Below are 72,089 nucleotides of genomic sequence, written 5' to 3'. Positions count from 1 at the left end.
CCCCATCAAGATCTTGACCCCCCTTGCTCTATAATCTCTTTCCTCTCTTTGACTAGACTCTCGGATCTCAGTCTGGTGCTTGGCTGTGGATCTCTGTATCTGCTTCTCTCAGTTACTGGATGAAGGCTCTATGATGACAGTTAGGATATTCACCAATCTGATTACTGGGGTAGACTAGTTCAGGCACCCTTTCCACTATTGCTATTAGTCTAAGCTGAGGTTGTTCTTGTGTATTTCTGGGAATACCCCAGCACCAAATTTCTCCCTCTATCAAGTTATCTCCTTCATCGCTCTCCCACTCCATCCCTCCCCCAGCTCAACTTTCCATTTCCCTCATCTTCTAGTCCTGCATCCCTCCCTTCTATTGTCCCTCCTCACCTCCAGTTTATTCCTGAGATCTCATCTATTTCTCCCAAGAGGGATGCATGGGTTGCCCTGGGAAGGGGAAATAGATGTGCTTCTTTTTGAAAGAAAGAACATGAGGTTGAGTTGGGTAGGGAGGCAACAAGGGTATAGGAAGAGTTGGAGAGGGGAAAGAATATGATCAAAATATATTCAATGAAATAAAGTTGACTGAAAAAAATCCAAAATAAATTGAAGGATAAAGTAATTATAATGGGCAAGATCAAGGTTAAATCCAGTCAGTTCTGACCAGTGCTCAAGTCAGGGCTTATAGAGCAACAATATCAACTCCCTCAAGCTTGTTGGAAAGGTACATTGGAGCCCATCTCCAGTCCACAGAGAGGATGTTACAGCAGTCGTCATCAGATGTGTGTTATTCACATTAGTTGTAATTGGTATATTTTATATATCTGTGTATCTAATATTTGTTAAAACCATTTGAAGAAAAAGTTGAAGCCCATTTAATATCTAGTTGTTGAGAATTTGTAATTGCAATGGCCATTTGTTGCCTGGAAGATGGCATTCCTCAGCCCTTTTCCTCTGGTTCTGACTCTTGTCATCTTTACATTGGTTTTTTCACTATCCAGGCCATGAAGAGGAAGTTGTAAACATCTTCTTTAGTGATGAGCACTCAGCAGCACGTATTCTCAGTATGTTTTACAGTCATTACTTCTCCATTTCCATTGCAATTCACTAGAAAGTGAGGCTTCTTTGATCAGGATTAAGAGATTGTCCCTCTATATAAACACATCCAAGTATAAAAGTTGGCTCAATACTTTGTTCATACTCTAAAAGACACAAATAAGCACACACTTTACATACTTTTTTCACTCTGGGATTTTTAGGAAGTTTAATAATACCAAGTACAGAATATATATTATGGAGTAGACCACTAGATTCCTCACTACTGAAGTATTTTGTTATTATTATTATTAAGGAAAAGGGGGAAATCGTTACCCTAAGTTGTGTGCCTGCCCAGTGACCCCACTAGCCTTCAACTGGCAGTATCATTTGGAACCTAAGGTCACATAGTTTACACAGGGTCACAAAGAAGGCCTAGATTAAACTAAATGAATTTTCCACATCTATCATTACTTTAGTTCACAAGTTCACAGTGCTTGTGGGTAGATAATACTGTTTATAGCATTTCCCCTCTAGCAGCCCATCTAGCTCCCTGCCCTTTATACTATGAAAGCTAGCCAATGGGATGGAACTTCCCTAGTCAGTGCAACTTTATGTTTCTTTGTCCTGTGACAAAAGTGTATGCTTGGTGTCTTCAGCAACAGGGGCTTACTGTCAAGTTCCAGTGGGTAATTGTAGTAATAAGATATAATGGACGAGATCTACATGAACAACCTGGTCATGAGTTGGAACAATGAAGGGCGACGGTCGAGGGAAAGAGAGTGGGAGATCCTAGCTGGATCAAGAAAAGAGAGGGAGAACAAGGAATAGGAAACCATGGTAAATGAAGACCACATGAGATGGTGAGAAGGGGAGGAAGCAGAGAACTAGGGAGGCCCACGGAGATCCACAAAGATAGCCCTGCAAAAGAATGCTGGCAATGGTCGCAAGACGGCAGGAACTGACCTACTCTGGTGATGGGATGGCCAGACACCCTGATAGTTGTCCATAAACCCCATCCAAGGACTGAGGAATCTGAAAGCAGACATCCACGGCTGGGCCCCTGGTGGAGCACTGGGAGTCTAATTAATGAGAAAGAGAAGGGTTTATATGAGCGAGAATTGTTGAAGCCAAGGTTGGATAAAGCACCGGGACAAATAACCAAATGAATGGAAGCACAGGATCTATGAACCAAAGGCTGAGGGGCCCCCAACTGGATCAGGCCCCCTGAATGCGTGAGACAGTCATTTGACTTGATCTGTTTGGGATGCAGCTGTGCATTGGTGCCGGGTCCTGGGCTCGTTGCATGAGTTGGCTGTTTGAATCCTGGGACGTATGCAGGGACACTTGGCTCAGCCTGGGAGGGGGGGGGAATGGACCTGCCTGGACTGAGTCTACCAGGTCGACCCCGGTCCTTGGGGGAGACCTTGATCTGGAGGAGGTGGGAATGGGAGGTGGGCTGGGGGGAGGGGGGGCGAGAGGGGGAGAACAGGGGAATCTGTGGCTATTATGTTGAACTGAATGGTGTTGTAAAATAAAAAATAAAATAAAATAAAAAAAAGATATGTCTATGGGTGCAGGATGACATGGGTGTCATGGAGTAAGTGCTTTTTTTTTTTTTCTGATTTTTATCCAAGATTCACTCCATAGGTATCTAATGTTAATTTTTCCAGAACATGTGGCTGGGTAGCTCACAGGTACCAGGAATATATATCACACACACACACACACACACACACATACACACACACACACACACAACAACAACAACAAAATACACACACACACAAAAAAAGAAACTTTTTTGATGAAGTATGAGAGCAGAGCTACAATAATTTATCAGTAGAGATATGAATGTTTAGAGGACAGTTTGGTACTATGTCCATTAATGTGTGTGTGTTGTGTATAAACATTGGTATGAATAATTATAACAATTTTCATAATAATAATTAATTAACCAAATAATTTCAATATCTAACAATTTAAATTTAATAACAAAATGTTATATTGGGAAAATACAAGTGAAAGCAGACAACCATAAGTGACGAATTACGTCATATAAAGTTAATCTGCTAAAACAAGCTGCATGTTCCTAACATGTCCTACCATGTAAAATCTCAAAATATTTGGTAAAAGTTATAGTCTCCATATAAAATTTTCTTAAGAAATTTTGGTGATTTACAGAGTCCTACTGAAATTGAAGAAATACTAATGACTCTTTTGATCACATAGTTTCTAAAAGATATTTAAATATTCAATGAAAGTCTTAAAAATAGATACATCTTTCTCCAATCCTATATCAAGAAAACCATTTTGAAAGAGTTATTACATATCAAAATATGACTAATGAAAAATTATCTTTGGTAATTTACAAATGTAAAGAAATACAAAACAAATCAACTATTTTGTAATATCAAAACAACTATTTGGTAATTTAGATAAATCTAAAAAGTAAAATATATAAATATATTTCTAATAACATTCATGATATAAAAAGCTGATAAATACAACACTAAGGGAAATTAGGCGCCCAAGGGGAAAAAAAAACTAGTGTAATTTTACTGTATTTTTACATATATATGCATACAAATATATATATAGGTTACACATATTTGTGAATGTAGAGGTATATATGGGACCAAAAGTAAATAAAACAATATTTTCTCATTAACAGTTGCATATGATTGGCTGCATAAATATCAGATTTTTAAAAACTTGTATTTTTCAATGTTAATGACTAAGCTAAATCCAAAGTTACACAGTGCTCAAAGACTGCATATAGAGTGTATTATTATATACAGAATAATCTATTCATCAAAACTCTTATTTGTCAAGCCAGAAAGCTTATATTAATTATACAAACAATTGGGGCTTTTGTTTTGATTTTATTTGTTTGATTTTTAATTTAAGATAGATTTTTAAGCCTACTCAGATGTGATTTCATTTAGGAAATAATTTAAAAATGACTTATATCTACATATTAAATCTAGGCTTTAAAAATATAATCAGAGAGTAATAAGGAGATATTTGCTGCTGTCAACAAATTGTGTTAGTTACGTACTAATGTTTTCCTTTGTGACATGAAATCATGACTTGAAGATCAAGCATTTATTTACAACAATTCAATTTAACTTTTTCTCACATAAAGCTACAGACTTTTTTGATGTGTTTATACTTCTCTATTTGCCCCTTCTCTTTCAAAGAACATTTGAAATATTATACTTGTTTGAATGAGAGTTCAATTATTTTTCAGTAATTAAAACATGTTCCTCTGTATTTTATACTTTTTTTCTGAGGATCTCTGGCTTCATACCTCTGAAGATGAAAATGAATTAATTACCTGCGTGTAGAAACAAACACACCAGAATGAGTACTTGTTTTATAAATGTCCTTTTTGAGATTATAACAAAATTATAACATTTACCCCTTCACATTCCTCCCTCCAGACTCTCCCATACACCACCTTGCTCTCTTTCAAATTCATATCTTCTTTTTTAATATATTGTTACTGCTATAACTTTAAAGAATCGTAATAGTAGTAGATGATTCAATTGAAAAAGAGTCATATGAATAAACTGCCAGTTCATTGCAAATCCTGTTATCACAGACTAGGTTCTATGTGCTACAGGAAATCCCTTTAGATCTAAGTAGCAGTTATATAAATTGTATGTTCAAAAGACTTTCTGAGAAATCATAGTTAATACCTAGGACTCCCAAAGACCAAATGATTCCCTAGACTCCTCCCACAGTATAAAGCTGAGTTGTCTTCTCTGAAAAAAAAAAAAGTGTTTTCCTTGAAAAACTAAGGAACAGACATCTCTAACTTTGATTAAGTTGCTGTCAAATTCACAACTTTTTTTTCTTCTTATCCCATGATCTTACAAGGTAAAGATAAGTGAAGGAAAATATTTATACTCAGGCTCTTGTCTTGAAATCCTTGAAATAAGATGGCCTGGCATGAAAATACGGATGAAAAGATATTGAGAATTCATAGACCAAATTCTGGCTATGCACTGGGAGTGTGTGACCTGGCTGGCAATGCAGAAATATAAGATAGAAGGATGAAAAATTGCTCCACAGATAAATCAGGGTCTTGAGCTTTAAAACCAAGTGTGATAAAGTCTGTGGAATATTGCATTGGGTGGCTCCTCCTCCTGAGCTCTATTGAAAGGGATATTAATCCCTCAAAAAGAACATTGCCAACACTTCAAAAATCCAATTTGTGAACAATGTTCAAGTGTCTGAGAATGCACATTTATAATCTTAACAACCTAGTCACGCTGAAGTTAGAGAAAATTGTCATTCATTTTCAACTATCAGAGGGTGTCATACCTTGAAAAGAAAATTAACATTAGAAAGAAAGGACTTTTTCTAAAAAATTGAAGAGAAAAATGACAAAGGATATAGGTCCTCTGTTCCATAGACAATAATGTTTAGCTTGCTGGTACTGAGGCAAAGTACATCTTAATCTTTTTGTTGAAGGTTGCACTAATGCCTTTTTTGTGATCTTTATTAAACACATAAGAATGTAACAGGTTCTGCTGACTCCCCATGGGAGGCCTTACCTTCTAATAGGAGGGAATGGGAGGTGGGTGTGTGGGTGGGGGAAGGCTGGAGGGGTGGGAGGAGGGCAGAGGGGTATCTGTGATTGGTATGTAAAATGAACAATAACATTTCTTAATTTAAAAAAAAAAGAATATTGTGGTGGCATGCTTCCACGAGGATTCATGTGGCAGGTAAAAAGCCTAAAAAAAAATACATCTGAGTATAAGTCAAAATTAAAGGGTGGACCATATATATTTGAATCCATTTATCAAAATATAAACTTAAATGCATGATAAAATCAGAAATAGCTTTATAGATTATCATTAATAACACTACGTTTTTCTACATCTGTAATTGCTAATAGCAGTTGCCATAGTGACCTGAAGAACAATGGGACAAATAAATTGGTAGCAGTCTAATTAACACACGATATGTGCTTCTTAAACACTGCTTATACTGCTACTACTGCTATAATCACCACCAGTTATTCCACAATTACCAATAACAAATTGGCGATAATAAGTTCTGTCATTATTGACTCTGTTTTTGTATATCCATTAGCACTTCTTTTTTGTTTGGTCAATAACATATACACAAAAAACTAAATAAGAATATTTTAAATTATTCCCTCATATTTGGTACAGTAAGAAAGGTAAAAACAAATCAAAGCCAAAAACTCTCAACACATGCTATGAAAGTTTAAAGAGCTATTTCTTTAATCGTTGCTTATCATAATGAAACTTGTAAAGGAAGTCCCCTATAATATGTCTTTCTGAAGCCAGTAGTGGTAGATAGAGTCAGAATCAATAACAATGAATTGACAGCTTATTGGAATAGAACATAGTAAAGCTAGATATACCATATTTTGTTGTAAGTTCCAAGACCACGCCCCTGTTGTTATTTTCCTTGCCTTTCCTGGTTGTGCAATGTAAGCACTCACTCTGCTTAAGGCACTTGGACACATGTGCTGAAAACAGCCTGTCAGCTGGCAACGGGAATCGCACAGTACATCAAAGAATCCATGTGATGCTTTTAAAATACCTTGAAGTTCATTTAAGCAGAAACTGGAAGAATTAATTAAGTTTGAAGAATAAAATGACGACTATTACTTCGAAGGAATTGGACAAAGGAACTAAACAACCAAGATGCATCTCTATTCTCTTCAAGTTTTTTTTTTTTTTTCCTTTTTCCCTCCATTGTCTGTCTTGGTGTTTAGATGCTATGATGCACCCCTCTCACTACACTCATGGCTGTGGATGGGCACCCCACAGTTCCTGAGTTTACAATTTGTAATTCCAGCTATGTGTGGAGGGTCCCAGAGTGTCTATGAATCTCAATCCAGAATTCTCTGGAGACACAACAGGATTGGCCCAGCAGGAGACAGCAGCCTGTCTCTCCCTGATTAATTGTGACCATAGTGACAGTGTCACATAGTACAACTGCACTTAATCCCTGGAGGGATAAAAGGTCATTTTGAAATGGAAAAAGTATTCTAAAGTGTACCTATGTCATCTCGTGTTATGTTTGAGGCTGACTACCCAGTGGGGTTGGCCAGCCACTTTCCAGAAACCGTGCCCATGTCAAATTATTTCCAATGTAAGACTCTCTTTAGAATGTGCCCTATGACCAAACCCACCTTCCCTCCACTGACAGGTAACTGCTTAGATATTTTTTTACTTCTCCATGCAATGTTATATAAAATAAAGGAAAATTGGAAAAGGAAAATAAAATTTCAGGCTGTACTTTGTACATTGCTATTTGCTAAAGATGCTTTATAGATGCTCATGAACAAAGTCATGTATCTTTCACAAATAAGGATTTGGTTACATTTGAAACATACCCCCCAGTTAAATTAAATTAAAGTGATCTAATTATCCTCTAGAGTTGACTCAGCAAGAAATATGAAGTTTTGCTGGGGCTAATTTCAGTCTATAAATTACACAGACCAATAAAGCAACAGAAGCTGCAAAAGTCATCTAACTCATAGATGGGTAGGCAAAATATTGTTCTCATTTGTTCAATAGAGACAGAGACAATCAGAGTTAGGATAAGTGGAGATTCCATCTACAATCACTAGCTACAATCAGCACCTTTGTAACATTGGATATCTTTTAAACACTGTCTGCCCTTTCTTTAATTCTATACCCTCACTTCTAACTAGCTTGATCTCCTCAGTTATGAAGAAACTGGTTTGAATTGGGTAAGCAAATAAGTTACTTGGATCATGACTTGCATATACATGCCCCTTTCTAAGAGTTTAAAATCAGAGCAACTAAGCAAGGTAACTTTCAAGTTTGTATTAACATATGAAAGCCTGAGAAGATTTATTCGTTCAAGTCGTTTTAGTCTGAAGTTTAAGTACAAGATTTGACTTCTAATTATACTAATACATAAGAACCAAGGATAATGCTTTGGGCTTTAATATATAATAATGGTATTTTTTTTTTCAAAATGCATAGTATCTGACGACACCGTACTAAGCTGACAACTGCTAAACAGGATTATTCTCTTGAGAATAATCAACATTTCTAAAGAATAAGCTAAGAAAGAGGATGGTATGCTCTTACAAAAATAAAAGAAATACTCAGATGTGAGAGCTCAGTTTGTTTCAGCTCTCCATTGTCATTTATGCATAATCACCCTCTCAACTTGACAGATCTTACTCATAACTTAATTTTAACCAATCCAACACTCCATTCCCACCCCACCCCCATTGCAGCAGTCTCCAAAATCCCAAGTCTTCGGTCATTAATTAACAAAGATTTATTAATCTATACTTCATACTTTTTAACAGAACCTATGTTATTATCCCAACAAATTAACATCTCTGAGAACGATCGTTCCAAAATCTCTTCATAAATCTATCTACTAATTATCACCAACTTCATGGTGAAACTAATCACTGTGAGCCACATTAGAACTCTGTTCTATGGCTGCAAGACAAATAGGCAGAAGAAAATTTCTACAGAAAAAAAAATCTGAATTTTTTTCCATATTTTAAGATTTCCAGGGTCATAAAGGACTTTTATATTTCCCAGAGAGATTGTGGTTCTCTAGTGGGTATGCTATCTAAACCTCTGGCCTTCTCATCTTTCTTCGTACTCAGAATATTACTTTTCCCCTGCTTCACTGATAAAAATAGAAGTTTCTATCAGATGCATGCTGTCACCTTTCTCTCTACAAGAAACAAAAGTATTTATAAGCTCTCTTCTTTTTCCTAAAGCTATACTATAGGGGCATCATTTATTTTTTAAAGTTTTGGCCTTACCTCAGCTATAGTCAAACATTCTTTGGCATTCTTAATCTTTATTTGGTAGTTATTATTTGTTCCTTAGAGGGAATTCTTTCTCATCTGGTCATTCCCATTTAAACTGAAACATGCTTCTGTTATTGCTTCCTATGGTTACTTCACATCCCTGTGCATGCCATTGCTTCTAATATGCTTCCCAAGAATCTGGTCTAATCAGCAGGCAGAATGTCTTGGCCAATTATAAGACTATGTTCCCCAAATCACTCATTCATGAAAAAATATTAATGTCTCAAAAAAAAAAAGTCCTACCTTCCCTCCCAGGAGCATCAAATCCTTCAAAACCCCTGCGTCAATTTCTTTTCTTCATGGCAAAGTTTTCAAAGAGAAATCATGGTGATTGTTTGACTGTATTTCATGGTGAATTTGTCTAGTTTCTCTGAAAAAAAAATCTGTTCTTTTCAATCATAGATCTGGGCATAGTAAAATTAAATCTCACACAAATACAATTTTGTTTTTCCATTCTTGGTGTTTGACATGTGGCTATTTGATAATTTTGAAATATCTTCCTTGTTCAATTTCTTCTCCTTTGAAACTTTTGAAAACTACTTTGCCCCCTATTTCCAGTTTTTTTCTTATGTATCATGTATTCACCTTAAAGCCCAAAGTTTATTACAATTATTTCACTGTAGATAGAATTTAGGATTGATAAAATTTCCATACAAATTTCCAGCAGTAGAGTGAAACACTCTCAATCTATCAATCAAGTCAAGCTCAATCTGATATATATAATATACATATATCTCCATGGCTTAAAGTGTGCGTTTATTTTTACTAAATATGATTTGGTGTCTTCAAGGAACAAGAACTAGTCAAAAGTCACTGAAGATGGAACTTGGAAGGGCAGTTACATTTTAAGCAATGCCTATCACTATTTTAAAAATAAAATCATCTCAAAACTAGCAAACATAATTCCCTCATTCAATTCAATGCCCAGAACTATTTACAGTTCCAAGTTACATTCTACAACAAAGGGTCTAAAATGGGCATGAAATCTACAATTGTTTTGCAATGAATAACTAAACATTGTCACCTGAATTAAAGTCCTTTTGCCCTTCATAATATAGCAATGGAAAAAGCAACTTCTGGAGGGACCATTCTAAAGCCACAGCAATGTGCAAGGGGCATCCCAAAGTCCAGAATACACAAAGGCACTTCCCTAAAGGGTCTAGGATCATATTTCATGTAGTATTAAATCCTGTGAATATATGTGTGGGGGAGGTTGTGGTTATGAGGTTATAACAGATTGTTTAAAACAAGACGCTTCTGTAAAAGGTCTTGATTAGTAAGTGCCAGGAAAGAAAGGGAAACTAAAGCCATTCCAGATAAGCTGAACAGAAGGGACGGAAGACACAGGGTAAGGAGCCTTCATTTTCTCAACTCTATTAATCTTAGTTGTGCAAAAGACTGGCAGAAACATGTTTCCTGGCTCTGGATACTATCACATTATTCCATGACATCCTCAAAAGCATTGTGTCTTCTCTGAAAAGGTCTATGTCATGGGTTTATGAAGTAGAAGTGAATAATCTTCAAGTCATTTGCAAGTTTTTAAAACCACTTCTTTATGACAGATTGCATTTGAGTTACTTTAGTAGTTGTGTATTGCAAACTGAAATGTTGAACATGTAAAGTTCTAAAATGTAAGTCTTGAGAAATTCTCCCTGCAAGAAACACCATCTCTAATTCATACTCTACCAAAGATTCAATAAAACTAGGATTTGCTTCTAATGTGGAGTTCTCATTTCACATTGCTATATAACTGGATGTAAATGTTAAGAAAATGAAGGCTAACAATTTTGGAGCTTGTTCTCAGTTGTGAAGTTTCTACTCTGATCACACAGACACATATGTCAGAAAAAAAGTCTTCCATTTGATCTGACTCACAGTATTTCTTACTATCTCTGATCAATTTGAGCTTTCCATGGAAGAATAACTTGCAGGGAACTTAAAACTTTTACATACTGTATGATTATAATATACAAGTGTTTATAATATATAAACAAATAATGCTTGTATTTCCACTTTATTGTTTAGCTGTGTTCAAAAGTAAAATGTTATCACACACAAAACAAATACCAGTGGCTTATAATATTTTTCAAACTTTTCCAATAATATTATCTTCAGATTTCCTCACTGATATTTTATCTTGAAAATGATAATGTGTGTTTCTTGTCTTTTTTGGCTATTTATTCTTCTGTTTGTTTGTTTTGTCCTAGTCAGATTTATTTGTTTTTTATTTTAATTTAATTTTCTAGATGCCAGTTTATTCTCTAATGAGATTGGGTTGTGGGGAGGATCAGGTAGAATCTGGGAGGAGTTGGGGGAGGTAAAACTCTGAACAATATGCTGTATGAAAAATAATTTATTTTTAATTAAAAATGAATATTTATAAACAAAACAGAAATCCATACACAGTATCTTATTTTGTAACAAGTGATGCTCCTAGAGTAAATAAGATAAGAGTACATACTGGAGCAAACATTATGTAACATTAGCTATACAGCAATGAGTAACAGAATTTATGAATTTCACTACTGATTTTTCTTGCTGATAATAGGTGAATAAATTCACATGGAATGCAAATTGTGTGTAATGTTAAACAATTAAATAATTGTTTAAAAAATGAAGAATTAACTCTCCTTGCATAGCTAAAATAAGCTTCAAGAGTACATTGGCAAAATACAATGTGAATTGATCTGTATACTACCAATGATGCTGTAGCTGCATATCCCTTCTTTATTTCAAAGCATATCCATTATTTCATGAATTTAAAAATACTACATTTTATATGTCTTATGTAATGATAAAGGTTTTAAGTACCTAGCCTTACCACATCCACAATTCTCATTTACTCTTTCCCTTCTGTATAAACATAATATTTCTTGGGTATATGCCCAGGAGTGGTATAGCTGGATCTTGGGGGAGATTGATTCCCAATTTTCTAAGAAAGCACCATATTGATTTCCAAAGTGGTTGTACAAGCTTGCATTCCCACCAGCAGTGGAGGAGAGTTCTCCTAGTTCCACATCCTCTCCAGCATAAAGTGTCTTCAGTGTTTTTGATCTTAGCCATTCTGACAGGCGTAAGGTGGTATCTCAGAGTTGTTTTGATTTGCATTTCCCTGATGATTAGGGATGTTGAGCAATTCCTTAAATGTGCTCTGGTGATGGGATGGCCAAACACCCTGATAGTTGTGCCATGAACCCCACCAAGGACTGAGGAATCTGGATGCAGACATCCAAGGCTGGGCCCCTGGTGGAGCGCTGGGAGTCTGGTTGGTGAGAAAGAGGAGGGTTTATATGAGTGAGAATTGTTGAAGCCAAGGTTGGATAAAGCACAGGGACAAATAACCAAATGAATGGAAGCACATGAACTGTGAACCAAAGGCTGGGGGGGCCCCAGCTGGGTCAGGCCCTCTGAATGGGTGAGACAGTCATTTGGCTTGATCTGTTTGGGAGGCAGCTGGGCGGTGGTGCTGGGTCCTGGGCTTGTTGCATGAGTTGGCTGTTTGGATCCTGGGACTTATGCAGGGACGCTTGGCTCGGTCTGGGAGGGGGGGACTGGACCTGCCTGGACTGAGTCTATCGGGTCGATCCCGGTCCTTGGGAGAGACCTTGATCTGGAGGAGGTGGGAGTGGGGGGTGGGCTGGGGGGAGGGGGAGGGGGCGGGGGGGGAGAGCATGGGAATCTGTGGCTATTATGTGAAACTGAATGGTGTTGTAAAATAAAAAATAAATTAATTAATTAAAAAAATGTGCTTCCTATTTTTCTCTAGCAGCTTTATAGGATTAGGTCTTATGTTGAGATTCATGATTCATTTGGAGTTGAGTTTTCTTCAAAGTGAGGGACAAATAACTAGCTTTCTGTGTATTTGGTTTGCCACCACCATTTCTTGAACATGCTGTATATTTTCCAATGTAAATGTTTTGCAACTTTGTAAAAAAAAATCATGTAGTTGTAGTTATGTACACTTATATCTGACTCACCTCTTCCTCTCTTCCTTTTCCATTGATCTATATTTCTGTTTTTCTGCCAGTACCTTGACATTCTTGTTACTATGGCTTTTTACTATAGTGTCAAGTCAGAAGTGGTGATACTGCCAGCAGCAGCAGGTTTTGGTCGAAGTTGCTTTTTTTTTTTTTTCTACTTTTTTGTTGTTTTTGTTTTTGTTTTTTTTTGAGACAAGGTTCCTCTGTGTGGCTCTGCGCCTTTCCTGGAACTCACTCTGTAGCCCAAGCTGGCCTTGACCTCACAGAGATCCACCTGGCTCTGCCTCCTGAATGCTGGGATTAAAGGCATGAGCCACCACTGCCTGGCCCAAAGTTGCTTTTAATATTCTTATTTTTTACTGCTTCCACAATATTGTTGTGATTATTATGTGTCTGTTTGTATGTGTGTTTTCTTTATCTTTGAAGAATAGCTTTGGAATTCCATTGAATCTATAGGATGCTTTTGTTGAGATTATTATGTGTCTGTTTGTATGTGTGTTTTCTTTATCTTTGAAGAATAGCTTTGGAATTCCATTGAATCTATAGGATGCTTTTGTACAATGGACACTTTTACAATATTAATTTTTCTAATCCATGAAAAAGGAAAATCTTTCCATCTTCTAGTGTCTTTCTCAATTAATTTCTTCAGTGCCTTATATTTTTCATCATAGATGTCTTTAATTTCCTTGGTTATATTTTATTCAACTGTAAAAAAAGTGAAATTTCTAGGAAATGGAGACAACTGGAAAAATTTCATTGAGTGAAATAACTAAGACCCAGAGAGACAAACACATTCTCTCACATGATCAGATCCTGGTTTCAAACTCTATTTTTTTCTTCCTTCCTTCCTTCCTTCCTTCCTTCCTTCCTTCCTTCCTTCCTTCCTTCCTCCTTTCCTTCCTTCCTTCCTTCCTTCCTTCCTTCCTTCCTTCCTTCCTCCTTTCCTTCCTTCCTTCCTTCCTTCCTTCCTTCCTTTCTTTCTTCCTTCCTTCCTTTCTTTCTTTCTTTCTTTCTTTCTTTCTTTCTTTCTTTCTTTCTTTTCACATAGAGTAACCTGGAATCCTGGAAACAAAAAAGAGCCCTAGGGGTGCAGAGGTAGTCTTAAATGAGGTGGGATAGTTGAACATAGATAAAGGAAAATGATTAAATGGTTGGAAAGATTTAAGCATAGAGGGAGATACCATGGTTGAAAGATATAAAGAAACAAGCTGGTACTGAGCTCATAATTGTCTTCATGAGGGTTAGAGTTCAAACCACAGGAGGGTGATAAGTAAGAAAATAGCTCATGGGAATTCTCCAGCTGTGAACCTTATGAACCAGAAGGAAAAACTGCCAGGTGAGAAGTGCCTACTTGTATAACACAAGAGCGGCTTCATTTTGTTGGGGATAAAAACTGCCCTCTGATTGAATTTGAGGTCCCCTTTCATATAGGAGAATCCATGTTCCATACTGTGCTAACAAATAAAGCCTGGGTGGGTCATCGGTACAGATGGGAAAGTTATTACTGATCTTTAATTATATCAACATAATAACAAACTGCTTTATAAGTATCTATGCTTACACTCAGATAAAAGCTGCTCTCAATCTTTCAGAGAAGACTCTTACAATGAGTTGTAGTGAACACAGAGACTATGATTGTTTAAATGTTGAGAAAAAATGGATTATCTGATCTCACTTAGCTTATGCATTTTTCTGAAAATTTTGTTGTTCCATTTTCTCAGGGCTGAATATTATTCATATATTCATAATTTTCACTGTTTATTTATCTGTTGATGAATATAAACAACTAGGTTGATTATAGTTCTTTGCTATAGTGAATAAAGCAGCAATAGATAGAGGTGTGCTAATATGTCTATTGTAAGGCATGGTGTTTTCTGGTTATATACCAGGAATGATATGATGGGTCCTATAGTAGTCACACTTGTAAATTTTTTTAGAAATATCTAAACTTATATCCACAATTATTGTATTAACTAAAAACATGAAACACTGATATTTTCAGAGGAAATCATAGGGAAATACTCTTCAGTATATTGAGGTGGGCAAAATATTTGGAGAAGAACACCAATAACACAGGAACTATTCCAAACTGTCAACTGATATGACTGCAGGAAAACAAAGATTTCTGCAAAGCAAAGGAAACAATCACAGGGTGAACAGGCAGCCACGTAATTTGAGAAAATTTTGCCAGCTTCATTTCAAACAAAGGGCTAATATCCAGAATTTTCAAAGAATTGTCAAAATTAAGTACCAAGGAAATAAAACTGCCAATCAGCAAATGGGCAAGTAAATAAAAAAGAGATAGTTTAAAATTTTTTAAAAATAGGAAAAAAGAAACATAAATGGTCAATAACTAGGTGTCTTAGTTAGAGTTTCTATTGTTGCAGCAAAATGCCATGACCAAATTGCAAGATGGAGAGGAAAGGGTTTATTAGGTTGTTGTAGCCCACTAGGTTTCCTAGTGGCTGTACCCAGCAGGACTACATAAGAGGCTGATTGGACCACAGGCCTGGGCACCAGGTGACTGTAACTAGCAAAGGGGAGGTCTTTTCTCTACCCCTTGGCACTATTATAAGTAGACCTTTGGAATAAAGTTCTGGGCCGGTGGATAAGGATCCAGGCCCACCCGAGTCTATCTTGTGTTTTCTCTCTATTTCTTTCCCTCTCTATTTCAAACTAAGTCTCTTATTCCTCATTCCTCAAGAGTTCCTGGGGTGAATAATAGTGGGGGCTGGTCCCCCACATTAGGCTTATACTTCATCATTGTTTTCAGCACTAAAGGAAATCAGGGCAGGGACTCAAACGGTAGGATCCTGTAGGCAGGAGCTGATGCAGAGATCATGGAGGGGAGCTGCTTACTGGCTTGCTTCCCAAGGCTTGCTCAGTCCACCTTTTTATAGAACCCAGGGATGGCACCACACACCATGGGCTGGGTCCTCCCTCTCCCCTCACTGATTACTAAATGAGAAAATGCCTTACAGCTGGGTCTCATCCAGTCATTTCCTCAAATGAGGCTCCTTCCTCTGATGACTCTAACTTGTATCAAGTTGACAAACAAAACCAACCAGTACAACCTAGGAAATAAAAACAAAAACCACATTTAGATATCATTTTACCCCATCAGAATATTTGTCATCAATAACTCTGAGAACAAATATTGGAGAAGTTGTACAGAAAGGAACTCTTGTTCTCTGCCATGGGGATATTTAATTGCTTTACTACAATCTTATGTTTTTATCAATTTGATACTAGTTAGAGTCACTGGGAAAGAGGGAACACCAGTGGAGAAAACACCTCCATCAGATTGCCTATAGGCAAGTCTATGGGACATCAAATAAAGCAGTCTGAGCAAGCCAGGGGGAGCAAGCCAGCAAGCAGCATTCCACGGTGGTGTTTGCTTCACATGCGTGCATGTGTTTGGTACAACCCTGTTGGCAGACCTTTCCTCTGTCAGGCACCAAGCCTTAAGAACAAGGGGTAGGAAAAAAACATGTCTTCCTAGTTCTTTTGTGATGATGTAAGAGCTGACTTTTTTCTTTCAAGCGGTTTAACAATAAAATAACGTACATTTATTTCATTTGCTAATTTGTATTTCAATATTTCGGTGATTTTTTTTATTGATGTTGAGGTAATGTATATTTCTCATGCTGGGTGTAAACTGGCCTTAGGCCTATTTACTAAAGGCAAATATCAAGTACAGGCTCAACGAAGTTCAATGTTTGTGCAAGTCATTTCTGACATACAATTGGTTATCATAGAATCAGTAAAACTATGTCAGACTTTCCTTATTTAATTTTGTTAAAGATAACATCATGCAATTAATAAGAACTCTAGTGGATAACCACCATGCTCTTAACAAATTATAGTGTTTTAAAGGTAGCCTGTGGATATGAAGACATTTATGAAAATAACTCTCCATAAGTAATGACAAAGAGGAGATGAAAACATGGAACATTTCGATAGAAAAATGTTGGGATGACAGTGCCAGAAAGTATATGTGCGGATTTCTGGTTTTGGTTTTTGTTTCGTGGCACGGTTTTCTGATCTGATACTTTAAGTGTTCACAAGGGGATGCGTCCTAAAATACAGAACTTTGAATAATTATTTGATAGTTTCTTAAGAATTTTAAAAGATGACTTTCAGAAGAAATTGTCAAATACTTTTTCATTTAATAGTTCAAATATAGAAATTGTTCTACCGTCGAACCCAAAATCTATAGTATTATGAGTCCTGATTTAAACAATAATTTTATATAACCTTTGGAAAAATAACATTGGTTGATATAAGGTGTCTGGAGAAAATCTAACATCTCTTTTGCTCAAACAATGTTTTGAGAAGCTAAAGAGGAAAACCAGTGACAGCTAGCAATAATCTAAGAATATAATATTCTAGAAAGTATCTGTGATGCAGAAAAATTCCCCACAGAGCACATTGAACCATCTGAAAACTATTCTACTACAGGATGGGCAATCAGAAAGGATGGACATAAAAGCATGCTATTGATGAAATGGGAAAGAAAAAGTACTTTTTTCTTACTCCCTTAATTTGAGAAAAAGTGCCAAACAAAAATATGGGTCTTCCTTGGTCAGAAGTGCTGACTCGTTGGCCTTTAAGGCCACAGCTCTCCACAGGTTAATAGGTTTTTGGACAACAAAAGAGATGCTAAAATCGATTAGAGTACTTCATCATGTCAAGCCATTTTTTTTTTCTCTACTAAGTCGGAAGCATAATGATCATTTGTCAGTAGCTCAGGAATTCCTCCTTAGGACAGGATTTTATGAGCAGCTGAGCTCCATTCTTAAGCTGGCAGCTCACAACTAGCAGTTTTGGTAACAGGAGGATTGGGAGATGATCATGTGGGTTGGCTGTCACCATGTCTAGTGTTGTACTTCATAAAGGGAGCTCATGACTTGATAAGTGTTCCACAGGACTTACAGACAATTGTCAGTATTAGTATTATTCCTAGTGCTTTTTTGTAAGGAATTGATTGGTGAGGAACACACATTGTTATTAGTAACAATGGAAAGCTTTAGACGAGCATGACTCCAAACTCACCATTGTGTTCACGGAAAGGAAGACTAGTCAAAAGCTAGCTCAAAGCAGCCTAGTAGACATTTGACCCACATGGTACAGCTGGGAAAAAAAATCATAGGCTGTACATCATGGTGGTGGACTAGAAGCCACTGTATGATTTCTCACTGACATCTCACTTATTGCTGAATTTGAAGTAACTTAGTCATGGTTTTGTATCTAATTTGTACTGAAAAGACATTAGGTCATGGGAAATGAGATATTAGGGAATTCATATTGCATCTTTTAAGACATACAAGTTTGCTACCTAAAATTACAATAAACTTATAAATTCAGAAGCATAATTTAGATATCTTTTTTTTCAACCCCAAAAGAGAAAAAAATGAAAGAAATGTGAAAATATACATGAACACATAATTTTACTTTATGAATTCTTTTTCCTTGATGCTCCTGAATTTTCTACACAGTCAGCATCCTTTCAAATGATAAATTATACAGATGACCAAACACAGCAATGACCATGTCACAGGTGTCATAGCATTATTTCACTTCAACTAAAGTCCTGAATACTTTTGATAAATAAATTAAGGAAATGAGTAATTTCTAAATGAAAGATATAAACCCTTTCTTGTTCCTTTACTTATTCTGTACTGGCACTAAAACATGGACTTATAATTGCCTAATATCAAACCTGTTCACCTTATCGTAAGTTATGGAGACTATTCATCTTTACCTGTGGAAATGTTTTTATAGAATTTTATCTAATAACAGAAGATCATCAATTGTTTCCCCCTTTCCCTTCACACAAATTAACATTTTAGCATATTTGAAAAATGAAAACAAATAAATGTTCCAGACTCCAAATGACTTCTAATGATCAAGATTCAAGATAAATAAAATTTCATTCCAAAATTTAAACATAAAGTAAAAATATTAAGAAAAATATTCAAAAAATTTATAGGATCAATTATTAAATAAGGTTAAAGCTATTTAACACATAAAGGCAGGCAAAATTAAATACACAAAGGCAGGCACCAGAGCCATACAAAAATGATAAAGAAATGAAACATTAGAGGCAGAGTCAAACAGAGATGATTTAGTTAGGATGACTGTCTCATGCATTGTAAGAATATACCATATATTTCAATAAAGACAAAGAAAGCTATGAAATACAATACATAAACACTTATATTTAAAGTGAAGTTTCTGTTTGTTTCAGAAATAAGATGAACCAATGAATACATAATCAAGAAATAGATATGAAATAGAAAAAAAAGGATATTGAAATAGGAATTATAGATACCATAGTTTTCTTGGAAAGTGAAGAAAAATTTCAGACTCTGGGCATGACACCACATACTATGAACAAAGGACTTAAAAGACTCTAGCTGGAACTAACAAGGAAGGCTCCTTTCTAAGGACTAGCTCCAATAGTATCCAAACATGTTGTACAAGTTGCTGAGGGAGAAAAGCAAATAATAGTCCTACCCAAGGGTGTGAAGCCTATGACTTCCATCAATGACCTGCATGGTAAGATATTCCAAGGGTTCAATAGATGTATTCATATCTTGTATGTAACCAACCACTTTATAGTTGGAATGAAGGCCCACTCAATAAGAGAGAATCCATGCCTGTTAATGTTGACCTTGCCAATTACTTATGGCTAGTGAAAGCATAGAGGAAAACCTACTGCTGCCACCTTTATAAATGATCCATCTTTGTATCCACAGAGAAGTGAATATTTCACTCTACAACAAAGACCCTTCTTTCTTCAGCAAAAGGCGACCATCACAGAAATCTACTACTAATCAAAATGCAAGAATAACTGACCTCATAGTGCCATCTGCAATTGAGACATCCACAACACAACTCCTACCCCTAAAGCTCAGGGAACAGCGCAGAGTAGGGAGGAAAGATCATGAGAGTATTTCAGGAAGGCTCCTGCAAGATTGAGTCTTCTAGATAAGGCATTGATAATACACTCATGAAATCTCAATAGCATGCATGCCCAACCAAGACTTAAAAAATGACAATATCAGTTGACATGGTAAAGTAAATAGGGGACGTCAGAAGGCCCCACTCCTAGATGAAGAGGTACTTTGGAACTTCTGAGAATGTCTTTGAGATGGAAAGAATGTCAAGGGATGACTCTTCTGATAAATTATCAAATCCCAAATGGCAAGTACTAAACAGATATACATAAGAACAACACTAAGTAGACTGAGAAGGAAAAAAATACAAATATATATGAAAATATATTGACATGTATTAATATATACTATATATATATGTGTGAATTTCTTATAATTTATATAAATATAAATGTAAAATGAAAGACATAGAGTAAATATTTTTAATAGTCAATGATGACAGTGATAAAAATACCAGAGTGTTAGTATGTGCAGTCTACATTTCCAATATGTTAAAAGTACATAAAGTATTTGAAACAACTGAATAAGATAAGCCAAGTTACATATTACAAACAAAAAATTAATGAAGGCCATTTACCAAAACACATAATAAAAACATAAATAATAAATATTTATAATAACCTCAGAGTAAAAAGTAGATCGTCCCATATGTATTTCATAGAATATTAGCATATAAAGGGAATAAATCAACTATTTATTCATGAGAAATAAAATGAAGAATATTAAACAAGAATAAAATATTCAGATGGAAGCAAGGGAATCATAAAGCACATCTGAAAGACGGCATTTAGTGATAACATGAAGGCACACAGAAGTTGATATAGTGCCATTTGCAAGGTTACAACAGTTGGGGAATATTATTTTAAGGTATGTTACTTTTGTTTATGTTGCATTTGTTTAGCTCTGTGAAGCTGTGTTACATTGCCTATCTAAAACACCTAATGGTCTAATAATAAAGAACTGAATGGCCAATAGCAAGGCAGGATACAGGATAGCTGGGGCTGGCAGGCAGAGAAAGCACATAGAAGGAGAAATCCAGAAGAGAAAAAGGAAGTAGCCAGAGAAGACAGAGGACATCAGGGACCAGCCACCCAGCTACACAACCAGCAACAGAATAACAAAGAAAGGTGTACAGAAATAGAGAAAGGTAAAAGCTCAGAGGCAAAAGGTAAATAGGATAATTTAAGTTAAGTAAAGCTGGCAAGCACCAAGCCAACCCTCTGTGTGTGATTTTATTTGGGAACTAGGTGGCAGACCACCCACCCTAAAAGAGAAAAAACAAACAACATTTTAGTGCCCAATGTGGGGCTTTTGAATTTCCATAGGGCCTGAGAAAGCTTGGGAAAAAATTGAGAATAAAGCTCCTTTAAGGATTTATGCCTGCTGGTGAAACTTTGAGAAGCTAGTACCATAATCAGGAACAACAACAACAACAAAAACCTAAGTAAAAATGCCTGCCACAGAACTAGTATTAGTATTTCAGAACTCTAGGAAGCTCCTGGTCATCCACCTCTGACCAACCAGCCCAAAAGCTTTAGGCTTAGCTCTCACAAACCTATAAGCAGGGAGAGCCAGCAGATAGAGCACTCAGAGGATGCAGACGTAGCTTAGCAATTTTTTTTGCTCATGCAGACAAAAAAGGCTAAAAGATCTGCAGGATCAGAGGTCCAGACAGAAAACCCTCTAAACAGGTTCCAGTGCATGTTTTACAATGTGCATAGGCTGAAGAAAAGAAAAGGGGTATGGACAGCCATAGAAAGAAATTTAAATAGTTTAAAAATAAAATAAATTCTTTAAGAGTTTTTTTTAAAAAGTCATACAGGGTGGAAAATACACAGAGAGTCTGGATCCTGTATGTTACTGTGTGATTTTGAATATTTTTTTTATTGATGATAAGCAAACAGCAGCTGCTAAGAGACATGGAACAGTGAACAACACTGCAAAATTGAACCAATCTGTATACTTTAGAGCTATCTTAACTGTAAAAATTTATATATATATATATATATATATATATAGGCAATCTTTGGAGAAGAGGTTTTGCTTCTGTTTCCACAGGAAACAGGAGGCTGTGGATTCATTTCAGGTTCATATGAATCAGGTTTGATCAGGTGAGACCTCATGAATCTTGACAGGTGATATCTATCAACAAAAGTTATACCTGATCTTCCCAGTACTTAGCCATTATCTCAATTTTTTTTCCCTCTGGGATCCTAAAGATGCTCTGTCTACAGACAGCAGGAAACAGTTTGAAGAAAATGATACCCACATTCCCAAGAGTTGAGGGTGGGTGGATGACCTTTAGTTATTTAGTGGGTGATGAATGTTTATTACATTTAGGGGAATATAGGAATGATAAGATAAAAAGGTAGATTATTGCATCTACTTTAAACTAAAAAAAAAAAAAAACTATTAATCTCAGATAATTTTCATTGGCATGAATTTGGTTATATTGATATAAATTTAAAGTGTATTTTGTTACATTGTATATGTATTTATACTCTTGTTTGTGGTATTGTACTTATGCAGCTCATTTTAAAATGCAATGTATAAGTAAGAAATGAGGTTAGTAGTACTTTCACAATAATCAAGCTTGTAGTCACATTAGATATGTTTTCTAGGTTAAATAGGTATAAGTTAGATAGATAAATGCTCTTCAAACACTTCAAAGACCTATAGAACATGACATATAAAATATTTTGTTAACCTAAGGTTTTTCATGACAAAGAGACTCATCTGTTCCTGGCAGCACCTATTTCCTTCAGAGATGATAGGCATTGAAGAAACTCCTTACGAAGGTTTCTTTTAGTGTTGCAAAGCTAGACATTTGGCCAAGAAGTTGCTTTTGCCTGGGCTGATTGACAGTGTGTTGTGTAAACTGGAAATGCAGGACCCACTGGTAAGTGACTACTGAACTTTTTGCCAAAACAAGGAGGGAGGGATGGTCCTTCAGGGTTCCTGCTTCACACAAGAAACTGCCAGACATTCTGCAGCACACAGAGGAAAGTGACAGACAAACTTTGCCAATATTGGAGAGTCTTCCAATTTCCTGCTTCATTGAAAAGTCTGCCAGATAAGAATGGGCCTGTAGGCTGAAGATGGATGCCCCAATGTTTCAGAGGAACTTTGGGTGACTCTCCAGGAAGTCACATGTCTCTGTCATTTCTAGAGTTTTGGAAATTATTTGAAAGACACATTTTATTTCCTTAAAAACTATTATATCCTTTTGGAGCCTTTGATGGAGTTGAAGACTAGATAGCTATAGTTGCAGTTTTCCTTAGATATGATAGAAAGTAAATTAGGTACAAATTTTTTTAAATTTACTAAGATAGGACGGATTATAGAGTACATTCTTTAAATTTACCAGATACAAATGAATTTGAATTCAGTACATTGTGAATGTAATCTTTACTTAATAATTGTTCTTATTGTATGCAGTCTTTACTATGTTAAATTTAAAACCTTTCGTTTTTGTCTAGACTAAAACCGGGTAATGTTAGGTAATATTATTTTAAGGTGTGTTATTTTTTGTTTATATTAGATTTGTTTAGCTCTGTGAAGCTGTGTTACTTTGCCTATCTAAAACACCTAATGGTCTAATAATAAAAAACTGAATGGCCAATAGCAAGGCAGGATACAGGATAGCTGGGGCTGGCAGGCAGAGAAAACACATAGAAGGACAAATCCAGAAGAGAAAAAGGAAGTAGCCAGAGAAGACAGAGGACATCAGGGGCCAGCCACTCAGCTACACAACCAGCAACAGAGTAACAAAGAAAGGTATACAGAAATAGAGAAAGGTAAAAGCTAAGAGGCAAAGGTAAATGGGATAATTTAAGTTAAGTAAAGCTGGCAAGCACCAAGCCAAGCTGAGGCTGGGCATTTATAATTAAGAATAAGTCTCCATGTGTGATTTTTTTGGGATCTGAGTGGCGGGCCCCACAAAAGAGCAAAAGTAAACAACATACAGCTCCTTGGAGTTATCAATTTTTGATAATTCATTTTATTTTTTATTAAACTGTGTATAGGTACAACACCATAAATAATAATTAATAATTTATCATTATATAATAATTATGGGCTGAATAAAAGATATAAAGCACCTTGTGATTGGCACACAGTGACTTTCTGAATATTGTTTAGTAAATTATAAAGAGGGCTGATTCATTTCAGTATCTGTTTATAGCTATATTAGTGAAACATATTTTAATAAAGCAGAATAATGTTAATATTTAATGACTTAAATTTTTAATATTTTGTTTGTAATGCATTGTGGACTATTAGTTTTACATGTGTTACATTTGTTATGCTGTGGAATGTTTGTTTAATGATGCAAAGATGTGTTGCATTCTTTTATGTTGCATTTGTTTAACTATGTGAAGCTATGTTACTTTCCCTGCCTAAAAACTCCTGATTGTTCTAATGAAAAAATTATGGAATGGCCAATATATAGGCAGGGGAGAGAACTAGGCAGGACTGGAAGACAGAGAATAAATAGGAGAAATCTAGAAAAAAATTAAAATCGAGAAAGAGCTAGGAAAAAAGAATGATAGGAGGATGCCAGAGGCCAGCCACACAGCCACACAGCCAGCCATGGAGTAAGAAGGAAAGAAAGATATATAGAATAAAGAAAGGTGAAAACCTCAGAGGCAAAGTGTAGAAGAGAAACAGGAAAATTTAAATTAGAAAAGCTGGCTAGAAACAAGCTTAAGGTCGACATTCATAAGTAAGTGTAGGTCTCTGTATATTTGTCTGGGAGCTGGGAGAGGGCCCTCAAAGAGTTAAAAAAAAACCAACTACAGTAATGTTGTTTTATTATTGATTTATTAATGTTCCTTTGTTAATAAATATATTTGGCAGTACTTTTTACTCAGTAAACTGAGACATTTGCCCCCCAGGGTTTATGATAATTTTATTTCAATATAATAGACTATAAAGGTTCAAATCATTTGCATGGAATGAACTGTCATCCTCTTTTTGCAATCATATTATTCACCATTGATTTGTTTAGCAGTCTTATTTTGCCTAAAAAAATTGATTTGTTGTTGTTTTGTATGCTAGAAAGTGAAAATTATTGGTTACTTTTTATTTTACAAATAGCTAGACAATTACCTTGACAACTAGCACTGAATAAGAGACCTTGATTTCATCTACTTGAAAGGTTTGTATTGAGTTTTCAATACAGATTTTTATACCCAGAATATTCATGCTAACATTTATTAATGTGACAAAAATGGTATAGTCAACTTGGAAGAGGGGCCTCAGTTTAAGAATCACCACCATCAGGTAGTTCAGTGAGCGTGTTTGATTACAGATTGATGTGGGAGGATTCAGCTTCCAGTGGGTTGTACCACTCTTGGGGAAGAGATGCTGGGTGGTCTAAGAAAACAACTTGAGCAAGCCATGCTGAGCAGGCCTCCTTTAGCTTCTGCTTCAAAGTCTTTCTTTTTCTTGTTTTTATTTTAATTTTTTATTTTTTTAAAGATTTATTTATTTATTTATTTATTTATTTATTTATTTATTTATTTATTATGTATACAGCATGTATGACTGCAGGCCAGAAGAAGCCACAAGATCTCATTACAGATGGTTGTGAGCCACCATGTGGGTGCTGGGAATTGAACTCAGGACCTCTGGAAGAGCAGTCAGTGCTCTCAACCTCTGAGCCATCTCTCCAGCCCCTTATTTTTATTTTTTTAATTGAGAAATTTTTTATTCATTCTGCATACCAAACACAGATTTCCCCATCATCCCTCCTTCTGCCCCCCCAGACTCCCCCCCCAGCCCACTCCTCATCCTCTCCTCTGAAAATGTATGGCCTCCCATGGGAAGTAAGCAAAGCCCAGCACATTCAGCTGAGGCTGGTCCAAGCCCTTCCTCCTGCATCAAGGCTGTACAAGGTGTCCCACCATAGGCAATGGGCTACAAAAAGCCAGTTTATACACCAGAGATGGATCTTATTCCCACTCTTGGGGGGGGGGGGCTCAAACAGACCAAGCTACACAACTGTCTCACCCATGCAGAGGGCCCAGTCCAGTCATATGCAAGCTCCACAGATGTGTGTTCAAAGTTTATGAGTTCCCACTAGCTTTGTTTGGTTGTATCTGTAAGTTTCCCCATCATGGACTTGATACTACTTACTCATAGAATCCCTTGACCCTCTCTTTGACTGGACTTCAGGATCTTGGCCATGGCTCTTTGCATCTGTTTCTATCAGTTACTTGATGAAGACTCTATGATGACAGAGCATTCACCAGTCTAATCCCTGGGATAAGCCAGCTCAGGCACCCCATCCAACCCCGCTAGTAGTCTAAGCTGGGGTAATCCCTGTGGATTCTTGGGAACAGGTGAGGAGTGCGAGAGTAATAAGGAAGATATCTAGATTGAGGAAGACATCATAGGGATAGGGAGAAACCTGCTTCAATGTCTTGCTTTGAGTTGCTGTCTCTGTTTTTTTCATGATGAACTGTGATGTGGAAATGAACTAAGTAAACTGATACAGACCCTTTTCTCCATGTTGCCTTTGCTCAGTGTTTACCACAGCACCAAAAGGAAAACTAAGACACACAGCTTTAAATACAGTAAAATTATATAATTTTTAAAGCAAAAGTGGTCCTACTTTTAAAATTAATCACTTGTAGATTGTATCTGGTACACACTCTTGCATCACTGCCAAGTCTACCTCCCACACTTTGAAATCCTTCCTGTGTGTATGATCAGCTCTGAGGTCAGGACATTGAAGAAGGAAAGAGCAGACTCATGTGGTTGTATCCTTAAAGATATATCACTTTCAGCAGACTTAATTTTAAATTTATTTTTATTGTAATATATCTGTAAAGGAACAAAACTTCATGAGATGTATAAATACAGGCTCCTTTCCCTAACATCTTCTCTTTTATCCAATGCCTGAAAATTGCCATGGATTCATTTCAGAAAATGCTTATAGCAAACCAATCCAATAACACACATTCAGTGATGTAGAAATCGCCTTGAAATCTTGTGTTATTGCTGTATAAAAATACATATTATTATTCTTTTTTTTTACCATAGTAGATTTGAAAAAGAAGGATAACTTGCAAAGTGGAAAATAGGAAAAGTAATGAAGATCATACAGTGTGTGTCAACAAAGGGGTGGAAAAAGCTTTGTGTTGAACCTTTCTTTACAAATATGATTTGGGATTTCAATAAAGGCATATTGCAAATGCCACCCAGTATATTCAGCAAATGTTACTTTCTACCATGGAACAGCTCACTCCAAATATGATTTGGATCAAAAGGAACCATGAGGGAATAGCTCATAAATGACATTTTAGATTTTCAGTCTGGATAGATTTTGATATTGAGTCTGAGAACCACATTGCTGCATTTGTAAATAAAGTTTAGTGCTAGTTTTCTATACCTGTTAAGCATTTCCCCTTTAAAAGTCTGGAAAGTGTTGTTTTTTCCACTAAAGTCTCTATTTCATTACGGAACTATAATAAGTTTTAAAACTTTTTGACCAGCAGCCCTGAAACCCTAACTATTCCTGTGGGCATACCGTGGATTTCAGTGAAATCAACTTTGCAATGGAACTTCTTAAAGAAACTGTCAACTGGAAGTTTTATCTTCTTTTCCTGACCTCTGTGTCATTAATACTTTTGCTATTACCCTCACTGTCAACAACAGGAATGCAGGAAAACTACCAGAGCTTTATATTACTGTTTTTGCATTTACTCCTCAGCTCCAATACTGTGTCTTTGCAATAAGAATGCCAACTGCAAAACTGACTCAATAACACATTTCAAATAGTTAATAACTATATAATAATGCAAAGATTCAGTGAATAATTTTAAATCCATGCTGTCTCTAAATAGAATATAAGATCCATTTTCACATATCACTTTAGTTTATGAGTTTATTCATTCATATTCTGTTGTCACACCATTCAATTTTAACAAATAAGTGATATTATATTTTTAAAAGTCAATAAATTAGAAACCATTCATTATGCTAATATAAATTATTTGGGTGATTTAAGGAACTGAGTCTAAGGTATATAAAGCGAGTTAGCTACCTTGCTATTATTATATTAGAACTTATACTGGAGGTGGCTTTAGCAGTGAGTCAGGGATGCTACTCAAGAAACATAATAATATACCACTGCAAAAACAACAAAAACACAAACCGGTCTTAAAACCACAAATTCTCCTAATCATTTAAAACTTCCCCTCTTATACATTCCATTGTTGACATTGGTTCATGACCATGATTTATTAGCACTACTGAGAAATTATTTTCCTACCTAAATCTCACATTATTATATTTTAACTCATGAAAAAGAGATAGAGCATGAGTAAAACCTCAAAGCAATTTACATTACAATCAGTATGGTTCTACCTCTGGTTAAGACTTTGCTATTTCTGTTAGACAAAACAAAACACCAATGTCCCATGTTACAGACTGGCAATCAATTTTAGTTCAGATGTCAGTCTTGTGCAGAAACATCCTCACGGACGGATCCAAATAACATTTAAACAACTTCCCATAAGCTGATGGCTCATTTAAATTGGCACATAAAATGAGCCATCATAGCCTGTGAAGAAGATAGGCAGTTCTCTGATTTGGCTGCCAGCAGTGTGTCACTCTACCTACTCAATGAAGAACATGAAGATGAGTGCTCCAGCCTTCTCTTATCTCTTTTACATACCCTGAAGCACATGCAGCAGTAGTCGTAATCTGAAACCACAGAATCTGAAATACATTCATATGTACACATATGTGTGTCTCTTCCCCCCATTATATGGAAGTTCCCTGTAGTCAAAGAACCAAGGAATGTTATAAAATAAAGTTATGTGCAGACTAAAATTTACATTTTTGTGTATATCAGTAGGTCTGAGTACTGAAAAGATCATCAGTCCCTTACCTACTTTTCAGAATCTGGAAGTAGAACTGCAGTTCCCCTACCTGTTAGTGTTGCTGAGGATGGATAGTACAGCTGGATTTCAGTCTTCCCTTATTGCAAAAAGCTTCCTCCCATGGGTGGAGCAAACAGTACGGGGTGGACAGGGGAAATTATACTTCAATGCTATCCCCATATTTTATATGTTGTTAGTGGAGCACTACCTCCACTTTTATGCTCCAATTTAATAAACTATATGCTAGTTTAATATTAACTCATCTCTGAAAGACAGTGGTCTGAGAGATTAAACTTAATCCTAACTTAAGGAGGTCCTAATGTGGAAATCAAAGTGTTACTGGCATTGGCTCTTTGTGAATTTTGAAAACAGCTTTCTGTTGGTAGAACTCATATATGTGTCTTTATACAAATAATTCCCATTTTTTATGGATACTAATGAGGATATACTCGATAGTTAGAGGCTGTTTTGCAGTGTGTGACTCTTGCCCTCTGTCTGTCAAGCTGCAGATATTTAATATGCTTATGTTACTGTGACTATTTCCAGTGCCTGCTGTCCTTCCCAACTAGGAAAGTTCTTTACTTTAAAAGGGTTCCTATAATAAGATTAGACACAGAAAGATGACTTTTCTTTTGATGTCAGTTGACTAGCAAACTTACAGCTGAAAATTCATTTTTTTTACAGAGGAACATAACAGAATCACGCACAAGATGTCCTACTACATTACAGAACAGAGATTGGGAAGGTAAAACATGGGATGCGATGTCAAAATCTCCTTAGTATAGTAGCATCTCTTTCGTACTCTGTGTGGCATAAAGAGACAGGTATCCAACTCCGTGCCCAGAGTACTATCAATGTGCCCTATCAGAAAGCTGATTTCAGATTTCCTGCGCAACACTAGCAAGTGGTACTAGAATTTGTTTACAAAGGGCACATTCCTAGCGTGGGAATCAGAGTTACATCAGAGAAGTTGGCTTCAGACTTTACAGTACTTACGCCTGGACGGGCTCCTAGGACATGTGCCAGCCAGGACTGTCTATATGCTTTTGCCACTGTTATCAGGGCCTAGTGAGACACTGAGCCCCAAACCAAAAACAGCCACAGCCTTAGGGAGCGACTATTAGGCAAGAGCCATCAAGAATGTTTTTCAACCCAGTTACCAGTGAGAAAGTGCAAGTAACGGAACGTGCAGGTCCTCCCTGTGATAATAAGAAGGTGCACTGGGAAAGTCAGCATGAACTCAGTTCCAATCCTTCCTCCATGTCACTGGTGCTCAGTGAAAAATTTAGATCCACGGCTATTGCGCCGCAATGGAGCGGTAGAGGAGAACCTTCATTTCCGTTTTCACTGATGTCGGTACCTCAGGGGAGAACTGGGATAGCCGCCACTTTAGAGAAACAAGTTCTTAAGTCGTTTCTTAGCTTTTACTGGGAATAAGTGAATGTGACACAGCAGAAGTTCAGGGCCAGCCTGGTCTGCAGAGCGAGACCCAGGACAGGTACCAAAACTACACAGAGAAACCCTGTCTCAAAAAATAAATAAATAGATAAATAAATAAATAAATAAATAAAACCTAATCATCAGTAATCTAGGTTTTGTATATATAGATAAAAAATGTGTGTGTGAAATTATGTGAATATATTATGAAATTCAGTATCTGTAATACACAAGTAAACACAATACAATAAAAATCAGTCATCACAAAAACCAGGACAACTATGATTTCTAAAAAAATACAGTCAAGTTACAACAATAGAAAAATGATTAAATGTCAGAAGTATATAAAAATTTAATAAAGTACTCATAGCAATGCTTCACTAAATAAGTTACAAGCATGGTTGAAACAGATAGGGAAATAATTAATTATTTTTAAATGTAGAAAAGTATCATAAATTTGAAAAATACAGTAACTGAACAGGTGATAGAAATAGAACTGAAAGCCACTTTAGTGGATGAATCCAGTGGCAGAAAATATAAAAGAGAAAGGAATGTGGATCCAACCACACACCAATAGACATTAATCAGAGAAAGAGAGAGGATACAGAGCTAAATTAAAAAATAGTTCAGTCCCAAGGACCTGTAGCCAAATACAATATAATGATGTTTTCATATTATTGGAGCAGCAGAGGGCAAAGATAACAAATAATACCTTGGATGGATCTGAAAGACACAATACTTATCCTACCCAGGCCATGATAATGTTTGGTATTAGAGACAAAAAATGGTTAATACAGCATATGACTAACAAAAAATGATATTCAAAAGTCCTTGCAAATGCATAAAATTCATTTTGAGTTTAGATCTTGGGGAAATGGAGCTCTAATAAATCTTGGTGGTTTGTAGTGAAAAATCCTAGACATGGCCTAGATCTTTAGATGTTTCTGAACTTGAATCTTCATGGTGCTTTTTTATTTTTTAAGGTTACAAATAGTGTGGTATTCTACTTATGTTATAAAATAGTATAGGATTAAGTAATAAAAATTGGAATTGTTTTTAAAATTTTGCACACAGCTTTTAAAGGGATACCAAATTTTGATAGTAACAAATATTAACATCATAAATGCTATAGATTCTAACACCAAACAAGTAAATGCATTAAAAGAGAAATTAGTTACAATCATTTGAAAGAGAAATACAGTTAAATAGTTTAGAAGAATATAGTTTTGTTCATCTATAGCTGCAACGAAAAATAAAATTACATTTAAAGAAATAATTTAATTTAAACCATAACCATCAGTAACCCATTTCAAATTTTAGCTCTTTAATCCCTAAATTTCAAATGAAAAACTGTAAAGTACAATTGGACTTAGATGAAAAAATCTTTAATATCATGTATTTTATAACAAAATAGAAAGAAATTTGACAGATCACTTTTTTTCATGAACTCAGTATCTTGATTAAACTGTAACAAAATAATGTCAATAGAAGTTAGATAATTGTAGTTGAAGGAATTGAGTATTCCCTTACAAAGTCACTAGAAGTTAAAAATAAAGCTAATAGCATATTGCTTTCTCAATTGAATGACTAGATTTTTAGTTTATTTCCTGGGCAAACATGCCATTATCCTCAACTTGTGTAAATGAAAACCATTGTATAGATGATGATCAAGTCTTCAAATTTAACTGAACTTAAGCAAAGATAGGATATAGAACAGTAACTCTTCATATTGTTACAAATCAATATTCTTTTACAAAGTGTTAAAAATTAAAATTAAAAATAAATTGTTTGCAAAATTATTATACAACTTATTTTATCATGTCAAGCCTTTGAATTTGAATACCTTGAGAGTGTACCTGGCATTAGAGAAACTTTTTAAAAAAATAATATTCATATGTGTGAAAATAAATTATTATTGAAACAATATATATGAAAATAGACATTTAGTGATTCTGTATAAAGATCTATGACTCTGTGTGCTCCTATAATCTTGCTTTACAGATTAGCTCTGGATTCTGGGGTGACCAAAGTAAATCGAATTATCTTTAATGACTTTGCATTCAAGCACCTTCTGTGACCAAGGCTCTGGAGAGTCACAGCAAGAAAACTCCTGAGTCGACGGTAAGGACACAAAATATCATAAAACTGTCACTATCTAGAAAAAAACTGTTCAGTGTTTTGGACAAGCAGGTCACTCATGAGTACTCACCTTTTGCCTTTTGGACTTAAAAATACATTCAACTCAGCAAGTTGGCAGCTTATAATGATTCTGTAACACAATGAAACCCAAGAGCGAGGAGAAAAACAGTTTCTCGTTTGTTTCAGGGTACTTTGCAATTTCAGAAAGGCTTGGAACATTTCATCCTGACCTTCACATTCCTATTGCTACAGAAATAAAATGAAAGAGAGAGTTGGGTAGGAGGAAGGACAACTTTTGCAGCTTTATTCTTTACTCTTTTGCAGCAATTAGCAAGCAGATGCTTAGAAATTCACAAATTGGTATTGCCTTACTTCAGCTGTAGCTCCATTTTGTCTATATTAAAAATGTAGACTACCACTATTGAAGGCAACAGGTATATCTCTTGATGAATGAAAACCAAAATCAGGCATGGGGATGTATTCCCAAGCATGTTCAGTTAATCTATACATTGTAATTATGCTGTTCAGCTTAAGGTTTGCTTCAAAAAAAATAATGGGCATACTCAGTGGAATACTCACCTCCATGTCATAAAACACAAAATCAATTTTTTTTAAAATGACAGGGAGGGATGCTTCTGAGATTGGTCAATTTCAACCTTTTTTTTTCTGAAATCATAGAAAAATGAAAGGAAAGTTAAAGGCACTTTTCTACAAGAATTTGCCCCTTTAAAAGTCCTTCTTGGTTAGTGGCTAACAAAACCTCATTGTCTGCTCATAAATTTAATCAGATATTTACTATAACAAATAGAGAAGATTCCAAATGAAACCTGCATTATTAAAAATTATCACAGACATTGCATCACCTGTATTTAAATCCTAACAGATTCATTTTTTATTATGATCCAATTTATTTATTTTGCATGTGGACCAGTTTCCCTCCCCTCCGCTCTTCTCATTCCCTCCCCCTGTCTTCTCTTTGCCTAAACTCCCTCAATCCATTCCTCACTTGTTTCTGTTCAGAGAGGAGCAGGTCTCCCATGGGTTTCAATAAAAGTGTGTGTATGTATGTGGCATATCAAGTTGTGGTAAAACTAAGCACCTCCTCTTGTACCAAGGCTACACGAGGCAGTACAGTAGGAGGAATAGGCTCCCAAGAGCCAGCCACATCTGGTGGCTCCTGTCCCTTGTACTCCATTGGATCTGACACACTCTCCTAACCCCACACTTGGTATATACTCAAAGACCCACACATGCACATAAACATGAACTTGTATATAAATCTATTAAACTATTCCAATACTTTTTGCAGTAATTATATGTTGAAATGATACAATTTGTGAAAAATATTAAGGTAAATAATCACATTATTTAAGCTAAAGTCCATTTCAATGAGATATGAATAGGTTTTTAAAATTATATAGGTGACTTTCATCTTGTTTCTTCATTGGATTGCACTTTTCTTAAAGAATACTCAGATCTTTCATTTACAATTCCTTTGACCTTGTAAAACTATACCTGAATTCAAAATTCAGCAATAAGAAGTCAAGATGGGTCTAGCAGCTAATCTATATTCCAACTTTGTTCCCAGTTCTGTGGGTAAATGCTGGCTGGTCTATTCTCCTGTCTTCCTCTCAATCATCATAACCTAGGGAAGAATGCGAGTGGGCAGAGTGTCATAAATTTCAACACTCAGTTCCTGCTCTTCTGCAAAGCTATTTTCTGTTTTGTTTTTAATCTTTCTTGCTTATCTATTTATTATTGTCAGCCCTCTACAACAGGACACTTTTATCTTTGGGGACTTTGAGATGCCCCAATATATGTCCCCTGAAATCCCGAAAAGAATCAAAGCCCTCTGGCTGGCCTGTCCACTGCTCACTGTCTCCTGATTGATTTTTTTTCTCTCCTTAAGCCAAACTAGGGGCTTACATTGAATATCTTGGAGTTTTCTTATTTGAGTAAAAACAGTTTCTTCAGAAGGAGTGTGATTCTCTTTATTCTTTCTCTACAGTGCCATTAACCTCCGGAGTAGAGTAGCAGGAATTAATAACAGACCAGACAGCACAAAGACAAAAAGAAATGTATCCTGGGATACTATCTGTTCTTCTAACGCATTCTTGTCCCCTAAAGATATCTTTCACTTCTATTACATTACATGTATTCCCAATTCCCTCTCCAATGAAGAGGGTATATAAGCTTGTAAACTTCGTTTTGTTTGCTATTGTGTCTTCACTACAGTAATGATCATGTGCACATAAATTTATACCTTTCTGATGTAAATTTTATTCAGTAGACTCAGTTACTTCAGAGAATGGAAAGGAAGTCCTGTTCACCCCTTCTGTCCTTTGTGTTTATAAAAACTAAGGTCATATCTAGTATTTAATAATTGGGAAATTAATCCAACTCTCATTCTAACTTTGTTCTAAATATTATGTATTTATATATTTACTGGTTCATTTCTACCTCTGCTCCCTAGAACTTAAGCTCTCTAAAGACATGTTCTTGATTTACTTTCATAATGTATATAATTGATCTCTCAAGTCTAAAATTGAATCTGGTACAGATCTGGTGCTCAAAAAAAATTTTCAGTGATGAAAGACTCATTGACAGGGACAATGCAGAGTGATGAATTACTGTCAGGCAGTCAGAGAAAATTTTTTATCTTTCTTTATTTCCATTGTGAGATTATATTTCACAACTCAACCTATTCAACATGATAGCTCTCAAATCTTTTTATTTGATATCAAGGATTTATTTGAAATGTATTGCTTCACATTCTCGTGTGTGTGTGTGTGTGTGTGTGTGTGTGTGTGTGTGTGTGTGTGTGTGTGGCTGTGTGTATCACTCCATTGAATCAGAGTTATTTGCATGACCATATGGGAATTATCTACTTGAGGGGGGTAACGTCCCAATGATGAAGTTCTATGATGCTCCCTCCTCCATAATCATTAACTGTCTATAGTTCCTCAGTTACAGATGTGGCCCTATGAGCCCCTACCCTACCTAGAATGGAGGGCTGACAAGCCTAGCATCATGAAGATATTGTACATATACCATAATAATTGTGAATTTGTGAGTTATTCCATGTCATGTCCAAAACTAGTATTTCACTGTACTTCTCCCCATCCTCTGCCTCTTCCATATTTAATGCATCCTCTCTGATTTGTTCTCTGAACCTTGAAGGGTTGACATAATGTCATATTTAGGACATAGAATTCAGCAGTCATTTATTTAATCACTTTCACACATTATGTGTGTAGGAGGAAGACATTGAAGAAGGATATTAAAATACAAGTGATATGAAAGCTGAGGGAGGGAATTGTGTGGATGAAAAGGTTTAAGTGGGCATGGAGATGGGGAAATAAGGGAGTCGGGGATTGAGGCAGGGTTAACCAAAAGTTAGGATGTTTAAAAAACTTGTATGAAAACCTAATACTTTATAAGCTAAATGCAAATGAAATTAAAATGAAAAGAAAAATAAAGGTTGAGCCTGTGTGGAGAGATTAGTAGTGGAATACACGGTTCTAAGAAGATACAGGTTATAAAATGTAAACTATAGTGCCAGGCATATAATATCTCTCAATGAGTGTTTGGTCAATGAGGTCTTAAATGTCTCCTAAACAATCAGGCCAACAGTGGGCTAATAGTCCCATAACTATTTGTTGCCTACCAGAAGGAAATGACAAGATACTGTTGTTGAAGACAGCACACCTTTAATTATAGGCAACAGAGAAATTAATCTGGAACTGAGTTGAAAGCTAGCCTATCCTTGTGAGTTACCATTGATTTTATTGCTGGTTAGTCTAAAAAGCGGTGGGAGGTGCTATGCAGATTGATTTTGGGGAAAAAAAGTCATTATCAGTCAGAGTTGTGGATCCTGCATTTTACTATACTGACCATTGACCAGACAATATGTCCTAATCGCTGCCATAGTAACTTAACCCTTATGTGGGTAATCAACAGTTTAATGATTGGATTTCAAGTTTCTTCCATGGAAACAAAATTATGACTGCTAGTGCAGACCACCCTAAAGTCCAAAGTTGAGGAGTGTACTGGCATTTTGCTAAAGGGATATGCTCTCCAACTGTCTTCTAAATATTTCTCTTTATACTCATAGCTTGGTGTTATTCTCAGCCTTGATCAAAAATGTTTCTCTTTCCAGTGAGTAGTGTTGAATATATTTTCTTCTTTTTCCAATTTTCATGTTGTAACCAAACTACTACTCCCTAAGTTTAAGGATCAAAATATAAATATAAGTAAAACTAGAATCTCTCTATAAGATGCTATCAAGTCGGTGACTTAATATGGATAAATTTTAATCTTTGCTCCACCTCTGCACCACTTCTGACCAACCATCAAGCCTTAAATAGGAAACCTTTTAAGAGAATATTCATCAGTGTCAAAGAAGATACTCTTCAAAGCCTTATTGAGGTTCTTGAATTGATTGTTAGTGGTATAGTGGAATGAGAGGGAGAGTGGTCAAATGTCTAAACTCCATACCCAACATCAGTAAATGTAACTAGAGGATTTAATATTATGTATTTCTAATTGGAATGAATGTGTTTTAATGTGAATGTGTTTATAAAGGCAAGATTCATCATATCACCGATCATCTTAAGCAAATGTGAAAGTCATATTTAAATGAAAATGGGGAATTGGAGATGTGTCTCAAGGAGAAAGAGGATTTGCTACGCTATCATGAGGCAGATACTCAGACCTAGTGTAAACAAACAAAATTAGGCTGTGTAATGTATATCTATAACACTATTCCTTCAGTAGTGGTGTCAGAGGAATAAAGGCAGGAGATGTCTCCTAAACAATCAGGCCAATAATGGGATAATATTTTCATAAACTATTTGCTGCCTATATGGGTTTATTGGGAAAGCTTAGCAAGGAAAATGTGACAAGTTCCAGGTTTAATGAGAAATAATTTAAATGGAATAATGTGAAGAGTGATAGAGGAGTATATTTTATGTCCTGGCTTCCACACCTTTATACATATCTAAATATATGCATGTACCACATACATACTACATTTTTTAAAATCAGGGTTAGTTTAAAAAGTCAAACCTATCCTATAGATTAAGTATTTTAAAAATGTTATAAAACAAGACAACTTTGAATTTGTAAAGAGTTCACATTACCTACCAGAAAGACAAAAACATCTACCAATCAGTTAAAATAGGGAAACATACAAGAATCAAAAAGTTGTAACAAGAGTCTCAAATGTTAAGGGTCAAATCATTAGTTGATTCTGAGTCATCTCTATGACTGCAAATATATCTAAATCAAAATATGTTGCTTCACTGTATTTGGAGTTTTCTTTTCGGGTCCCGCCAAGGCCCGGCAGTCCAACAGCCCACTTATAAAATAATCACACAGACACTTATATTATTTACAAACTGTATGGCCTTGGCAGGCTTCTTGCTAACTGTTTTTATATCTTAATTTAACCCATTTCTATTAATATATAAGTTGCCACGTGGCTTGTAGCTTACCGGTATCTTAACATGTTGCTTCTCCTCATGGTGGCTGACAGTGTCTTCCTGACTTAGCCTTCCACTTCCCAGAATTCTCCTCTCTCCTTGTCCCTCATACTTCCTGGCTGGCTACTGGCCAATCAGTGTTTTATTTATATAGAACGATATCCACAGCACTTTCACATCACTAAAATTGATATTATTGACATTAATATGTTTTTAAGTGAAAGTAATACCATTTTGTATATAGAAGTAATTTAGGTATATTGATATATATATATATATATATATATATATACATATATATAGTAATTCAAACATATGTACATGTGAATATAAATATTTACAGCTCAACCTTGTGCAATAAAAGTGATTTCCTCACTATCCTTATTTTCCAAAACCAATTCTGTAACATTTCAACACTGCAGAATTTTCATGGCCTCAAAGTGATAATCTCCCATAGCCTAAATAATAACAAATAAGAAAATGTGAACTGTAGTGGGTAGCTGTTCCAGCTTTGATCTGGAAGTACTACCCCTATTGAGGCTTCGTTAACTGTCACACCTGGAAGGCAGATCCAAGAGAGGAGCCCTGAAGACCTGAGATCCAGATGTGCCAGCTCTCTTGGTTCCTGGATCCTGGATGCTGGAGGTAGATCTAGCAGAGTTCTTCAGAGAGCACCACTGGAGTGTGCTTTACTTTTCCCAGACCCTGTAACCTATCCCTTCACTTGTAAGTTACCCCACAAAATAAACCTCCCTTTTAACTATGTGGAGTTGCCTTAATATTTCAAACAATAGCGAACTACCAGCTAGAAGGTCTTATAGCTAAAACCACAAAACAATAATTTCTCACTACTTCCCATAATTGGGCTTTCTAGATAAATGGTGCCAATATCAAGTATGTTAATGGAATAACAACTTCTTAATGGGAATTACCTGTGTTATACTTGATCATTAGGTGGATCACTGAGAGGTAACCTACTTTTGGTGATATGAAACTATGTTATTTGAAGAAGCTGTATCTTTATTAAAGATCCAGTAGAATGCTTGACCTTGCTCACTGTAACATGGTAGTTATGGAAAAATGGGATGTTGATGGAATAGTAAAAGTATTTTCAGCTCTCTTAGATTATCTAATAGTTATTTACTTTAACTTTTATATCTGGTAAACATTATCATACACAATATTAAGCTTAACAAGCCTTTATATCCTACCAACTACAAACCTAAGAATGCTTAGATTTCTGAAGCCAATGAAAAAAAGTGTGGCCTCACTGTAGTCTTCTTACCTGACATCCCCACCAATCTACTTTAAAAAATCTGTTTGCTTTTTTGTATGCTATAACTTTAAAAGTCATGAGCTTTTTCTTGCTTCTGCAAGATTCTTCTTTTAAAAGTCGTAGATCTTTCTAGAAGTCTGTTTTCAATTCCCACTAATCATTTTCTCCTACTTTTCCTCATGTGGTGGATTTTCTTTGCGGCAGAAAGTAAATGAACTAATTATCATAAGTGAATTCAATTATAAATATGTATGTGATAGTCATCAGACAGAACTCCTCCATATGAGAACACGCAACCTAAAGAGATGGAGGATACATGTTGACTACTTCCTCTGTTCCAATTCTCCCTCCCCACATACCCATTTTTGCTCCCTAGTTTAAGTGGGATTGACTGCCTGAAACACATCTCCCTGGCCAATAAAAAACTATTTAAGTCAATGGAAAAGAGTAAACAACAAAATTTAAGAAGATAGCAAGAGATGTACTCTATTTTTCTTGGATCATAAGATATAAATACTCTGTGGTCTGAATCTGTTGTAGTGATTTTGCTAACCTGACAGAAGAATCTTGAAATCTGCAATACAAACAGAGTGATAAAATCAAAGTGCAAAGGCAAAAAATCCAAGTTGTGTGGGAAATATGAGTAACCAGATATAACCAGGAACATGGTGTTGCCTGCGTAAGGAGATCTTCAAATAAGTAATCCACCAGAGCACCTTAATTATTAAATTTATAGTTTAAGTATTTATTTATTTACTCATTTATTACTCTATTTATTTATTTACTAAATTTAAAAACTGGTACAATTAACTATGTCATCTGCCCTAAGAACATAGGTAGTGAAAATTCAGAGACAGCATCTTTGCTGACTCCACATGCCGTAAGGCAGGGTAGTGCCAATTAAGGTCTGGTCTTGTCCCACTCATCTTCTCATGTGGTCATCCACATGACAAGGAAAAGTCAGTCATCAGCAGGCTGAATGTTTGACAGCGGTCATTAGTAACAGCAGAATCTGTCTTGTGTTGTCCAGGAGGCTGGTCTCTGGGAATAAGATGAAAAATGTTAAGCCTGAGGACAGTAAATGTCTTGCTACTCTGTGCTTGCTTTGGAAAATAAGTGGAGAGAGAAAAGTATCAATGATTCTTTTCCAGAGCTTAGAGATTCCACATGTTAGAGTAGCCACTAGCTGTTCTCTGCCGATGAAAAAGTGGATGTTTAGAACTGCTGTGCTTTTAAAGATAAAAACAAGTGAGCTTTAAGATCTAAGTGGTCATGAGCAGCCTGCCACTCATGAATTTGAGACTATAAATGAGGCCGTATATTAATTACAGCCTAGCTATACTGCCTCAGGCTATGACATCTATCACACCATGTACAATATGGGTTTCATAGTTTTGATTCTATGGATGAGAAACTGAGGTGTAGAAAACAGCCTGTACAACCTATAGAAGTTACCAGTGTGAACACAGGACTTGAAATTACTACATCTCTTGCTCTGAAGGAAACACAAATCGAAACATCAGGCTTCTTGGTTCACTAGGGGCCACATATTTTGTTTCCAGTCCTAAACTTTGAATATTTTCATAAATGACATTAAGATGTCCTAGTGTCTCAAAGAATTTAGGCAAAATCAATACAAAAATGAAAACTTGAATGCTGATGCTATTTATGGTATTTTTGATAACTCTACATTTATACTCAAATATATATCCTTAAAATTTCATTACATGCACTGTGTGTGTATGTGAGAGACAGAGGCAGAGAAAGAGACAACAGAGATAGAGACAGATACAGTGTGAATGCCATGGTCTGTATGTGAAAGTCAGAGGAGAGCTCGCATGAATTGGTTCTCTCCTCATTACACTGGGTCCCAGGAATGAACTCAATTCATTACACACGCCAACAAGTGCTTAATGCAGTGAGCCAAACATATATTTTGTATGTGTGTGTGTGTGTGTGTGTGTGTGTGTGTATAACAAATTTTTTATATATACACAAAATTTTGTATGCATATATACAAAAACATATGTATACATACATAAAAGTTTTTATTTGTGTGTATGTATGTATATGTAATTTAAAAAATACCCCCTGTGTGTTTTCTACAGTCTTTGCCATGACCATCCTTTTCTTATGTCTGTGTGCATATGTGCTTGTGTGTGTGTGTGTGTGTGTTTATAATTGGTGTTCACTTGTTCAGAAATAACTATCAATTACAGAATATATACTAAGCACTGGGTATACTTGAATTAAATTTATAGTGAAATCTACAACCCACTGAATGACTCAGATATCATAAACAAAATCATAAACATTTGAGGTAATAATAAATGATGTAAATATGTGGGAGAGCTTAATATGATAAGGAGCAGAAAAAGCAGTTTGGGAAGGAGATGGGAAAACATTGATGGGAACATGGAATTTAGGGAGAAACAAGTAAAATAAGAAATAGCAAAATATCTCTAAGAAGACCTTTAAAACTGCAAAGTAAAGGTTCAAGGACATCAGGAAGAGTTCTTGAATAATTTGAGACATCATAAACCAAATGTCCAGGGGAAATGAGAAATAAGTACAGGTAGCAGGTGAGGTGGATGATGGGGAAGGCTATCTTTCTCATAGGGATTCCAAACTAGCTGTTATTCAGGAAGTGGTAATGTAGATCTTGTAAAATCTGAAGAGAAAGTGGGAAAGCCTCAATTATGTGACCCCAAATAAAAATATTCCATAGTCACTTTTACAAAACTGGCATTGTAATTATTTTGAAAAACACTGCTTTTTTTGTAATACTATGCAGTTAAATGTAGCTTTCTTAAAATCCATTTCTATTTTCTTGTGTTGTGCTTTTATTTTCTTAAGCCTTATTGTATTCTTACTTATATAGTAAATGTGAAAGGATGCATTTTTTCTTTACTTAAAGTTATTAGAATAAAATAGAATTTTATTGTTCAGGTAATTACACACACAAACACACACACACACATGTCACTTTAACTTTTAGCATTCAATAGAAATCATCCTTCAAGTCATTGGAAAAGTATTTCATTTCTGCTCTGAGTTTTCATAGTTTCAAGTAAATCTTCCTTTAAAAAATACACAGACTAAACAAAATAGAATTTAACTAGCTGTTTTATAGCCTGGGGTCAGGAAAAGTGGCAGTGGCCAAAGAAACTAATTTTCTACTACTAATAAAACATTCCTGTCTTTGCCCAGATGGTATCATGATACTCTACTAAACCAGTGTATTTCCTCTTTTGCTCCCATTATTTTACAAATCCATGAATGTGACTATGTTTCCATATTATTAACTTCAATGGCAGTGAATTATATATTGATGAAATTACAATCTCATTACCAAATATGTATACATATAATAAGATGAACTTTGCAAGTTTTGTTTTATATCAAAATAATATAACTAGTACATGAAATATCACATAGTAACAACTATGAAATCCTCTTAAAACACAAAAGCAATTATTGGCTGGCATCAGAAATTAAATGTGAAATTCTAGAGCACACCACACTGAACGTAAGTGCTAACTTTCTCCTTTCTTTCTTTTTTAAGTATTTGATCGGTTTTTTTTTTTTTTTATATCTTGGGAAAGAGAAGACGCATACAGCAGAGATTGGGAACTTGTGGCATTCACATTGTATAGGGAAAACATTGGCAATGAAGTGTAACAAAGATGTTACAAATTTTAGGAATGAAATGTAGTTAATGTAGTTGTTCATATGAACCATCCTGGAAAATACAACCTGTTCTGTAGTGAAACTGAATCAAAATACTAAAAAGATAAAGAAATGTGTGCATAGAGATAAATCATACATATAAAAGTTTGAATTCTAATACTTTAATCGCAACAGAAAAATCAAACAGATTCATAGTGAACAAGACTAGATAATAAGAGCTAAATGTAAGTTATATATTTAAAATCACCATCATTAAATTTGTAGTTCAATTGGTAGGTTTAATATCTCATCTATTTATTCAAAGAAAGTAGTGGATTTCTAAATTATAATATAGAAATGTAGACACTATAAATTGTAATACAAATTGAAAACAAAGATAGGAAGAAAGAATGAGAGGAAGGGGTACGACAATGAAGAAAACACATAAAACAACTGTAATTCTAATTGTAGAAAGAGCAAAGGGAACGAAGTAAATATAATATTTGAGAAGGAAAGTGGGGTGGATTGCACTGTAATTTTAGAATTTAGCACATGCAAGTGGGAGGAAATGGGATCACTTGGGCTCCAAAGCTGGGGAATAGCCTGGGCAATGCAGAAAGAGCCAACCAAAAACAGAAAGAGAAAGAAGCAGTACTTCAGTGACAGAGTTAATATTTCCCAATAATTAGACAACATAAAATCACCATGTGTTGTTTCCAAGATAATTTCCAGTGTTCCCCGGTTCCTGATAACTATAGCCTGTGCTGGTCATCAGCAAGACTTAGTCACTCACTGTTACTAACTACCCCGAAGAAGCTGAGTCTTCTGACACTACAAATAACACTTAAACAAGTCATGTAGTGTGCCCCTTCTTCCTGTGCCTCACCACAGACCCTCATATTCTGCAGGAAAAAAGTGATAAGGACAGACCTACAATGCAAAGGCTCAAAGGCCCTTCTAATTTCCATATGTTTGAGTTGCCTCTCCATTTTTTAACTCTTTGAGAAAGTCATCACCTTATAATTTGATGGTGACCTCACAGAAGTCCCTGAGAAAGAACCACCCAGGTAAATCCAGATTTCTGGCTCTCAAAGAGGAGGGAATATATTGCAGCTGGAGCTGTGGCTTAGATCTTGCTCTCATGTATATATGTGGCTTTTTGTCAAGCTTTTGCTTCTAGCTACCGTGGTGTTTCTTGGTTAGCTCTGGGTTGCACATCATCATTTTTTGGTTTGGAGTTTTATGAGTTAGGTTACCTCTGGCGAGAGTGCTCTCTGTGGATGTCACAGCTCATTGTTTGCTTAAGGTGTGGCCCAGTGTTTTGGCCTTACCTGCCTCAATATATCAAATGATCAATGATTTATGTAGGTAAACTTGGATTTGCTTTAGAAATATAATATCTGATATAATTGCATGGCATGGAAGTAAATATGATGTGACTCAAGTCTTCCATTAAGACCTAGAATGATCAAATGTGGTCCAAGTGAAAGTATTCTTCAGTCAAATAAAATACCAGTTAATTATTTTAAAAAGAGTCCCCAGATTTCCTATTAAAAATTGTACATAATGAAAATAATGCAGTCAGATTGTTTGATTTCAGGAAAAGAAACATGACTGTGGACAATTATTTCAGCCAAAGTAAACCACTCTTGGGAAGAAAAATTTATAGATAGTCAACAATATGTTAGGTTATGCTATAGTAGAGGAGATAACAAGTTTGTTTTCCTCACCTAATCCTTATCTGAGAAAACTCCTCTTATGTAAACATGTCATCAGTTTCATGGGAAAAAGAAAATGTACCTCCATAGGTAGATCGGAAGCCTGAGAATATCTTTGAAAATCATGAAGACAGTTGTATGGGTACATGGCATGAGCTACATGTTAAAAGTGACTGCCAAAATAAGTCTTGCTTTCTGTTTTGTGATATTTAAGTTTGAGTTAATTAACAACAAAAATTGCTTTCTCCTAATATTCAAATCTTTTACCTCCTTCAAGAATACAAGCCCGCCAGGACCTTTATAGGCAGTAGAAAATTTACAGATCAGTTAATGTACCATTTCTCTAAAAGTCAATAGCTTGTTTACTCACCGAATCAGGATTAGGCTTAGTCTAGGGATGTCAGTATAAATGTCAGTATACATAACAGGGGTGGCATTTTGACTTAACGCTCAGAAAATTTCTTTCTAATGTGTAATTCCAATAATACCTACTAAGTACGTTTCTCAACTATATAAAAATGGGTTTTCTCTGAGAATTTATTGAAATAAAGCATATGGAAGTTGTAGAATTTTTTTTTAAGTATCAGCCATATGATAGTTTAAAAGAAGACAATATAAAAACAAATGATGTATACACACAACTGTCAAAATTATGAAACACAATAAACAGTGGGATGAATAAAAGAGCATCCAGTAAAGGATGTTAGTGAAGAATGCTAAATCTGGTGAAAAGAACAATGCTGATGATTTGTGGATGTGTGCGTGTGTGTGTGTGTGTGTGTGTGTGTGTGTGTGTGTGTGCGTGCGCGCGCGCGTGTTCGGAGTAACTAAAGAAAAACAAACTATGGACTTGAGAGAGAGGAGGAAAGAAGAAGGGCAGGAAAAGAAGATTGAGGAATGAGGAGTGAGAAGAGAGATAACACAATAATATTTTAATTAAAATTTAAAGTTAAGATAAAACAGGTACATTAAATTTCCCCGACAGGCTTCATTTATGTCAGCTGTATTGACAGTTAATTGCCTAAAATGTTTCTGAAGGGAAATTATTTAGTCCCCAAATATAATACTGAAAACCTATTGTATACCACACACCATAAAGAATACTTAAGAGGGAAAAAAAAAGAATACTTAAGAGGAAATGACAGCACAGGCAAAACAATCCTTTCCCTTTATGGAATACATACTGTAATTGATGAAACAGGTAAAGAAAATTCCATATTGAGTAGCAACTAACACACACACACACACACACACACACACACACACACATACACACACATCAAAAAACATTAGGAATTGTGTGTGAGAAAGGCCACTTTAGACAGTCCTTTTGTGCAAAAGTCATAAAAGAATGACAATAATGAATAGGGAAAAAGCAAGTGAAAGGTATTGTGACCATATGTATTATGAACATAAATTCAGCACGTACATTTATACTGAATAAAAGTGCTTTTGTACATTCTACCAACCATAAAAAAAAAAAACTGGGTGATAAGAGAAGAGAAGGGGAGTGAGTATAATGAATGGATAGTGGTATAAAGCATTCTGTACAAGCTAAAATTTAATCCAGTTGTTTACGAGCCACCTTAAACTTCAATATTACTGAATATACATTTCTAAAAATCCTCTTGTTGAGGCTGGAATGAGAAGATCAGGCTGAGAGAGAGAAAGAAAGGGGAGAGAATGGAGGGAAAACAGAGGAATAGTTAAAACTAGCATCCATGTGGTGGGTTGTATGGAAATCTATTTCAGTAGAAGCTTCTTAAAATAAATACTTACTTGAAAGAAATCTAAATTGGTACCACTTAATAGTGGGTGACAAAAAATCCCAAACAAGACATTTCCCAAAACCAAATGAAATCTCCAGTGCTGAGAATAGCTTAGAGCCAATTGAGTATTGGGCTAAAAGGCCAAATGGAAACTCCCAAACAACCCAGGCTATTGCCAAGGATATCACTTGCCCTTGTTCCCAAGACCCTATTGCTTAAGATAATGCCTATATAACCCATTTAACACAAAGAGGTCAATCTGGTGCCTACCTAGATCCTTTACCCCTACTGAGCAGTGTTCATGGTACTGGGAGATACTATGCACACTACAAGAGGAAAAAAAAAAGGTAAACACCAGCCCAGTTACAAAACTTGCAATCTACAATGATGACCTACCTGCAAGACAAACATGTGCAGTAGTGACACTGAAGAAGTAACTAATCACTCTCTGAGTGGAATTAAGGCTTAATGCATTTGATGGAACCCATGACTCATAGCTCCTGAGTGGCCAAGAACCTGAGACTACATACACCATAGACCTAGGGGGAAAATCAAATACTACCATTCTGCTAAAAGAACATAGCAATAAAATGACTGCTAATGACATTTTGCTGTATCCATAGGTTAATGTCTAGTCAGCCAGTATCAGAGAAGCTATCTCATACAGTAGATTGGAACAAATACAGATGGGAACAAATCTCTCCCATCCAGTCTCAGGTAAGCCTATTGAAAAGAAGGAGGGAAGATTAAAAGGACCAGTGGGGACAGAAGACACCAAGAAAATAAGGCCTTCTAAACCAATAGGACTGATACACATTGAACTCACATAGAGTGTGGCAGCATGCACAGGGCCAGCACAGGTCTTAAACAGATAGGGTATTTGCACTGAGAGTTGAAGTGGACACAAGTCCCAACACTAACCTAGAAATTATCTTTAATTGTTAAGCACTCATAAAGGAAAAATGTTGTTGGAGAGCTTCTCTCCAGGTTCTGCCAAGCCCCACAGTCCCACAATCCACATATAAAATAATCATTCAGACGCTTATATTACTCATAAACTGTATGGCCGTGGCAGGCTTCTTGTTAACTGTTCTTATATCTTAAATTAACCTATTTTTATAAATCTATACCTTGCCACGTCGCTTGTGGCTTACCGGCGTCTTTACATGCTGCTTGTCCTGGCAGTGGCTGGCAGTGTCTCCTTCTGCCTTCCTGTTCTTTCTTTTCTCCTCTCTGTTAGTCCCCCCTATATTTCCTGCCTAGCCATGGGCCAATCAGTGTTTTAATTATTGACCAATCAGAGCAACACATTTGCCATACAGAACATCCCACAGCAGAAAAATTTAGCTTTCTCTAATAGAGTCGTATTAGGTACTAAAACCACACTTAAGGAGAGGCCCCATGCCCAGCAGTAGACAGCCAATATAAAATGAACTCAATGGTATTATGGAGATTGTTTGTTTCACAGTTCTATGTCTAGGTTTTTTGTTTGTTTGTTAAATTGTAGAGATCTTTGGCTTATATATTGTGGTTTCTGGTTTTATTTCAATGGGGTTTCTGTGTGTGCCAATGTGTGTGTCTCAGTGCCTATATGTGTTTTTTGTGTTTTTTCCTTGGCTTTTTCTGTTTGTTTGCTTTGTCCTAATTTTTTTAAATTTTATTGTTTTATGCCTATGTGTATTATAATGATGGAGAGAAAGAAACTGTGGATTTGGGTGAGTGGAAAAGTTGAGAGTTATCAGGGAAGATACGGGGATGGAGAAAGTGTAATTAGAATATACTGTATGAAAAATTATTGTCAATGATTAAAAATCCTCTCCTATCCCACAGAGAAGAAACTGAAGCAAATTGTTTAGAAGTGGCTGTCACAATTCAGATAACCATAGGCAGTATCCCAGAGAAATATATTTAAGTTACATAATAAATATGATTTGCTAATATGAGATTAGAGGTGAGTTATTACTAGAAACAAAAACATGGGATTACTAATGTAGCTGAAAGTTTTCCTGTGTCCTGCTCAGTCCACAGCTGCTCAGACCCAAGTAAACACACAGAGGCTTATATTAATTAAAACTGCTTGGCCATTAGCTCAGGCTTACTACTGACTAGCACTTACAATTAAATTCAGCCCATTTTTGTTAATCTATATGTCACCACGTGTTCCATGGCTTTACCTGTGTGCCATTACATGTTGCTCCCTGGATGGTGGGTTGGTGTCTCCTGACTCAGCCTTCCTTTTCCCAGAATTCTCCTTGTCTGCTTATCCTGCCTATACTTCCTGCATGGCTACTGGCCAATCAGTGTTTTATTAAACCAGTATACAAAAGCATCATTCCACAGCAACTAATATAGTTACCAAGACTATTACTAATAATTTAAAAGATTATGCTTACATTTTTCTTACTTCAATGATATTGAACAAAACAAAACATGAGTAAAAGTATAATAAAGCAAAAAAATACAGCAAACAATATAGTTTGACACTTATCTATTAAAGCCAATAAAAGGAAAATAGATATTCAAAAAATGTCCAAAGGAAATGGTCAGAAATTGAGTGATCCACATAGAAATGACATTAATTCATTGGCACTGATAAAATTTCTGGGAACAGTAATGACAGAGAAATAATGAAAAGAACAAGACTCTAGTCTGAATATCTCAATAACTAAATAGTATTTTGAGGATATTAAGTTGTTAAAAGGGTGAATAGAAAACAAAAACAAAAATTAAAGAACACAAATCCAATATGTGTTTTTAGAGCTTATCATCCTCAAAATGTTTGCTTCAGTGACATTTAGCAAAATAAACAAGAAAAAATGTAGATAAAGCAAAAAAATATAGACAAACTTGAAATAGTTTAAGAGAGTTATCTATGATATGCACTTAAAGAGAGATAAGTATTTCAAAATCAACATGATAGCATGTTAGGGCTCCTTAATGTGATCTATTTATAAGGTGAAAACATGGCAACTCTAAGTTATCTTTACAATTTTAGAAAAGCTAGCTTTGGAGGCATAGAATATATGCTTACAGTTCTGTTTGTAATTTGTATAATATATCCATTAGCTAAATAGTACATTCAAAGAAAAATGAGTTATAATATCCACATCTTAGTTTCTTCTTCAGAAGAAAGCCCGGCAGTGGTGGCACATTCCTTTAATCCCAGCACTTGGGAGGCAGAGCCAGGCAGATCTCTGTGAGTTCGAGGCCAGTCTGAGCTACCAAGTGAATTCTAGGAAAGGCACAAAGCTACACAGAGAAACCCTGTCTCAAAAAACAAAAAAAAATGAAAAGTAAAATGAGAACATTATATTCAATCATTGAAAAGAAATACAAGATACCCTGGTGCAGTAGTGGTACAGATGTTATAGGACATCTGTACAATGGTTTCTTTGTTTTTGTTTTTGCTTTTTTTCGGATTCAGGTCTACTCCATGATATTGAACCTATAGATGTCACTACTAAAGTGGCTAAGAACACGATACTAAATATGACATTTGCTTAGAGGGAAACCTACTACTATTATTCTGCTAAAAGAAAACAGAAATAAAATGACTCATATTAGCATATCTCTATACCCACACATTAGAGAATTACTCAACACTGATCAGAAAATCATCTTCTTGCAGCAGATGGTAATTATCACAGAGATCCATGACTGGACAATATGCAGAGATGAGAGGATGTGGAGCACTCAGCCCCAAATAGGATGTCTTTATCAAAACAGTTTTAGAGACTTTTCTGTCACTGTGACAATATATCATGACCAAAGCAACTTATAGAAGAAAGACTTTCCTGGAGAACTACAATTTCAGAAGGTGAGTCCATAACCATCATTTCTGGAAGCATAGAAGCAGGCATGCCTGCATGGTACTAGAGCAGGAGCTGGGGTTTTTGTCTGATCCATAAGCATGAGGCAAAGTGAGAGAAAGAGACCTAATTGCAGAAAACATGTGTACCACTATTGCTTTAGTATATCTTCTTGGGGGTCTCTCCTGCTGGTCACAGTGTTCATAGTTGGGTAATAGTGATGGTTACTGACAGTTACTTCTACCTTATATTTTAGGTTTGTAATATTACAAAAACTCCACTTAGTGTTGTTCATATACACAAGGTGAATAAGTGTGGTGTCCTTGACTCAGTATGAGCAAACTGGTAGTGGTTACAATCCCAAGGAAAAATGACTGTTTCTCTCATCCGCTGTCAACTACCAATCCTCTCAGCTAGGGATGGGGGCTTCTTGTGCTCTTCCTCTATCCACACTGGAATTTTCACTGGCATGATGTTTTGCATAATTAGTGCAGGTAACCATAGCTACTCTGACTTTGAGTACAACAGTATGACACCATCTCACAACTCTCTTCTTTGAGTTCTAATATTCTTCCCGCACTTGCTTCAATACTGTTCTCTGAGGCTTGTAGACAAAGTGATATAGATGTCCCACTTAGAGTTGAGCATTCCTAGCCATCTTTTTTCACTTTCACTACTTATGACACATCAGTGGTCTTACATAGCACTGCCTCCTGCATGCTACACTACTAGGCAAGACGTGCACACTGGGGCAGTGGTACAATGGCTGCTGTGGGATTAGCCGGATGGTTTCTGATCTGACCTATGCTCCACAAGAGGCCATTCATGTCAGTCATGTCATGTAATAAACCCATTGAAAATCCTTTCTTATCTATTCTAAACCATAATTTTATTATTGTTTTAATTATTACCTTTAGAAAAATACTCATGGTCTCCCATGGAGGACTTTAAGATCTTGATAACATTTTCTTATAGAAAATAAATGAAATACTTACCTGGCAGGGGAAACACCATGATCAAGCAGGTGGTTTTCCCAGGGCGAGGCTCACCCATTGCACTTGGGGTGTGTTGACCCCTGCGATTTCCCCAAATGCGGGAAACTCGACTGCATAATTTATGGCAGTGGGGGACTGCGTTCGCGCTTTCCCCCGGCAAAAAAAAAGAAAAAAAGAAAAAGAAAATAAATGAAATGAAATGCAGCAGTTCTTTACAACTTTCCCCCTTATTATATTGGGGGCTTTAAAAGACCTTGTAAAAGTACAAAAAAATGTCCAAAATAATTCAATGATGGTCAGTTGTTGCACGTAAGCCAGATTGTGATTTTTTTTGGGGGGGAGGGGAGTCAGAGCAAAGAACAGCACTGTAGATGTAATTCTGAACGGTCTTATTAAATAAGAAACACAGAGCCAAATGCAGAGTTAAAAGCCCAAGAGGTCAGAGCACTAGCAAATAGCCTTTAGCTTACCAGCCAGCCACTGCTGTCCTTCCCCTGAGAAAGAGGCCTACTTCCTGTGTGTCTGTCTTTTTATTGACTTTCTGTTCTGCCTTCTCATTGGTTGTAAACACAACCACATGACCTCCTCATCACTGCCTGTCTATACAGACCTCCAGGTCTTCTATCGTTGGTATTGAGATTAAAGGTGTGTGTCTCCATGCTGGCTATATCCTTGAACACACACAGATTCTGCATGTGATCAGGATTAAGTGTGTGTGCTACCACAGCCAGACTTCTGCTAAATGGCTTGCTATTAGCTCTAACCCCCAGGCAACTTTATTTATTAACATATAAATAAAATCACATTTCAGCACAAATAAAATATCATCATACAGCACAATATAGTTCTTTCTTTTGTTTTATTTTGCTGCAAGGACTTATGGATTTTTCTAACATTATTAGCCTCATGACTTATCACTGTACCACAATTTGATACAGTGTAACTTCTCTTTCTTAGAGTATTTATAAAATCCTTTGTACTAGACAATCTCCATTTCAATATTTATGCCAGCCTTCACACATCATGCTCAAACACAAAGCCAATCAATTTTATTATTTTATACACATTTATTATCAATGGCTATTATTTTGTACACATGTACTCTCTTTTCTACAGTTTTCCACTAAAACAGGATGCAAATATTGCAAATTATTTTTAGTTTTCTCAGAAAGGGTTTCTTACTCTTCTTTTATTTTTCACTCTTCCTCCTTCCTAGAAACATTGCTGCTGCCATGCATTATGCCACCTGAAGTACCACTGTGCACTGGTCTGTCTCCAAGTCGAGGGTGCATGAACAATAGCCAGTATGTCCTTGGCAGATTCCCAAATCCCATAAATTTCACAGTTTGCTCCACCAAAACATGCTTATTAAAGGGTAAATATATCTTAACAATCCTGTTGATAAATATTCACATGATGTTCATAAATCTAAAAATTTTTTAATTGTGTTGGCATTTTGTATGATATTTGGCCACCTGTTTTATAGAAAGGTAAAGTCTCCAATAAAAATAAATTTTCTGATTATGAAATTATGAAGCCACCCTAATTAACAGAGTTTTGTTTGTGAGAAAGCAATTCCTCTTTCATAACATATATATATATACATATATATATATATATATATACACATACACACACTCACATATATATATATATACATTCATATATTTATACACACACACACATATATAAAATTTCTACTAATTGAGCCTTAAAAAACAAAGGTACATAAACATTCATAGAAATGGTATTGCATTTATTTTTCAAGAGTTTTATTAGGTAAACTGGAGGTAGCAGTGAACTAAAATAATTAGACTAGAAATATACCTGTTTGTCTCACAGTATATTTGACAAAGATCATGAATATAAATGTGTGTGTGTTGTATAAACAGAATAATGGCTCTACACTTTGGAAAATTAGAAAATATCTTTGAAAATAGGATACAGGATGTCTTGTAGACATCCCTTTCTATATTCATTATTATGGTGTGTCTTTCACTGAGAAGATTTATTTGCTTGGGATCCAGTTTAAGAGAGAAGGCATACTTGTTTTTATTTCAAAATAGGGATCATCACCAAAGCTGAAAGATTCAGCTAGCACTTTTATTTAAATATGTCTATTGGCTTCTTTGGCCAAACTGTTTTCATAGCAGCTCATATTGTTCTAATAAAATGACCCAGTTCAGCACTACCATTTTCAGGTGAGATTTTAGAGATTAGATTTCCAGGCTATTTAGCACTGAATAATTTCCAGCTATAGTTCTAATATGTTTAGACTTGTGAAGTCTAAAATTACAATCTAGGTATAAATGAGCAAACATTTCATTAAAAAAATGAAGAGTTTCATGACAACACCCTTCCTTGGAAAATGGAGCCTCCTGAGCCTTCCTAATAGCTGGTGACAGCCATTAGTGGTTTTCTCTGAAATTGAAAACATTTTCCATCTGTTCATACACACTCATTACAAAGTAGTTAAGAGCCTGTGGGATCACAAAGGCACACTTTGGCAAATTACAAAATATCAAAATGAGTTATTGAAGAGGCAGCAATAACTCTATAATAAGCTGCTCAAACCTGCAATTGTCAGGTTTTGTGTAAGACAAGACATCTGCAGGCTAAAACTGAGTTTGCCTTTTAATACTTGGGACTCTTTCTTTGAGAATATTCATTCCTGAACTTACAACTCAAACATTTTCTTTTAAGGGAATTTGTGTAATTTGGTCAATTTTAAAAAAGAAAGACTCCCTTTTCCAGTCTTTAGGGAAGTGCTTTTTAATGGATTTTCCTAAGAAGGACAAATGAAAAGAATGAACTTAATGATGACACCAGGGGATTCAGTGGAGTATCTTTGTAGGCTTTGAAAGCAATGACAGAGGACAGGGCACGTTCCTCTGAAGACCTCCCGGAAGGAAGGATGTGAAACCAGAAGACATTATTTTGCCAAAGTAAGTGTGTAGGGGAGGATACATTCTTTTAACAGATGATCTTTAAAAGCATAATGCACTTCAGGCATTTTTCCTTCCCACAACCCAATAGCATATCACTTATATATAGCATTGCTAATGTGTCCCTTAGGATTTATTATATGGAGGAATGAAATGGGACAGTTTAAATGAATATTTAAACTAGGATACAGAACAAAGTATAGCAATGGCAGTCTGTGCAAGACAAGTTCTTAGATGGTGACAATATATGACCTGAAACTAAAGCAGGAACAACAAAGTAGCATGACTGTAGAAAGAAGTTCTGTTTCATTCCTAGAATATCTTAAGACTTTTGTACCTAGATAGAAAACTGAGTGCTGTTGTTGGGGAGGAGTTGCTCTTTTGGGGGGGCAGGGGCTGCCACCCAACTACCAAATAAATCATACACAGAGGTTTATTCTTAATTATGAATGCCCAGCCTTAGCTTGGCTTAGTTTCCAGTCAGCTTTACTTAAATTACCTTGGTTACCTATTGCCTCTGGGCTTTTCCTTTTCTATCTGTGTATACTTTTTCTTGTTTCTTACTCTGTGGTTGGCTGTGTAGCTGGGTGGCTGGCCCCCGGAGCCCTTCTCCTTCTCTGGCTCCTAGCTCTCCAATCCCTCTTCCCAGATTTCTCTTTCTATTTATATTTTTTACCTGCCAGCCATGCCTATCCTTTCTCCTGTCTTGCTACTAACCAGTTCTTTATTAGATCATCAGGTTTTTTTGACAGGCACAGCAACACAGCTTCACAGAGTTAAACGACTGCAACATAAAAAAAAGTAACACACCTTAAAATAATACTCTACTACAGAGTGCTTCCTTTTTTCATAAAATATTTTTAATTAGTGTTCATTTTTAAAAACTCAATTATATCTATGCAAATAATATTTGTATTTATCTACCAATTGTATTTTATAAGTTTAACAAAAATTGACAGATGAAATAAATACTACAAATTTTATATTTATTTTGGCATTTTTATCAATGTAGCTTATTTTACATAAAATTTCTGCAAAAAAATGTATATTAAGAAAGTATTTTCATTTTATTCCCTTATCTCAAGAACTTAGGAGACATAGAATAAGAGCAGAAGTGGGGGAAAGAGTAAGAGACAGATTGACAGAGACAGAGACAATTACCAAGCTTCTATGACATATTACAATATCTTTGTCTCTGCCACTCAATATTTAAAATATTTCACCTTCAACATTTGAGCTATAATAATTTGCAAATAATTCTAGAGATGACACAATCAAATAAAACAGGAGTCTATAACAAAGAGTCTTGCGGTATGGGTGATGTTTCAAATCCAAGGCTTACGAATTGTAACAGTTGGGAATTAGGTATGAGATTCATGACTTTAATATTGGAATATTTGTTGGTAGGTTGCACTTTTTAGAAATATGTATTTGTTTTTATTTGTGTATATGTGTATATGAGAAGATATGAGGGTGTCAGCAAAGGCCATGCAAAAGCATCAGAGTCTCTGGAACTGAAGTTCCATGTATCTGGGAGCCACCCAACAAGAGTGATGGGAATTGAGTTAGGGTGTTCCAAACTCAGAATCTTGAACTCTGAACCATTTCCAAATTTATTATTCTTCAGTTTTTACCAAGATAGATTAATTATCTGTTAGTGACATAATGATTATTCTATTTCAAAGATATACCCTATGAAAACTTAAGTCACTTATATAGTGACACACACTTGTAATCTCAAAATCCCAGAAGTTGAGGCTGGATGCTGACTGCAAGATGTAGACTTCCCTGATTGACAGCAAGTTCTAGATCCACCACAGCTATAGAATAAGACCTTGTCTAATCAAGCATAAAAAAAAAAGACATTGAAAGTAAAATATAAAAGTCAGTGCAGTGAAGTCTATACATATTCTTAATATTAACTGCTTGATTTCTGATGTGTACAAGGAGTGTTCTTTTGTGCGGTATTTTGTTTTTGTTCTGGCATATAAAGCTTGCCTGGAGAACAGAGGGCAGAGCTAGCCACAAATTAACCTTAGAAGCTGGCCAGTGGTGGCTCACACCTTTAATCCCAGAACTCAGGAGGCAGAGAGAGGAAGTGATAAAGTGGGACAGAGACAGGATCTCAGAGCACCAGTGGCTGCTCCTCTGCTTCTCTGATCTTTCGGGTTATTACCTTTATCTGACTCCTGGTTTTTATTGGTAAGACTACTTAGGTACACATTTCCGTGTTCATTAAGGAAATTATTAATTGTCCAAGTTTCTTTCAAGATCCTTTTTTTTTTCCAGGTTAAACTTTCAGTGTTGCTTTGTCTTTTCCACTCTGCTTCAGCTACAGTGTCCACTCCAGTATATTTTCACCACCTTATTTTCCATAGCAATTGTGAATCCTAAAACCCTAAAAAATATGAGTAAACAGCTAGTGATTACTAAATAGTCTATCAGGATTTGGATTATACAGAGGATCCAGCCTAGATGACACTCAGGAAAAAGGCAGCTTCTTTGTTCATATTTTGAAGACTCATGTTTTTGCATATTTTAATTTCATAATAGATTTGACTTCAAATCAAATTAATTTGTAAAGACACAAAGGTAAGTTTTATCATAAACTGTGTCTTTGCCAGCTGTGGGGACAAACACAGGTTTCATGTCATGGGTTAAATGGGAATAGTGCAGGAGCCAAAGCAGAATGAAGTCGCAACTTGAAAAAGAGACATTTGAACATGGCTATCCCACATTGCATTTTCTGCTTGTTTGATTTTTATAAGAATCTATTATTGAATTCTGAGCATATTTGCAACAGACAGATGCTGCTGTTGTTTTAGCTTATTGGAACAAGGAACTGTGGGAAGTGTAGATTAATGGAAGCTACTAATAAACAGAAATGGGTTGACAGAATCCAGCAAGCAAAATATACATATAATTCAGTTAGGTTTTTTAAACAATCATTTTAAAGGTGCAGCATATATGTAATAGTGTTAATCCACAAAACAGGATAATTATTTTAAGCCATTAAAGTGAAAGTTATACTCAACAGAGTACACATGAGTGAGAGATTTCTGACATCAGATTAGCATTTGCATTTTGAAACCACATAAGCATACACTGAAAATAAATTTTATTTAATTGAAGTATATGACAAAAATAGATGGCCTTTAATAAAATCCAGTTATCTGTGGTATTTTCCATTTAAATGCTAGAGCTTTGCTTTCAATATTCTTCAAGGTACAGGCATAATATTATTGACATGTGGAGAAATATATTAAAAGGCACACACAAACCCTGCTGGAGCAGCAATGGTGAAGAACCTCCCAGTGTATATTATTAAATACAAAGTCGAAAATTCTGTCAATTTAGAGTTAGAAGACCAAATCAAGGTTTCATTGTTTACTGTTTAAAGGCATTTAGACAAGCTAATGAAATGCTACAAAGAGAATTTGTTGAACGGCAATGATAATTCCATGTAGCTTTTGTGAAATGAAAATATGTTTTTTCATTTAATACAAAATATATGTGCATGTTGAAAAATATTTGTAGGGAGGAGAGAGGTAATAAGAGGAAAAGGCAGGTCAGAGAGAGGAAAGCTGCAGTCATTGATACGCACTTTATATAGATACAAAATTGTCAAAGGAAAAAATCAGGAGAAGTTATTGTTGACAGTTAGGATTTATGACCAAGGAGAAACTTTGGGATGTGGTAAGCAACTCGGCAGTCAGTGGCAGGAACATGCTGTGTAGAGGACTGATGTTGAACATAATTCTAGGTGGTAGCTACAGAGGACAGGATTGAGATTTATGCATGTATGGTAGTGAATAGGGGCCTTGATTTTGTGCTTAAATGGGTTTAGCAGGATTTTCACTAAATTAGAATGTAAACATGATTCAAAAGAAAGGCCAAGAACTAGGCCAGTTCAAGAGGTCCTTCATAGAAGCACTCCTAAGGATAGTCAAGGTTCATGCTTTGCCTCTCACACCTATTATATAACTATATTAACTTACCTAAGCTTTTAAAGATGTAAATTCACAGGAAATCATATGAATCTGGTGAGCTCTTTAAACAGCAAAAGACATTTTGATATATCTTTTAGTGTGCCAGCCACCTTAGGTCTTTTCACTTGGATCCCCAATATCCTCACATTAAATTTGAGGTAAGACAATTGATTCCTTGGGTCACGGGCCCTTCCATAAAAATTTCAACAAAACACCCTTCATCTCCTGGCTATAGAATTTATTCTTAGACCAACAAAATATTAAAAACTTCAGAGTTCCCAGATGTCTAAAAAAAATGGTGACATTTATTAATATACCAAATGAAAAAAAAGAAAGAAAACAGAGTTATATTAGCCCAAAATAGTAACATTTCCTTTCTTTCCCTCTAGACATTGTATTTTACCTCATATCCATGGGTCTATGAATTATCAGAAATAGTAAATGAGAATGAGAGAGCAGCACAATGCTAGCTAAGTGTGTCTTACAAGGTAAGGGTGAAGCTTTTAAAAAGCAAATGTCAGGAGGAAATGAAGTAAGCATGGTCTGGTTTTCAGGTTCCTTATCCTTGTTCACAGGAATCTTATTGGAATCCTCTTCAGTAGGAAGAAGTTGCCATTAAAGAGGATGGAATTGTGCAAGAGTTTTCATCAAGCTGGGATATAGTATAAAATATCAATTTTCTCTATACAGAGAAAGGACATGTTGATGCTGGTTTGGAAGGACAGGTGGACTCCAAGAATGCTAATTTTTACAGTAAAATCCATTATTTTCATATCAGTGTATAGGATGATTTTCACATGCTAACAGACAAGAATGTTACATTTGGTTCTAAAGTTGGACTTTTAAGCATTTCTTATAATTTATTATACTTTTCTGAGGATTGATGGAATTTATTCATGAAAAGGAAACATCTGAAAGGGCTGGAAAGATTTCTCGGCGTAGAGATCATTGCTGCTCTTGCGTAGGGCTCAGATTCACCTCCCAGCCCCCACATGGAGGCTTGCAATTACCTGGAACTCCAGGTCTAGGGGATAAGCCATGCTCTGCTTACACATACATACATTCGGGCAGAATAATCACACATGAAAAATTAAATAAAACTTTTTCAGAACAGAAGATTGGGGAAATATTTTCCTAAATACACATATTATACATATATATATATATATATATATATATATATATATATATATAAAGTGCTATAAAATGTTATATATGAAATTGTCTTATCATTGTTGACTTTCAAGTATGATTTTTTAATATAATGGTTTATGAGTTCAAGTAATATTTCTATATATAAAGCTTAAAAACAGAAATTATCATAATAAGACTCTTTAGAAAACTGCTGTCCATCTTCTAGATCAGGTTAGAAGAGAAGGGAGTTGTTTTTGGCTAAAAAAAACCTTTAAGACACTCTGCAGGAATATCAAAAGACAATACAGCCTATTATAAAGGTCGCACCATTTTCACAGATGATTTATTATAATCTATTTTTCATTTTAAGTATATTTTAAAACAGTACATTCTGATTGTACTTCCTCATCCTCCAACTCCTCCTAGATGTCACCACTCACTCAGATTCACATCCTTTCTTGCTTTCTGTCATTAAAAACAAGTAGGCATCTAATTGTGGTGATATTTTATTTGTGTGTTAATAAATCTTGCCTTACTTCAGGGAAATGGGGAAAGCCACCAGCCAACTTTACCTCACCAACTCTGCAGCTTCCAAAATGCACACTTTCCTATCTACCCAGCCATTATACACTTGATCTTAGCCAAAAGGCCGAGAAGCGATTACCCAGGCATTATATGCCTTGCTTTTCTGCCTTCTCATTAGCTATCTTAGCCAGCTACCTCACTTCCTCTTCCTACACAGCTCTGTCACTTTCTGTCTGTCTGTACAGACCTCCAGGTCTCTATGGTTGGTACTGAGATTAAAAGTGTGTGTCTCCATGCTTGGCTCTGTTCCCTTGTCTGTCCTTGAACACACAGAGATCCTGCCTGCCAAGTGATGGGATTAAGGGCATGTGCTGCCTGTCTTTTTTGTTTACTTAAAATGGCTTGCTATTTCCTCTGATCTCCAGACAAACTTTATTAAAACACAAATAAAATACCACCACATTTCAGCACAAATTAAATATCACCACATCTAATAAAAACTAAAAAGAAAAATAATAATAGAATAAAATATGAACAAACAAATCTGAATAGGACAAAAACCAATGAACAACAACAAAAAACAAAGCCAAGGAAAATCATATAGACCCAGAGGTACATACATTGGCAAACACAGAAATCCCATTGAAAACACAAAATCATTAAGCATAAAATATAAGGGAAAATCCTGTAAGATAAGAAAAAGAAAGAGAGAAAGAAAATGCCCAGAAAATTATTATAAGGCAAAAACATATAAAATAAACTCTCCAAAAATATCATTGAATTGGTTTTCTCTTGGCCATCTACTGCTGCACACAGGTCCTGCCTGTAAGAGTGGTTTATATACTCACTGAATCTCCTTTGGAGAAAACTAATTTTTCATTTACAAGCAGTTATCAACTGCAGATAATCCACAGTAAGCAAATATAGTACAAGGGACAGGCATTAAAAGATTAAGAATCAACCGTATGATTGGTGAAAGAATTCATTATATACATTACAATACACCAGGTCAGGAAACACTGCATAAGTAACTGATTTGAAACTTCATTGAAAATGTGTTTTCAGGGATGGTTATTTATGATGGTAGTATTAACTGTCACTTTGACAGAATCTAGAATCATTTGGGTTATGGGCCTCTGACATGTCTGTGAAGGATTATCATGATTGCATTAGGTGATGTGAGAAGACACATTCTAATTGTGTGAGGGATTACTCTGTAAGCCTGGGACTCAAAAATGAACAAAATAGAGAAAACCACCTGCATACTAGCAAGCATACATTGGTCACTCTGTTCTTTCTTGAGGGTGGATGCTATGTGAGCAGCTCACTCCAGATCCTGCTACTGTAACTAATTTTACCTTAAAGGTTCGGCATCTGGACATTGAACTACATATACACGTTCTTCTGCAAATTGCTGTTCTTAGAATATGTTATCACAACAACTAGAGAAACTAAGACAACACACTACAGATTAAAGTGGCACTACATCTGGATTTTAGTTTGTAGAAGAAATTCTCAATAAGAAATTTTATAGTGAAAGAATTTTATTATCAAATACATATCTTAATAATCTTAAGGATGAGAAAATTAAGATGAGCACATTTATTTTTATTCTTATTTTTTGGTAACTTGGTTCACTTGGGACTCTACAGGCATTGAGGGTCACTGAACTAAGCTCAAGACATTCCCAAAGATCAGGCCTCTGGGGCTTGGGAGATCATGAGAATCCAAATGCATGCAGGGCAGGTTAAGCTACATTGTATTTATAGTCCCTCACTTTTTCAATAAGCATGGGTTTGAAATACAAAGTTCCAGATACAAGACTGCAAATCAGTGTAGAGGAGATCTGAGCTGAGCACCTTGACTTGACAGGGAAAGTAGCCCCCAACCCAGCTCCTGAGAGAATGTGAGAGAATAAACCCTCACTGGCAAAGAAAGAAATCAGAGCGGGGAGGGTTTCCTATGTGAAGCAAAAGAACCCTCTCAAATTGCCCTTTGATTTGTTTTTTGTTAAGAGACTCAAGGTTATTTTAAAAGGTTGATATTTTGATGTTGATTGAGATTATTTTTTTTGAATTTTCTTTTTTTATTTTATTTTACAATACTATTCAGTTCTACTTAACAGTCACAGATTCCCGTGTTCTCTTCCTTCCTGCCCCCCTCCTCTTCCCCCAGCACACCCCCCATTCCCACCTCCTCTAGATCAAGGCCTCCCGTGAGGACTGAGATCAACCTGATAGACTCAGTCCAGGCAGGTCCTGTCCCCTCCTCCCAGATTGAGCCAAGCGTCCCTGTATAAGTCCCAGGTTGCAAACAGCTAACTCATGCAATGAGCACAGGACCTGGTACCACTGCCTAGATGCCTCCAAAACAGATCAAGCCAATCAACTGTCTCACCTATTCAGATGGCCTGATCCAGTTGGGGGCCCCTCACCCTTTGGTTCATAGTTAATGTGTTTCCATTAGTTTGGCTATTTGTCCCTGTGCTTTATCCAACCTTGGTTTCAACAATTCTCGCTCATATAAACCCTCTTCTTTCTCACTAATTAGACTCCCAGCACTCCACCCAGGGCCTAGCCGTGGATGTCTGCATCCAGATTCCTCAGTCCTTGGATGGGGTTTCTGTCACAACTATTAGGGTGTTTAGCCATCCCATCACCAGAGTAGGTCAGTCCCAGCTGTCTCTCGACTATCGCCAGCAGTCTTTTGTGGGGGTATCTTTGTGGATTTCTGTGGGCCTCTTTAGCACTTTGTTTCTTCCTTTTCTCATGTGGTCTTCATTTATCATGGTCTCCTATTCCTTGTTCTCCCTCTCTGTTCTTGATCCAGCTGGGATCTCCTGCTCTCTTTCCCTCGACCCTCGCCCTTCACTGCTCCCAATCATTTCCAGGCTGTTCATGTAGATCTCATCCATTTCTCGTCATTGGGTGATCCCCTTGTCTTTCTTGGGGTCCTGTTTTCCAGGTAGCCTCACTGGTGATGTGAGTAGCAGTCCAGTCATCCTTGTTCCACATCTAGTATCCTCCTATGAGTGAGTTTAGCCACAGATTCCCTTCTCAGCTTCTTTGTCCATTGCATATAGGAGGGCTACTGATTTTTTTGAGTTGATCTTGTATCCTGCTATGTTGCTGAAGTTGTTTATAAGCTTTATCAATTCCTGGGTGGAATCTTTGGGGTCACTCATGTATACTATCATGTCATCTGCAAATAGGGAAAGCTTGACTTCTTCCTTTCCAATTTGAATCCCCTTAATCTCCTTATGTTGTCTTATTGCTCTGGCTAGAACTTCAAGTACTATATTGAATAAGTATGGGGAGAGTGGACAGCCTTGCCTCGTTCCTGATTTTAGTAGAATTGCTTTGAGTTTCTCTTCATTTTTTTTTGATGTTGGCTTGTTGTAAATTGCCTTTATTATGTTTAGGTATGTTCCCTGTATTCCTGATAGCTCCAAGACTTTTATCATGAAGGGGTGTTGGATTTTGTCAAATGCCTTTTCTGCATCTAGTGAGATGATCATGTGTTTTATTTTCTTTGAGTTTGTTTATATGGTGTATTACATTGATGGACTTTCGTATGTTGAACCACCCTTGCATCCCTGGGATGAAGCCTACTTGATCATGGTGGATAATTGTTCTGATGTGTTCTTGGAGTCTGTTTGCCAGTACTTTATTGAGTATTTTTGTATCAATGTTCAGTAACTATAAAATGATGGTTTTGCTTTTAGGTCCACTGTACCCACCAATTCTAATATACAAACAAAATGGCACAGTTTGACCCCTCCTTTTCATAGAGAATCTTAACACCATTTGGCAAAGGCATTTGCCCATAGTTGTGAATATGAGATGAACATCTGGTTTAAATTATTGTGCCTTACATTACATGGAATGAATCTGAAATTTGTGACATTTAATAGGGACACTAGTAGTCCCTTGATTGCCTATATTATTTGAAAGTATTTGCTCACTGAATAAAGAAATCCTGTAAAAAGAGTACTATGTAAATTTGTTTGTTTCTGTGTGTGCATGGGTGTGTATGTGGAGCTCACAGTATAGCCTTGGGTTATTCCTCAGGCACTGTTCAAGTTGTTTTGTTTGTTTTTTAGAGACAGTATCTCTCATTATCTTAGAATTCATTAAATACACTAGGTTGACTGGCTGGTAAGTCTCAAGGATCCTGTTGTCTGTAATTCCCTAATATTGCTTGTCACACACCTATAGTATGCCACCACATCTGCCTTACTTTATATGAGTTTTGGGAGTTGAATGCATGTCCTTGTAATTGCATAGAGAGAATTTTACCAATATCGCTGGCTCACTAGTCTCCTGAGATTTTAAAATCTTGTCTTAACTTCAATAAATGCTTTTAGATCATGTGTACTACTGATAGATTCTTTTTTCAATGACTTATATTTGCTCTTTCATTAGAAAAAGAGATAAGGAGATACTGGGCCATCACAGGGGAACAACTGTGAAAGCTGGTATGATGGGGGAATGTCTTTTTGTATGCTGCAGATATGTGTTGCACTCATTGGTTGATAATAAAGCCATTTGGCCTATGGCAAGGCAGCTTAGAGGCAGGTGGGAAATTCAAAGAGGGAGACAGAAAGAAGGCAAGAGAGAAACCAGTGGGCCCCCCAAGGAACAACATGTAATGGGGCACAGGTAAAGCCACGGAACATGTGGTGACACGTCGATTAATATTTATGGGATAATTTAAGATATAAAAGCTAGCTAGCAAAAGGCTTGAGCCATGGCCATGCAGTTTTAATTAGTATAAATCTCTATGTGTTTACTTGGGTCTTAGCAGCTGCAGACTGAGTGGGACACAGGAATACTTCAGCTAGACTGGTATAATTTGAACTTCAATGGGTGATTTTTTTTTTTAAGAAGAAAAGAGAGATGGCAATAAAGAAGACAGAAATAAAAAAGAAAGAGAAATAAAGATGAAGAGCAAGCTAAATGTATTACTGATTTAAATTGGATAAGCTCCACTTTAGGTAAGGTCAATCAAGGTTTAGGTTAAAAAAAGTCTTCAACCCCATTTTTTAAATTTATAGATGTTATTGTTTTAAGCCTCACTAACAACTGTATGAAAGTGTGAGCATCATAAAAAATGTATTTCAAGCATAAAATACAGCATGCACATAAGCCCAGTTGTAGATGCTAAGCTTTAAAACACTGCTGGTGATATGTGATTCTTATATCATGAGACTGATATAAGAATATAAGTAGAAGCTTCCTTCTAAAATATATTTCAGAAAAGCATTCAAATTATGTATGCAAAAATAACAGAATTTTTCCTTCTATTAATATATTTTTTCCATCACATAACATGCATATAATTAGTAAAAAGCCAAAACAGATTAGAGCAAATTGTATAGACCAAATTGTTCCTCTTAACCACTTATATGGCTAAGACAGTGGGAAAAAAAATACCTGGCAATTTGAATATTCTTTTTTTTAAAATTTTACCATACTATTCAGTTCTACATAACAGCCATGGATTCCCTTGTTCTCCCACTTCCTGTCCCCCTTCCCTTCCCCCAAGCCCATTCCCCATTCCCACCTCCTCCAGAGCAAAGCCTCCCCTGAGGACTGAGATCGACCTGATAGACTCAGTCCAGGCAGGTCCAGTCCCCTCCTCCCAGATTGAGCCAAGTGTCCCTGCATAAGTCCCAGGTTTCAAACAACTAACTCATGCAATGAGTCCAGGACCTGGTACCACTGCCTAGATGCCTCCCAAACAGATCAAGCCAATCAACTGTCTCACCTATTCAGAGGGCCTGATCCAGTTGGGGGCCCCTCAGCCTTTGGTTCATAGTTCATGTGAATTAAAATGTATCTTATGGTGTTTAACTGTTCAAAATTTAGCTATTTCCAAAGATATGTAGTTATTTGCAAGCACTCCAAACAATAAGCATATATACTCATGCAACTATGATTAAAGAAAATGGAATAATCAGTTTGAATGCATGTTGCTTCCTTCAAATTCCAAAACAATTAGCTAACTAACATATAACAATCCTAAAACTCAGGAGATAGAGTAATTGATGCATTTATTATTGTTTGAATCCTCACCAACTAACCTGAAAATGTAAATGCAAGATATGTTAAAATATTGTTATATTTATATAGAAACCCTATTAACTTGGAAAATATCACCTTTTAAATTTTTGAGCATATAAAGTATAGTCCATGATATCAAATGTCACTCTTTGCACACTAATCTGAAACCATTCGGAAAAATAATTTAAGAAGTCTATGAGTGACTCAAAATTTCTAGTATATGGCATTAAAAAGTATTGTTGTAGAATATTTTTTATACTGTGTGAAGATGTGTCACTGTTATTGGTTTAAATGAAGAGCCAAATGGCTAATAGCTAGGCAGGAGAGAATAAGCAGGACTCCTGGGAAAAGAGAGAAACTCAGGATGAGTCTAGGCACGAGGAAGATACCACTGAGACACTGAGACACATGGTAGAGAGGAGAGATAACTGAACCCCATGGCAGAACACAGATTAATAAAAACAGGCTAATTTAAGTTATAAGGGTGAGCTGGAGAAAAGCCTAAGATAAGGCCAAGACTTCACAATAACAAGTCTCCATGTTGTTATTTGTGAGGTTGTAGCCCAAAAGGAAAGTCTGTCTGTAGTGTTATCTAAGTACACTCCCAAATGTGAGGAGCCACTCAAAAAAATCATACTCACACAGCTTTACTATAAAAGACTCATCTTGGTTTGGTACTGAAAGAGCCAAGCACACTAAAGTAGGTACTGAATAAAAAGAAAAAATAAAAATATGTAAATAAATGAAAAAAGATAGCCATGCTCACAAGATGCAGAGAAATCAGGAAAATGTCATCTTTTTGTTCTCAGATGAATGATATATACAAATATATATTCAACATGATAAAAAGGAAACCAATAGATTACAATGTTGACTCAAGAACATTTTGGAAAAACTAGGTATTCTGGAGAACTAGATATAATAAGAAACTAATTATTACACAATGAGAAAAATAACACTTGGAGTTACTTTTCTATAAGACAGAATTCTTATTATACATGGTCAGACAGACCCAGACTTATAATCAACAGTAATCAACTAGGTAAACAAACATGTAATGCTGTTTTTACAACAGAGATTTTAATGAATACTCTCATTGCTTTGGATTTTCCTTTAGGGTCAACTGTCAAAATAATCTTCTTTGTATGTGTTAGGACAGAATGAAGACCCAAGTGAGTGTACAAATTGAAGCTTTCCTTGAGAAGTACGTGAGATAGATGAATACCCATGGTGTGGGTTAATTGAATGAAACTCTATGACTATTTCTGTAGACCTCAAGTGTCTTACAATGACATTTAGTCAATTGTTTTGTGACCTTTTGTATTGCTGGAGGGCTAAAACATAATGTGAAAAGTACTAAAGGACAAATCAAATGCATATATTGGCTATTCATTACTATTGAAACTTTAAGCTTATTTATAATACCATCTGGTGAAAATCAATGGATCAACACGCATACCTCTGAGTCATATAAAAGAAACTTTTGCACATTTCTGAACATATTAATTTATTAAGAAATTATTAGATATGATGCAACAAGTCACTTTTAAATAATCATATTACTTTTCCTCTTCCTTTAAAAAACTATTTGCCAGTTTTAAATATTTGAATAATCTATAGAAAATATAAAATATTTGGGTATCTAACATGAAGCTACATGGGTCCTATAAATATCCAGTGCATATCTAACAGAAATTTCTGTTACAGAACAAAGAGTAAAGTATCATCTGGGGTGTCTAGTTGGTTTGGAGAAGAGGTGAAGTATGACTTATGATTTTTATGCAAGTAATACATGGCTACGCAACTGTCAGTCACAATAAAAAAGTGCTCTGGTTCCAATATTATAGAAACATGCACAAATTCATCAACTCACTTTTTTATTTGAATTGAAGGTGAAAATAAATTACTTTATTTTTCATAAAACCCATTTACTTTAATATGATCTTTAAATAATATTTCCTATTATTTTTCATATGCTACTTGTACATTTTAAAAGAAACATGTAAATATCTAAACAAATATGTACATATATTTTTAGTTCCAAAACTATTGAGAAACTGTGACAGAGAATTTGAAATTTATTTATTTTGTAGACCATTTCTTATAATTTTGAGATTATCATTACATTTTTTGTTTTCCTTTCCTCAGTTCAAACCCTCCCATATACCTCTTCCTGCTGTCCATCATTCATGGCCTCTTTTTTTCATTAATTGCTATTGCATACATATATGCATATACATCTTTATTTCTAAGTATAACCTGGTCAGTCTGTGTAATGTTAATTGTATGTGTTTCTTTAGGACTGACCATTTGGGACAGAACAACCAATTGGTGTGCTCTTCCTTGGGAAAGACTATCTCCCCCTTTCCTAGTATTATTAACTTGTCAATAGTTTTTGTGTAGGGTTGAGGCCTTGTGGGCTTTTTATGGTCCAGTTAGGGATGTCCATTGAAATGCTTTTTCAGCTCACATTTGGACAACCATATTGGTGAGCCTTCGTGGGTGTAGCTTTTAACATTATTATGAGACACTCACACAGCAAATTCCCAATCTTCTTGCCCTTACAAACTTTCAGCACCCTCTTTATTGACGTTCCTTACACATTTTAGTGTTTGTATATGTATCCATTGAGACTGAACTCCACAGCTCTGCCTTTTAATTGATTCTTTGTAGTGGTCTCCATCTGTTGCAAAAAGAAGTTTCGTTGGTGGGATCCCACAACTATTTAATTGGACTAAAATCTGCTCTAAAAAAAGGAAATCATGCTTGGTGTTAAAAATCTAACTACTCAGTGCTAGTAAAGTTATGATTATTGCAGGAGAATCTACAACCACTAGTTCATAACAAAAACCTGCTGTGGGACGGTCTATATGTCAAATTGCTCTGATTGGTCAATAAATAAAACACTGGTTGGCCAGTGGCCAGGCAGGAAGTAGGTGGGACAAGGAGAGAGGAGAATGCTGGGAAGCAGAAGGCTGAGGCAGAGAGACACTGTAGCCGCCGCCATGACCAGCAGCATGTGAAGACACCAGTAAGCCACCAGCCACGTGGCAAGGTATAGATGTATGGAAATGGACTAATTTAAGCTATAAGAACAGTTAGCAAGAAGCCTGCCACGGCCATACAGTTTGTATGAAATATAAGTCTCTGTGTTTACTTGGTTGGGTCTGAGCGGCTGTGGGACTGGCGGGTGACAAAGATTTGTCCTGACTGTGGGCAAAGCAGGAAAACTCTAGCTACAAAAACCTATAAACATTTCTCCATATGCCCACAGATAATTGAAACATTTACAATAAAAACAAACACACACACACACACACACACACACACACACACACACACACACACACTTTTTATTATTTTGTCTGGCAGAATTTCAAATAAACATATATACATACAAATGAATATTGCATAGCAGATTTAATAAGAAAGCTAATAAGACTTGGTAATATCAAATACTTCTAACAAAATGCTTTTCTACTTTCAACAGTAAGATGAGTTTGTTGTATAAGTGCTACTGCTCAAGAAACACAGTCTGACTTTTCTTTTTCAAAGAGAGGTTTGGTTTCATTTTTATTTCCTATTGTTTTTAATCTATCTCCAGAAGTTATTTCTTAATTTTCAAGCAATCTAGTATTTTTTGGCTAATTTTACTAGATGATTCATTAGCCAAACACTAATACTAATACTGAAGTGATGAAATCTTGACAGTAGAGGCTTGTTCAAAGCTAGCATTAAATTTGTTTATACATTTGGAATTTATTGCTAAAGACTCTCTTATGTTGTGGGGAAGACTGGATGATCCAGAGGACTTCATAATTAAGTCTAAAGGTATTACATAGGATTATTGTTATAAGTAAATTAAACTCAAATGTTCCAAACAACATTCAGATATAAACAATATTTTATATAAAATATATACACATTCTTAAACATTAATAAATGTATAATCAATAAATTATTTAAATGTTTTTCTCTGCAGAATCTAGAAGTAGAAGGGTAATATAGTAATGCCTCCAAAGGAACAGTCCGTCTTGGGAGAGGCAGCTGTGAAAGGGATGTAGCAGGGATATGACAGAGTACAAATGTAAACACAGAGATGGCAAAGGGAAGGACCAGCTCTGTCCTGGACAGTAAGAAAAGAGTTCATGGACACAAATCCTGGATTAACCTCTAGGAAATTTACTAACCAGGGACAAGGTGGCAGTTCATGCATTACACCAACACTAATCCTCAGTACTTTTAGTATTGATTCATGTGTTCCTCATGGGAAGAAGTGGTACAGATATTATGTTTTTATATCGCTGTGGAGGAAGCAGCCACAGGGAAAAAGTCAGAGTTCTATCCCACAAAAGCATCTGAGGAGTTTGGAATTCTGGGTCTCTCACTGGAGCAGCACACTGTACTGTCCTCTCTAAGATGACAGAAGGAAAATACAGAGGTGGTGATTCAATGTACAGGAGTAGGTTTAAAATACACTATGAAGAGAGAGGAAGAGATATTGTCTTTCTCTACTTAAGACATAGCAAAGCAACATCATTTCAATGACTCATGACCAGTGGAATTTACTATCCAATTAAGGATTGGAGAAGGTGCAACAAGTAATTTATTATTAAGCTCCCCATTCTCCTTAATTAGATAGATAGCAATGGGATAGATTACGCCAGTGAAGGTTTGTTTTCTGGTATAACATCCGGAATCACTGGCTTTTTTCTTAGTGCTGTACATTTATTGTGTCATTTTAAAATGTGAATGATGTACAAATATTCACATTTCAAGTTCACTCAGTATCACTAATTACTGTTCACTGTGGCCTTCTTTCAAAAAACCGTTAGTCTTTTCTGAAAGTTACTTTTCTTATTACCATTTTTCTCATTAATATTAGCCCTTCTGCCTAGGAAATCTTATCTAGTATGTATTATAAATAATTTCAACTGTGCATTACTCTAAAATATACATTTGCCATCCCAAATTTTCTTGAGCTTCTCAACTTCTGTGTCCATGTGCCTGTTCAAAATATAACTTTTAGTTTTTGCTTCCTCACTTTATCCATTTACAAATAATATTTCCATAGAAAATATCACAGCATATTGTTCAAACGATACTCAAGATATTATCAACACAAATATGTTTTACTTTCTATTTTTTTATTATATATATATATATATTTTATTTTACAATACCATTCAGTTCTACATATCAGCCATGGGTTCCCCTATTCTCCCCGCTCCCACCCCTCCCCTTACCCCCAGCCCACCCCCCATTCCCACCTCCTCCAGGACAAGTCCTCCCCCGAGGACTGTGATCAACCTGGTAGACTCAGTCCAGGGAGGTCCAGTCCCTTCCTCTCAGACTGAGCCAAGTGTCCCTGAATAAGTTCCAGGTTTCAAACAGCCAACTCATGCAATGAGCACAGGACTTGGTCCCAATGCCTAGTTGCCTCCCAAACTGATCAAGCCAATCAACTGTCTCACCTATTCAGAGGGCCTGATCCAGCTGGGGGCCCCTCAGCCTTTGGTTCATAGTTCATGTGTTTCCATTCATTTGGCTATTTTTTTTTCAATAATTGAGTAAAACTGAAATTTATTATATGCCACAGTCGTCCTAGGGACTTCCATGATATATATATATATATATATATATATATATATATATATATATATATATATATATATATATATTGCCTCTATGGTTCTGTGGGTTGTGGTCTGATTGTTCTTTATTTTATATCTAGAATCCACCTATGAGTGAGTACATACCATGACTGTCTTTCTGGTTTGGGTTACCTCACTCAGGATGATTTTTTCTAGTTCCATCCATTTGCCTGCAAATTTCATGCTTTCATTGTTTTTCTCTGCTGAGTAGTACTCCATTGTGTCTATGTACCACATTTTTTTCATCCATTCTTCCATTGATGGGCATCTAGGTTGTTTCCAGGTTCTGGCTATTACAAATAGTGCTGATATGAACATAGCTGAGCATGTATCTTTATGGTATGAATCAGCATTCCTTGGGTATATGCCCAAGAGTGGGATGGCTGGGTCTTGAGGTAGTTCGATTCCTAATTTTCTGAGAAACTGCCATACTGATTTCCACAGTGGTTGTACAAGTTTACATTCCCACCAACAGTGGAGGAGTGTTCCCTTTGCTCCACATCCTCTCCAACATTGGTTGTCATTGGTGGTTTTGATTGTAGCCATTCTAACAGGTGTAAGGTGGTATCTCAGAGTCGTTTTGATTTGCATTTCTCTGATGATTAAGGATGCTGAGCATTTCTTTAAATGTCTTTCAGCCATTTGTAGTTCTTGTTTTGTGAATTCTCTGTTTAGCTCTTTAGCCCATTTTTTAATTGGACTGTTCAGTACTTTGATGTCTAGTTTCTTGAGTTCTTTATATATTGTGGAGATCAATCCTCTGTC

At 35.9% G+C, this 72,089-nt stretch overlaps 1 non-coding gene across 1 annotated transcript; it reads left to right on the top strand.

Moving 5' to 3' along the window:
- The first annotated feature begins 51,004 nt into the window (after positions 1–51,004).
- On the top strand, positions 51,005–51,168 carry LOC114689909. Its single transcript, XR_003733994.1, has one exon. It is a non-coding gene; the product is annotated as a U1 spliceosomal RNA (small nuclear RNA).
- The last annotated feature ends 20,921 nt before the right edge of the window (positions 51,169–72,089 follow it).

This window comes from Peromyscus leucopus, chromosome 10 (genome assembly GCF_004664715.2).
Source record: "Peromyscus leucopus breed LL Stock chromosome 10, UCI_PerLeu_2.1, whole genome shotgun sequence".
In the NCBI taxonomy this organism is placed as follows: Eukaryota; Metazoa; Chordata; class Mammalia; order Rodentia; family Cricetidae; genus Peromyscus; species Peromyscus leucopus.
Note: the sequence above shows the minus strand (reverse complement) of the source record. Positions and strands in the feature narration are given on the sequence as shown.